This window comes from Misgurnus anguillicaudatus, chromosome 25 (assembly GCF_027580225.2).
Source record: "Misgurnus anguillicaudatus chromosome 25, ASM2758022v2, whole genome shotgun sequence".
NCBI lineage: Eukaryota > Metazoa > Chordata > Actinopteri > Cypriniformes > Cobitidae > Misgurnus > Misgurnus anguillicaudatus.
The window spans coordinates 27,740,506-27,812,594 of NC_073361.2; the positions used below are offsets into that span (position 1 = coordinate 27,740,506).

General features: G+C 36.4%; 5 protein-coding genes across 5 annotated transcripts; 2 read left to right on the top strand and 3 right to left on the bottom strand.

Annotated features, from left to right (window-relative positions):
• Positions 1 to 12,426: 12,426 nt before the first annotated feature.
• On the bottom strand, positions 12,427 to 13,799 carry eif1b (eukaryotic translation initiation factor 1B). The gene is made up of 4 exons (XM_055181818.2): positions 13,629 to 13,799; positions 13,027 to 13,190; positions 12,841 to 12,942; positions 12,427 to 12,758 (listed from the first exon to the last, which is right to left on the bottom strand). Exons 1-4 carry the CDS (start codon positions 13,657 to 13,659, stop codon positions 12,714 to 12,716), a joined length of 342 nt encoding a protein of 113 aa, XP_055037793.1. The 5' UTR covers positions 13,660 to 13,799; the 3' UTR covers positions 12,427 to 12,713.
• A 1,481-nt stretch (positions 13,800 to 15,280) lies between these two features.
• yme1l1a (YME1-like 1a) lies at positions 15,281 to 25,403 on the top strand. The gene is made up of 18 exons (XM_073864200.1): positions 15,281 to 15,475; positions 16,179 to 16,310; positions 16,442 to 16,625; positions 16,847 to 16,948; positions 17,047 to 17,150; positions 17,464 to 17,611; positions 17,699 to 17,806; positions 18,248 to 18,421; positions 18,610 to 18,762; positions 19,738 to 19,870; positions 19,953 to 20,015; positions 20,145 to 20,257; positions 21,820 to 21,975; positions 22,067 to 22,215; positions 22,557 to 22,686; positions 22,781 to 22,854; positions 24,278 to 24,364; positions 24,445 to 25,403. Exons 1-18 carry the CDS (start codon positions 15,443 to 15,445, stop codon positions 24,586 to 24,588), a joined length of 2,187 nt encoding a protein of 728 aa, XP_073720301.1. The 5' UTR covers positions 15,281 to 15,442; the 3' UTR covers positions 24,589 to 25,403.
• Positions 25,404 to 25,524: 121 nt separating this feature from the next.
• On the top strand, positions 25,525 to 34,469 carry pks1 (polyketide synthase 1). Its single transcript, XM_055181816.2, has 6 exons — positions 25,525 to 26,051; positions 26,139 to 26,292; positions 26,392 to 26,552; positions 26,746 to 26,949; positions 28,487 to 28,668; positions 28,780 to 34,469. Exons 1-6 carry the CDS (start codon positions 26,003 to 26,005, stop codon positions 34,315 to 34,317), a joined length of 6,288 nt encoding a protein of 2,095 aa, XP_055037791.2. The 5' UTR covers positions 25,525 to 26,002; the 3' UTR covers positions 34,318 to 34,469.
• A 2,520-nt stretch (positions 34,470 to 36,989) lies between these two features.
• ptchd3a (patched domain containing 3a) lies at positions 36,990 to 42,170 on the bottom strand. Its single transcript, XM_073863878.1, is given in 4 exon segments — positions 36,990 to 38,929; positions 39,767 to 39,912; positions 40,003 to 40,124; positions 41,333 to 42,170. Coding segments are annotated over 4 exon segments (2,940 nt in total). The 5' UTR covers positions 42,065 to 42,170.
• A 2,481-nt stretch (positions 42,171 to 44,651) lies between these two features.
• rdh12l (retinol dehydrogenase 12, like) lies at positions 44,652 to 48,292 on the bottom strand. Its single transcript, XM_055182946.2, has 7 exons — positions 48,138 to 48,292; positions 47,873 to 47,985; positions 47,632 to 47,787; positions 47,206 to 47,310; positions 45,522 to 45,731; positions 45,231 to 45,423; positions 44,652 to 45,051 (listed from the first exon to the last, which is right to left on the bottom strand). The coding sequence occupies exons 1-7, from the start codon at positions 48,149 to 48,151 to the stop codon at positions 44,949 to 44,951; spliced, it is 894 nt and encodes a 297-aa protein (XP_055038921.2). The 5' UTR covers positions 48,152 to 48,292; the 3' UTR covers positions 44,652 to 44,948.
• Positions 48,293 to 72,089: the final 23,797 nt, after the last annotated feature.

Below are 72,089 nucleotides of genomic sequence, written 5' to 3' on the forward strand. Positions count from 1 at the left end.
GTAAAACACAAAATATAAACCTTTTGAACTCTATAACAGAAAGATATTTTGCAAAAAGTTTAGATGTAGCACAAGCACAAAGGTCTATTTAAAAAGTAATAATTTTATAATATGCAAAAGCTAAACAAATTGCTGGTGTGATTTGTTAAAAAACATCCCATGTGCATCTTTAAGAGATTTTGTCACAGACCTGCGTGAGACAAAACACACACAAAAAATGAAACTCTTCTTAATATTCTCCCAATATTCCACAAAACATAATAACATGTCACAAACAGCAAAAAGTGACATGCATTAACAGAATAAAGTCTCATCTCTCTCAATTCGAGTCTATTAAACTGATGAATGAATGTGTAGGGAGATGAAACATAGCCCTCGTGAATATGTCGAGCATATGTTACGCTGAGCTAAAAACATTGTAAGATTTGTGATCAGGTTAAGCCTATGGGTGATTTCTCTATTTCAGAATGATTTTAATGGACCTTTCAAAATTGCTGTCACTTCCTAATTGTACCATATGCAAAGAAACAGAGTCTCTTAAATTTCAAATGACAACAAAATAAATAAAAAAAAATTCCCCACCTTACTCTTTTTCTGAGCTGCTGTTTTACAGTGATGTTGTTATATTTCATATTGATCGACTACATGTTTGGTAGTAAATTAAAAAGTATATACCATTTTATTAGATTACAATACAATAATATGTGCATTAACACTACAGTATATATTCATACATGCATGTATAATAATATATATAATATATATATAATAATTTCCCATTTTTTGTCTTCTTTATCTTTCTTCTAAAACAAATATGTGATTTGATATGACTTGACCTGAATTGCTATAAAATTCATCACAAAATTCATCAAATCACATATTCTCAACCAAAAACACAAATTGACACACAAATAGAGATTTGACCCATTGCTGCTCCTATAAAACAGTTACACCTGTTTAATAAGTGGTTTAGTGGTAAGTGCATTGAGTTTTGATGCTCATGAGTGATGTTAGTTTAAATCTGGCTCGCTCGTAATACTTTTTGATCCTGTTCTCACCCAATTCAAAATAATTCTGTCCTCTCACCATTATAAGTAATGTGACACAATCTTTTTTTTGTGATTTACTGCCACTGTACAAAAAATTTGCTGCCTTAAATTGTTTGTTGAATCAACTCAGATCAACAAGTCATTTCAACTTACTACCTTGAATAGAGAAGAGTTGTTATAACTTATATAATATAGTTGAAAAAAGTCAACGTCATTTTATAAGTTGTAGCAACTCATCTCTTGTCAAGATAAATAATAATAATTTGGGACATGGAGAAAAAATTAAATAAAGTTTAGTTTCGCACGTGCACGTGAAACTATCGCATGTGCACATGAAACTATCGCGTGCGCACATAAAAAAACTATTGACAGCGAAAGTTTCATGTGCGTACACAAAAGTTTCACGTGCGCACGCAATAGTTTCATGTGCGCACGCGAAACTAAATTTTTAAAAAAAATTCTGTACATGAAGGTTTCACGTGAGCACATGAAAGTTTCACATGAGCACGCGAAAGTTTCACGTGAGCACGCGAAACTAAACTTTCGACTTTTTTACTCCAATGTCACCTTAGGGACTCTGTATAAATGTGTTTTCAACATAAGATCATTCTTATGTAAAGAACATATAACCTTGATATCTTTAATATTGACTAAGTAAGGCCATGTCAATGATATTAAAGGGATACTCCACTTTTTTTGAAAATAAAGTCGTTTTCCAGCTCCCCTGGTGGTACCACTTTCATAGCTTACCATAATTCATTGAATTTGATTAGACCATTAGCATCGCGCAAAAAAATAACTAAAGAGTTTCGATATTTTTACTATTTAAAACTTGACTCTTCTGTAGTTACATCATGTACTAAGACCGACAGAAACTTAAAAGTTGCGATTTTCTAGACCGATAGGGCTCATTTTGGCATCAAGGACTTTGCTGCAGTAACATGGCTGCAGCAAGCGTATGGATATTACGCACTGCCCGAAAATAGTCCCCTGCCATTGAAAGTTACTAAGGGGACTATTTTCGGCTGCTGTGTAATATCGGCAGCAAAGTTCTTTATTATTATGCCAGAATAAGAGTATAGTTCCTAGCCATATCTGCCTAGAAAATCGCAACTTTTAATTTTCCATCAGCTTAGTCTGTGATGAATTTTCTGTACATATATTTTGTATGTTTAGTAACCGAATAAACAAACATTGATTTTTTAGTACACGATGTAACGGCTAATGGTCTAATCAGATTCAATGGATTGTGCTAAGCTATGCTAAAAGTGGTAGCGCCAGATCCGGAGATTGGCTGAATGGATTCCAAAGCGATAAAAATCAATGAGCATATTTTCAAAAAAAAAGTGGAAAAAGTGTCCTTTTAAAGTGAAATGCTCCTAATTTCACAATTAGATTAGGAGACTGTTAATCTAGAATAGGGTCACATAAAATAACCCCAAAATGCATTTTAAAATAAATATGCTTGCAATTAAATACTCAGATACATCAACGCCTGTTTAGAAGAGCCTCTTTGCATGTGCGTTTCGTGGAGCTGGGTTGCGATGCTATCCTCGGGCCTTGTGTGCCAGTCTGTGCTGTTACACCTTGCTGCCTGTTAAGATTGGCCTGCAGAGACAGCGAGTAGCACTGTCTGCCAGCCCCAGAGAACAGCAAGTCAGGGAAGACTGCCAACACAATACCCAAGAGAGGGTGGAAAGGGCCGAGGGCAGACACACACACACACACACACACACACACAGCCTTCCACTGGAGCTCATTACAGCAATAGCTCGACACCATAAAAAACAAGCGTGGATCGTGGTTTTACAAAACCATTTTCAGGTGATCGTCGAGCGTGCGTGTGTGTGCATTTCGAAATGTGCCACTTCTTTTATTTTTCATTTTCGTCTCTAAATAGCAGTGGATGGTGGAATGTAAATGAGATGGTTATTACAGCAACGTTCATCAAGCCGGGCTGGAGAGACTTCAATAGCTTGATGAATATGCATGCAAATTTGTTAATTAAGTTAATTATTCTGCTGAAAATTCATTTGTCTTGCAAGGACTTTTTTGCAATGATTTTAACATGCTTCTCTCATTAGTCATGCTCGATGCTATTTAAAAGCACTTGGGTTCACTTTTTAAAAGTTTGACAGTGTTGGAATGAAAAGGGAGACTAAAATGAGATATTGGGAAAAGGTGGGATTTTTGTGAGACTTTTTGATCCTGTATTGTAGCGGAAAGCAAAGTCGCTTTGAAACCCAATTCAAGCAGACTGCCAAATATGATGCTCTGTTTCACAATAACTGCACGTGTTTGCTAAAGAAATGTAATAGTTATATTAGCAAGGATTTTGTATGTGTGGCAAATATAGTGAGCATGTGCTACAACAGCATGCATGTTCATTTCATATTCGCTGTAAGATAGTAACATTGCTTACGAAGTGAGATTCATGTTTTGCGATTAAGGTGCGATTAATTTGGATTTTTAATTAAACGTTTGAAACACTGATAATTAAATGTTGTAAATACATGCAGAAGATGAACACATCAACACACAAATGTATTAATGATGTTTGTATAATTATATTTCAAGGGTTATAATAAAATCCTGTAGCTGCTTGGAATAAGTAGGGCTCATTTTCTTGTTAGATGAAGAAGAATATTTATTCAGTCATAGCCTAAAATCAGCCTTTATAGCAGTTATGTCATCATTGGTTAACTTGCATTAGAAAAATCTAATTTCATAACTTTATTTAAGATCTGTATTGAATGCATGCCTTAACTTAAAATGTATCTTCAGTGTTCATATACAGATAAATCAAGTTACAATACTGTATGTGGACATGTTGAGTAGTTTTAAGACAAAACAAAACAACAGCACGCACATAAACTTAAAGGGATAGTTCACCCAAAAATGAAAATTCTGTAATCATTTACTCACCCTCAAGTTGATACAAACTTGTATACATTTCTGCTGAACACAAAGGAAGATATTTTAAGCAATCTCTGTAACCAAACCATTTTTTAGCACCATTGACTTCCATAGTATTATTCTTTCCCACTATGAAAGTCAATCGTGCTCCTGAAATGCATACAGGCTTGTATGAAATGCATACAGAAAAGAAAGAAATGCAAAGAAATGCATACAGGCTTGTAACAACTTGAGGGTGAGTAAATAGTGTCATTCTTGAACTATCCCTTTAAAGTGGGTGCTTGATCAAAAAATTCACATCGGAAGAATATTAAACAAGATCGGCACACGAACCACCAAAAGTATCTAACTAAACTAAAATGTTAATCATGGACTATGTGAACATACTTTGTGATGTTTCGAGCACGCAAGCTCTTCCTTAGACACTAGCGTACACTAGCTTATGCTGGTCTTAGCTGGATTTTTCAGTAGGGAAGAACCATTTTTGTATGAATGGTTCCATAAAGAACCTTTACCATTCTTTTAAAGGGACACTTTTTTGAAAATATGCTAATTTTCCAGCTCCCCTAGAGTTAAACATTAGATTTTTACCATTTTGAAAAACTATTCAACTGATCTCCGGGTCTGGTGCTAGCACTTTTAGCATAAATTAGCACAATCCATTGAATCTGATTAGACCATTAGAATTGCGCTAAAAATAACCAAAGAGTTTTGATATTTTTCCTATTTAAAACTTGACTCTTCTGTAGTTACATCGTGTACTAAGGCAGACAGAAAATTAAAAGTTGTGATTTTTCTAGGCAGATATGGCAGATATACTATCATTTTGACGTAAACAAGGACTTTGCTGCCGTAACATGGCTGCAATGATATTACGCACTGCCCGAAAATCCCCTGCAATAGGCCGTTTCATCATGCGCACGTGCGGTGACGCGATTATGCGTCTGGTCTGAACTTTACTTCCGGTTTCTGTTTGTTTAATGGTCTGACTAGTTGCTGAAACTGATCTCTTAAACAAATACCTCATCGAAAATAACTAATGTTTTGGGTTCCTATGTAATCTACGTGTTGTTTATTTTGCTTGCTATATAAATCAACTACTATAAAAGTACTTTGTTGTCCTCTTTTCTTCGTGGAGTTTACAGGAAGTTACGTGAGGACCACGAAAGCCGCTTGTTTATGTTGTTACTGCTGAAACCGTCTATAGAAAGTTACCAAGGGGACTATTTTCGGGCGCTGCGTAATATCATTGCGCCTCCTGCATCTATATTACAGCAGCAAAGTCCTTGATTATTACGCCAGAATGAGAGTATAGTTCCTGTCTGTCTTAGTACACGATGTAACTACAGAAGAGTCAAGTTTTAAATAGGAAAAATATCAAAACTCTTTTCAAAAAATATTTTGCGTGATGCTAATGGTCTAATCAGATTCAATGGATTGTGCTAAATAATGCTAAAAGTGGTACCTCCAGATACGGAAATCAGCTGAATGGATTCCAAAATGATAAAAAAATCTAAGATTTAACTCTAGGGTAGCTGGAAAATGAAAATATTTAAATAAAAAAATTAAGTGTCCCTTTAAAAATAAGGTTATTTGTAGTGAAAAATGGTTATTTATATTAGAAAAAAGTGAGAAATGAAAGACTGAATGCTTCCTTAGGGAAGGGAACCAAAAATGGTTCTTCTGCATTGCTGTGAAGCACCTTTATAACTAAACTAAAACTGCAGTGTGCAAAGTTCTCAGTAAAGATAAAGAACACAATTTAACATGGTTCACATTGTCAGTTTTGTTACAGACACAACAAATCCTTTCCTGGCTGTAAACATCGCAAATCAAACTCGCAGTCCAAATAATTCAGACGCGAAGCTTGCAAACAACCACTGTGTCTTTTATCCAAGATGGTATTTACTTCTGTCTGTTTAGTTCTGTCAGTCTGTACATCTCGTTCCTGACTGTGTGTGTGTGTGTGTGTGTATATCCGTCAAGTTGTCTGTCTGCGTGCGACAGGAGGTTGTAAATCACTTGGAATCTTCCAGAAACACAGTGAGCAGCTAGGCAGCTCTGTAGGGTGCCGTCATCTTCCCTTTCTCAAAGCACCATCCCATACCACAACAGACTGGGCACAGCACATTCAGCAGCGGCTGGCCAAAAACACATCGAGACACACGCACAGTACTCATGTATGGAGCATGTGAAAAGGACACAGATTGTGAAAGAACATAAAAGCCTATTTCAAAAAAACTTAGAAGTTGTGTCCATTGCATAATAGAGAAGCTTGACATGGACAGATACTTGCAAGTTATTCACAATTTTATTGAGAAAGATATTTGGCTTCAACTGAGGGTTTTTTTTTTACAATAGGGATAAATAAAAATTGCGAGATTTCTTTTTGGGGTGCTGGTTCTTAGCTTGGAATGCTTGTATACATTTTCTGCCATGGTGGCATTTTTGAAAAGGCCGTGTTTAATAACTTCACCAGCTGATGGTGCTTGCATAGATGATACAGTACAGTGGTTCACCAGCTCGACAGCACCAAATACATAAACTGGCATGCATGGAAATCCAAGCTTGATTGTTTATTTCAGCAGACATTTTAACTCAGATAAGCATCTTACTAGTTTTAAAGGGGACATGTCACGATAATTTTTTTTAAATGTCAAATAAATCTTTGGTGTCCCCATAGTATGTATGTGAAGTTTTAGCTCAAAATACAATATAGATAATTTATTATAACATGTTAAAATTGGCACTTTTGTAGGTGTGTGCAAAAATGTGCCGTTTTGGGTGTGTACTTTAAAATGCAAATGAGCTGATGAAATGCAAACACTGATCACAATGATGGTGGTTTGATGCAATTCAAACTCAATTATGATGTGAAGTATTTTCTCTCTTTCTCTCTGCACTAAATGGCAGTGCTGTGGTTGGATAGTGAAGATTTAGGGGCGGTATTATTATAATAAGATCCCCTTATGACATCACAAGGCGAGACAAATTTCAATGACCTAATTTTTCACATGCTTGCAGAGAATTGTTTACTATAACTAAGTTACTGGGTTGTTCTTTTTTTTACATTTTCTTGGTTGATAGAAGCACTGGGGACCCAATCATGGCACTTAAACATGGAAAAAGTCAGATTTTCATGCCATGGCCTCTTTAAGAGCTGTTTTTTACCTCGAGACCCAAAGCATTGTTTTAATCCAGTTGAACCAGATTAATTTTCTTCATAAAGTTTTACAAAAACACAGGGTGTCCGGCCGCAATGACCCACAATCCCCCTTGGGAACCAGACTAAAAATGATGAGAACTGAACCCAGTTTGTAGTGGCTCACCATGCAATTAACCCTTGCATATATCTGAAAATCATAAAAAGTGTAAGTGTGAACTTCTGCGTGCATATGGTACACAGACATTCTGCATTACTCTCTTCTCGTGTCTAAAAATGGATCACTCCGAGAAACATATTGCAGCAGCGCCAGACCGTCCGTTACCCTGGCAGCTGCCGACATTGTGAGCACAAGCCAATGAAAACACATACTCCCTTGTTCCGTATTTTAATTGGGATATTTTAGCGCTATTAGCAGCGGAGTCTGTGTGTGCGCTTTTCATCCCAAAACATCACGAATCTGCACTCATGGTCACTAAACCAGGTAGGCCTACCGTCTCAAGACCCTGGTGTCTTGTACAAAACCCTGGATGTACCTGCTCATTTGATGAAGGTTGAGTTTAGTGTACAAGAACTGGATAGATGCCATCGTTCTGAGGAGCTGCTGTTTTTGAGGTTGAGTGTGTAAAGTGAAGAGAGGGGGGCGTTCAGGCTCTAAGGGAATCGCACCATATGTTATGTCAGCATTCATTACAGTTTTATGGAAGCCTACAGTGCTTTGCTTTCAACTGAATATTTTATCTATGTATAGGATGTGTCTGCTTAAAGATGTGCAGCAGAAAGCAGGTTTATTATTTGATAGTATTCTATCAAAACTGGCAAGGTGCACTGTACACTGATACCAATTATATATCGCCATCTGGTGGTTTTAGAAGTAATTGCATAGAGATTAATTCATGGACGTCATATCCTTAAAGGTGCATGGAGTTTGGAAATGCCCAATGTAACTACTCTCCTTTAAACATTTCTGCCTTCTTCCTTTCTGAATTTCTCAAAGTAGTAATGGATAAAATATCAGTTGGTAGAGCATTGCATTTGCAACGAAAAAGGTCATGGGTTTTATTTCAGGGAACCTCATAATGAATAAATGCATAGCTTGAATACACTGTAAGTTGCTTTGGATAAAAGCCGGGGTGCCCAAACTTTTTCCTACCAAGGGCCAAAAATCAAACCTGACTGAGGGTCGTGAGCCAAAAGTAAATGTTGCTATGCTATATTAAAATTAAAGTTGCCCTGATTCTTCTAATTTATACTTTTTTAATATTTAAAAAATAAATAAGCAAAAAATACTCTGTTTATGCATAACTAATGCAGTTTTATTTTTAAAACTGTTGTAAAAATATTTTTATTTTTTATTTTACTTTTTTCTGTGTGCCACTGCCTTGATCTCTCCATTATTAGCCTAAAGTACCCGAGTTCGTTGAGTTTCGTGATGCATTTAAGTATGCATGTACACTGTAAAAATACTTTACTGCCTTAAAAAATTTTATTAAATCAACTCAGATTTACAAGTCATGTCAACAGAGATGAGTTGTCACAACTTATAAAATATAGTTGAGAAAAGTCAACATAATTTTATAAGTTATAACAACTCACCTGTAGTTATAACAACTCATCTCTAGTCAAGGTAAATAATAGTAAGTTTTAAAATTTAAAAATTTTAAGGCAGCAAAGTATTTTTTTTACAGTGTATTCACTTTTAATTCCTTGCATTTAATTTCATTTGTAATTTTTATTATGTTTAAATTAAGCATAAAATGTTAGATTTTAGAAAATGTTTCATTCGAAATATGAACATCTGCATCAATGACGCTTATCATTTTTCCTTATCTCACATGGCATGACGGGCCAAATTAAACGTCATTTCAGGCCAACTTTGGCCACCCTTTGGATAAAAGTATCTGCCAAATGCATAAATGGAGGATGTCAGATTTTGTCAGAACAGTATCAAAACCAAAGATGTCCTCTGTGACAACTTACCCCGTCTTCCCATATCAGACAGTATGGCTCACTATGTCACCGAAACTCTATGCAATGTAGTTTCTATTATATTTTTAGGGCGATTGCAATGAAAATGTTTCATTGTTTATGTGCACCTTTTTGAAATGAGTAATTTATTTTAGTAACTTAGGGGGACAGTCTATCCTAGTCTCAGACTAAAATGCATGTTTGAGCTGCCTTAAAGGTGCAGTGTGAAAATTCTAGTAGTGAAATGCTGGTGAAAAGAACGGCTCAGTCCACTGCTCACCCCTCACTTTTGAAACACATAGAGAAGCTACGGTAGCCGCCACCGGACAAGCATGTCATCGGAGACAACTTAGTAAAAAAAGTTTGTCCATTAAGGACTTCTGTAGAATCATGGCGGCACAAAATGGCGACTTCCATGTAAGGGGACCCTCTGTATATGTAGATAAAAACGTCTCATTCTAATAAACACATAATGGTTCATTATGAAAGGTCTTTATACACCACTGATAATATAGCTTTGTATATTATTTTGCATTTCTGTAAATAGATCCTTCTAAAATTAACACACTGCACCTTTAATTTTAAAACATTAAAATCGTAAATATATTAGTGCCATTGTTTTGTCTCAAGATGCACACCAGTATTGTTTTTTTTTTGTAAGTTATTTGTAAAAGATACTTAAATGGCCTTATATATAACTAAGGCCTATACCCTGTCTAACTGCCCCATAGTGTGTTTAGTCTTATTCCTCAAAGGTTTGTTCATCTACTGTTTACCCTGTTGGTCAAAAATGACACTGGCACTCGGATAAAGGAAGGGGTGAGGGTCAGTCACTATTATTTATTGTTGATATCATACAGCAATTAAAATCCATCTGAGACTGAATCACTGCGTATAGGTGAGCGGAGATGCTTGAACAAACAGGAATGCAATACCACATAAAAACAATAACAGCTGGCCGGCCTCTGGCTAAACACAAACCGAAATAATGGAATACCGCCGAATGCCAGACGGCCATTTAACAGTTCTGTCCAATTTCAAGCTTGCACGTGAAATTAATACACATGCATGCAAAGCAAATCCTTTTCCATATTTAAACACACGATAAACACACACAGCTCAGTGAGCTGCTAAATGGTTTTGGAAACTTAAACATATAAAGCAGTGAAAAGAGACTTAAGAGACTAGCTTAGAAATGAATGGATTGTCTGTCTAAAAAAAGAAAGAGGAGAAGAATAGAATGAAATGTTAGGAGGAGGAAGAGAGTGCTGATGAATCGGAGATATCCATCATTAACTCTGCTGAAGGTAATGGAGTGAAACAGAGGACGGTGGACGGCCCCAGGCATCGGCACGCGCGCCGTCTGTTTCCTTCTTTCTTACCAGACACTAAACTGCTGAGAACAGAACCTCATTCTACTCTGACACACCTTAATGGACAAACAGCGTCTTTGGTTTTAACAAGCTGGACTCAGACATTAAGAGCATTAAGAGACAAAACAGATTCTTTTAAGTCTCGGCCTGTCTTGGTCTTGACTTCTCGACCCTTTAAAGTCTTGGTCTTGTCTTGATCTCGGCCTGTGGTCTTGGTCATGACTTGGTCTCGGTTTAGGTGGTCCTGACTTTAACCCTAGTGTTGGGTCAACCATTGTTGGGACATTTTTTTAGGTTAATTGAAGCTAATGGCTGGGTTCAACCTTTTTTGAACCAACGCTGTCGAAAATAATCCAGCATTTTTTTAGAGAGTAGACTAAAAATAATGGCTTATTTTTTAAAGCCAGCGTTGGGTCAAAAAGGCACAAACTCAAGCCATCAAGTTGTAATTTAACCTATGCTAGGTTGTTTAAACCCGAATAGCTTTGTCAAATATAAGCATTTTCTGGGTTAATTTAACCCAAAGGGTAAGGTTTGTCTCTTTTGACCAACACTGGGTTAAAAATAATTTGTTTATTGCAATTTGTAGTTCTGTCTAACTCTTATGTAGTCATGAGACATTTTACTTATATTAGTGGTTCTCAAACTGGGGGCCGTGGCCCAATGGAGGGCCGCAAGATTGCCCCCAAGTTTATGACATTTTATAAAAAACATACATTTATCGTAAATTGTGTAATTAAACCTCATTAAAATAAGGCTACTAACCAACAGAACTACATTGTATCATTTAACATGTTTTGTTTAAATCAAATTTTAAGTTTTAGAAGGTTTTATATCATAATTTTTCTTTTGGGGAGCCACAAAGGGATGCACCGTACACAAGGATGACCGCATGCCTGAAAAAGTTTGACCATTTATTTATCTAGGTGTATTGTTCTTTAAAATTCATCAAGGAAAACCAATTAAAACGTAACAGCCAGCTATTTATCAAAGCTTTAAATCTTATAAACTTGGCAGATAACTTTTTTGCAGGGAAAACATACTCAAAACACAGTGTGGAAAAAATATAACAAATCAAAATAATTGCTAAATGTGGACCTCTATAGTAAGGGCACAACCCAGCGAATATCATGTGAAAATCTAATGCATTTAGTTTTAAGTACATGCAGTCTTGGAAACCAAAAGTTTTTGGCATTATTCAGTTACACATTAAAGTTTCCCAAAAAACCTCAAAAAACAAGGGTTAAATGGCTGTATAAACCAGCACCCTGCTTCAAGTTATACAGCTATGGTGGTGTTTGAAATGCCTATACAGCCACAGTAGTGAGATTGGCATCTTTGTTATAAACCTCATTCCATGCCCTTTAAAGAGGATTACACTCCTGTGCGAGTACAGCCGGGCAGCCAGGACACAGCTTTAAAAGGATTTTCCACCCTGACGTGAAGCCAAACCACACAGTTCCACCAGCCAGAAGCATTTGACATTTTAACTCTTTACAATAATGCACTACAGCAGTGCTTCCCACTCCTGGTCCTCACAGACCCCCTTCCAAAAAGCTTTAGATGTTTCCTTATTTTTAAACACCGGATTCAACAAATTAGCCTCCTTCCAAAATGGTAAACATGTCTGCCTAACAAATTAGGTGTGTTAAATAAGATATCTAAGACTTTTTGGGAAGGGGTCCTCAAGGACCAGGATTGGGAAGCATTGCACTACAGAATTAAGAAACCATACAAAAAGCATTTGTGAAACTCAATCATCACTTTTGAAGTAAAGGATGGCATGGGCAATAAGGAATTTAAGACGCTTTGTGGGCAGGCACACTGGGTTTGCAAAGCTATTCATCTAGCATAGGTTTTATTGTATAATCTAGAGAACAAATATGCAAATGAAAAAACGCAATAACCTTAATGTTTATATTGGAAGGCTTAAATAAAAAAATCACAACAAAACATGCAAAGTCACACACTTTTATTGTCATTGATAAAAAGATATTGCAATTGAGTATCTACCATAAAACATTAACTAGCATCAGCAATAAAGATTCAGTGTCTAATTCAGACCAGGCTGGATATGCTGGCCTGCTTGAGGTCATCATGAAGATCTGAGATTGGAATGATGGCAAAATATATCAGCGTTACCCTGCGGTCAGTTTTGCTAGCATATGGTCACAAAACCATGCTATGAATATGCCTGGATTGCTACATGCTGGTGCAGTCCTTAAAGCCCCGAAGGGTCCATTTTTAAAAACCGTGAACCTTCAACTGTTCCTCCTTTACGATGTTAATCTCAAAAGAAAAGTATGCTTACAATCAGAACTACTAAAGACACTTAACCTACTCATATACTTAAGTAACTAAAGATAGTTACCTCCATCAGAAACTGACAAATGTTCTTCCGCTGGTCACCTTGTAATTGAATCACCTCTCCATACTCTGGATGCTCAATCACTGTACCATTGCAGGCAAATTTCTGTGAAGTTAAAGTCCAAGATTAGTCTTCCAAAAAACATTCAGGGTGCGAAAACTTATTTCATTTGATACAGAATTGAAATACCTTTTTAAAGGCCTTCACCAGCTTCTTTTTATCATAATCATCGGCGATTCCCTGCACTGTGGTCAGTGTCTTACGCCCGTTTCGTTGCTGTATCCTGATGTGGATTTTATCCTCAGTCCCGGCCGGAACCAAGTCGTCACCCTTAGTTGCATCAGCAAAGGGATCTATAGAAATTTGAGGATTGATTGAAGAAGAGGAAACAAAGGGCTTAGTGAAGACTGCAAGCAACAAACACAACACGCATAACTTAACTACAATGGGTGCTCGGTTTTGTTGCACGTGGGGGTGCATGAGCAAGATTCAAACTTATTTTATAAAAGCATGCAAAACACGTTGTTTGCATACGGTTACCATTAACATGATATATGTGTGCGTGATTGTACGTTAGCTGTATGCAAACATCGTGCTGATTAGCGCATTTTCCTACACGCGCTTTTTTGGCAGGGTACTTAAGTTTGATCATCCATTTCATCTTAAATGTAATTATACTCGAATAAAATATATTCTTTTGTTGAATTTATGCAGCTAATCGAAGGATTATGCGTACAATGCTTAACAGATTCGCCGAAGTAGAACCTCGTGCACGAGGCGTTTCAACTTACCAAAAGACTGGAGGTTCTGTATATTGGACATGCGATATTACTGCGGTAACTGTAACAGATGAAAGATGCCGGCAAACTGGGCCGTTTAGAGACGCTTGTAAGTTGTTGTTCTTAAAAAACCCGAAAGGCAAGGAGCGGCTTTTTGTAATCTGCCTGACGCAACTTCCAGTCTGTCTCCAGTGAAGCCGAGAGCACAGCGGAAGTGCTTAAATGCGCCACAGAGCGCGAGGACAAAGAACTTTAACTACACGCCCAGGTGCATTTGATTTAAGAGTTTTATCTTTAAATCGATAAATGCATAATTATCTCAATTAAATTTTTTTTAATGTAAATTAAATCTCAGTTGTGAACAATTCGATTTTTTTATTTATTTATTGTCTCTAACGTTTTATGCAGTTATTTATTTGTTAGTAAAATAAAAACACATTTTATGACAGCGCTTTATAATGCGTTTATTGAGGTTATAAAATTAAAAAAAAATGAATGATACGTAAACTACACATTCGGTGCATAACTTTTATTTCATCCACGCTAATAACATATTTTTTTTCTAATTATCAGTTGTTTTGACTGCTTGATTTACAATTCAAACACGAAGTACGGATTAAAATAGATATATGCGTACTGAAATGTATTTAAATTTTTTACATTTTAGGTAAAATAAAATTATATTTTAGCTCCCCCATTCTTCTTTGTGTAACCCGGAAGTAAAGCTAAACGTGTGGAAAACTTGTTAGCGCTAAAGCTATTAAAGACAGTTCCAAATTTATGCAATTTTTGTAACATTGTCAGACTTTATTGTTAAACTGTAAATATGAACGTCGTGCATTATTCTATAAAAATCAAAGTTCATAGATGTGTGCTGCTTTGCTCACGCAAAGAGCTATTAGTGGGACGTTTGCTGCGTATGCTGTCAAGGGTAGAATGGATACAGCAACGGCCAAAATCTAATGAAATGAGCGCTGATAACATCCCTATCCAACCCCCAAACATAACACTAAACTAAACATTTCACGGGATTCAGGCCGTAGCTGTAACATATCTTCTTCTTCTTTTCCATTTTATTGGCAACCGCACTTAACAGTGCATTACTGCCATCTTCAGGTAGCATGGAGCTTGGACCAGAAACCTTTCTTTCTCTAAACCAGCTGTAACATATCTATACAAAATCGCTGTTTTTCAATCCTACCCACCGCTAAACCTAACCCTAAACCTAACATCTCGCGAGATTTGGTCGTAGCTGTATCTCCTCTAGTCAGAACCTAACTAGAGGGTTTACTGGGCACTGTTGGTAAATTGGGCTTGCTTTACTTTGCAAATAAGAAATAATGATTTTTGTTTTAATAAACATTAAATGAGTAATCTACCCTAAATGTATCGATTATATTATATTTTTGTCCCATTGAAATTGTGTTTTAATGTTGTGAAGCAACGTGGAAACGAGCTGTGTATAGAATGTTTCTAAAAAATCAGTTTCTGGTGCTTTATGTTGCTGCCAGCATTAAAACTACATTAAACAAATACAGTGAAAATCATACAAGTAGTTGCCGCCCCTTGCATTTTTCTCCAGTGGGTGGCAGTCAAGAGAACTCATTCGGAATCTGAATAACCGCCGAAGAAGTTAAGACTACGTAACGATCGATTAGTTCGGTGATTTTAACAACTCCGTTTGGGTGTTCAGTGCAATGACGGGGTGGAGTTACCGATGATATTAACAACACCAGTAAAAAAAAAAAAAAACAAGAACAAGAGCACAGCTGCGGATCTGACAGGGACACAAGAAGACCTCTCAACTAAACAAATCTGAGGAAAATATGTTTTCTGTACCTACAACCTTTCAGTCACAGGTACGAATAGACTTAATTGTGTTTAGTATTGCGTTTTCAGCCATTCAAGTGAACAAACGAACGACATAAGAGTAATGTTAGAATAGTAAACGTGAAAGCAGTAGTTGTCAAGTGCATGTGTGTTTATAATAGACACAGATTTGTGTTTTGATGTAGGTAGGTATGACTAATAATAATACATTATAATACTAACGACCTAAAACAATTATATTTTCTGTTTTTAAGTATTTCTGACATTTGTGTAATACATCGAAAATAGACCTACGCAGTCACCAAGGAAATTACATCATCTGATTTTGATGCTTACATCAGACCTTTAAACTTTTGGTTTGTCAGCTTATATAAAGATTCAATGCTATTAATGCTATTATGGTTGTGTCTTTTATCACATTTATTTAGTTCTTTAGTATACAAATATTTATGCCTAGCTCTTGCTACATGCTATGTATTGTGTTGACCTATAGGTTAACAGAGGCATTGCTGTGTAGGGTCAGTAATAGTAACTTAATTCTGGTTATTTATTAAAAAAAAAAATAGATGGGAAGAAGGGAATATGTGGACTTTTATAAATGATTGTGTGTATGTTTAGTTTGCTGAATTGTCTTAAATAACTCACTGACAATGCACTGGTTTGTTATTTTTTATTTGCACATTTTTTATTATGCAATGAGACCAAACATTGGTTCTTTCTATTCTATTTTAGGGAACAGTGCCTTTGACCCATTTTATCAATGTGATCCAGTACCTGAAGAGTTCAGCCAATTCTGCCGTCAGCACGTCAGTTCAGAGTTTACATAAAGACCTTCCATCTGAACATGACCTACTTCACAATGAGGTACGACGGTGACACAAACAGCATGACATTATTTTGCTTTATAGTCTAGAGTTCATATTTGCATTTGAATTGCAGTCAGAACATACTGCTTACGTAATGTCCTGGATTTCTGACAAAAAAATATTTTACAGAACAAAATCAACCTGAAGGATCTGGGTCTATCGGAGCTGAGGTTAAGTCACGTACATGATGTTTTGAGAAAACTGCTGCCTTCTTTTGATCCGGATGAGAAATCCATCACCAGCACCGCTCAGACCTTAACAGCATGGAGAACATCTCACATTTCTGCACCCTCATTCTTCCAAAACAAATATGGTGAGATTACTTGTGACATAATGTAATGATATCAGGCTTGTTTTGAGAAATTTCAGGCTCAGGATTGTCTGTGTCCTTAACCATTTGTCACCTTGTCTGAGAAAAAAAATCATCGAATCCACAACCATTGAGCTGCTAATGCAATGCTTGAACAGCTGAGTTACATTTAACAAGTATATCTTGTAATGTCATTTGTTTTATCTTCTGCTTTGTTAACACAGGGTTCCCTCACAGACACACAGGACTCCTTGGATCTCCAGTATTTTATAGGCAAAGCTCCAGCCCTCTTCATGCAGTCTGCACAGATTTGCACCATCTGCAGTGTAATGCAATAAATCATTACATCACATTAACGCAACATAAAGAGTTACTTGCATTGATACATTTTGATGTATGCATCTTTACATGTTCTCCTGCTTAGTTTGGGTCCAAAACAGAGGATTCAGGACAGTGAGATCCAAAACCAAATATCTGCAGCCGGACAGTCCTATAGAAGCGGAGAATTATACCCCAAACCTGATAAAGGTTAGTGAATAGGGCTGTAGGTAATGCAGGCCTGCTCTTAGACATTAAGGGGCGGTTTCCTGAACAGGGTTTAAATTAAGACAGAATTTGGCCTTAGTTAAAATAAGACATTTAAGTAGTTTCTTGCTAAAATCCTTATTGGTGTGCATCTTAAGACAAAGCAATGGCACTGATATATTTGGATATGTCAGTGCAAGCTGTTTTCAGTTAAGACAGCTCAAGCATGCGTTTTAGTCTTGGACTAGACTTGAGCCCTGTCTGGTAATCCGCCCCAATACATTTCATAATGGCCTCTTCTTATTGTGTCTTTCAGGGTTTCCTTACAAAGGAAAAGCAAACTGCAGAGAGCCTTGAACAGGTATTAAAACACACGGATGTGCCAGAGTCTCATCAGGATCCGTTTAAAGTCGGCTTTACAGAGGGCTTCATGAAAGCACAGGCACTGACAAAGAGAACTCAAGGTAAAGCTTTTGAGCTTGTTTGAAGCCGAAACCCTGAAGACATTTAAAAATGGTAAAAAACTACTTTTTTTTTAAAATTTTTAACAGATTCTGTAAAGAAGACACGTCTACTTGTATTTGTGCTTTTCCTGGTTGGTCTTTATGGGCTCTCCAGAAGTCCGCTATTCTCGGGCAAAGGATCATTTTCTGATGCTGGTTTGTTTCCCATTTTGTTCAGCATGGATGATGTATTTTTGTAGGCAAAACTTGGAAATGAGCGTTTTAGCACTTCTGGTTCCCTTGGCCTAAAGTCAATAGGGTTTTGGTTAAACACTAAAAATAAGATTTAGGTTTAACACAAACTTATTTATTTATTTTTTTTTGCAATATTTCAAAAGCCTTAGGAAAATTCCCATTGATTTGATTTTTTTTTTTTTGAGGGAACCAGTGTGAGTACATTTTTTGTTTGTTTGTATGCCCTAGACATTTTGACTGATAGTCTGTGGTTAACTGTAGCTTTTTTTTAATGATAAGGTAAGCTAGAAGTGAAATTGCTATTTATAACGATTATACATTATAGTTCAGAGGGCTTTTTATGTTAAAACGTTTTACATGTTCTGGTTATTCATGATCTGTTGTGTTGATATGGATTGACAGTTAGTTTTCGCACAAGCTCTGGTCTGGATTCAGAAGTGGATCCCATGCAGATGAAGAATTTTACCTTTGAACATGTAAAAGGTGCAGAGGAGGCCAAAAATGAACTTCAGGATGTTGTTGAATTTTTACGAAATCCCCAGAAGTTCACAGTCCTTGGTGGTAAACTTCCCAAAGGTAAAATACCCTAATTTCCTTTTTTGTTTTAGTTTGAGTAGTTTTTATGTTTGTACGTGGTTATGGTTGTGTGTTGGCTTGTAGTTTTGTTTTGTTTTGTTGTGTTTGTATGTGATTATGTTTTGGACTTTTGTGATTATAGTTGTGTCAAATTGGCTTTCGTTCATGAGAAATGCATCTTTCTTCAGGTGTTCTGTTGGTCGGGCCTCCAGGAACAGGAAAGACCCTATTGGCTAAAGCTGTTGCAGGGGAAGCAGATGTGCCTTTCTTCTACGCTTCAGGTTCTGAATTTGATGAAATGTTTGTAGGAGTTGGAGCGAGTCGCATCAGAAACCTTTTCAGTAAGTCTTTACATCTTTTAGGGTTCCCACGGGTCCTTGAATGTTTGTGTATCTGGGGGGAAAAATGCAAGGCCCTGGGAAGTTTTTGAAAATATACATACATAGATACTGGTCTTTGAAAGTGCTTGAATCTATTTTATGCAAGAAGTTTTCTTGAAAAATCCATATTATTCCCTGTGTAGTGTAGGATAATATCATAAAACTGAAAGCCTACATGCTAAACTGTCTACTTTAAATGCTGATATCTTCTGTATGCGAATGTTGATTCATACCAAAATGCTTTTTTGCATAGTTGTGTTTGACACATGAAAACGTCTCTGGTTACGTATGTAACTGTTGTTCCCTGAGAAGGGAACGAGACGCTGCGTCTCCCTTGCCATACTTCCTGCGTCCCTGTAACGGTCTTTGGCAATATTTCAGATAGCAATATACTTCCTGGCTCCCGCGTCACCCTATCTTTGTCGTTAAGCCTCACCATTGGTTGAATTTGATATACACATTCAGATGCACTTACCATTGGAGGCGTCCTCAAAGTGTTACCGCAGTGACGCAGCGTGAGTTCCCTCGAAAGCGAACTGTAACAATTTATCTTAAAAGGTAACACGATGTTACCTTTCTCTCACTTGAAATGTGTCCCTAACATTTAGTCCTTCAATTTGAGGGTATTTGGACCTGGAAAGTCCTTGAATTTAAAGTTAACTAAGGTGTGGGAACCCTGTTTAGAGTTACATATTGAACGTTTATTCTTGCATTAAACATAGTATAATAGCAAAAGCCAAAAGAGTAAAAGGAATATTCCACTTTCATAAAAAAATCCTAATAATTTACTCACCCCTATGTCACCCTCAAGTAAATTATTGGGATTTTTTATTAAAAAAAAAAGTGGAATATTTCTTTAAAACTGATGCTTTCAACATCACATTCTGTTGTGATATGTAAATACTTTTCTATTTATTTCGTAAATTTTCTATGTAGAGGAGGCCAAAGCTTGTGCTCCATGTGTGATTTTTATCGATGAGCTTGACAGCGTGGGTGGAAAGAGAATCGAGTCCCCAATGCACCCGTACTCACGACAGACCATCAACCAGCTGCTGGCCGAGATGGACGGGTCAGTCCTCGTCTGTTTGCTACATTTACTCTCTTTTTGGTATTTTTTACTTTGTTCTCATTTGTAATTTCTTTTATTTCAGGTTCAAACCCAATGAGGGAGTCATCGTGATTGGTGCTACAAACTTTGCTGAAGCTTTGGACAAGTAAGTTTCTCTAGTGTTTTGTTTATTATTACAAAGATGATCTCATAAAACCAAAAATCCAACTTTAATCTCTTAAAAAAACTGTGCTGGTACATAACCAATGCCCGTGTCTTCCTATGTCTGTTTTAGTGCTTTGATTAGACCAGGCAGATTTGACATGCAGGTCACTGTCCCCATACCTGACGTAAGGGGCCGCACTGAGATCCTGCAGTGGTACCTCAAAAAAGTTAAAGTTGATTCTGGTAAGAACGATTTATGTGGGTGTATAATTAATTGGTTCACCAGACCCCAATCATGGAGTGTTTAATCAATGTGTTGCCTTTAATACAGCTGCAAACCTTCTCACAATAGATTCATGCAACTTTCGGTGACCGAGTTTGAGTACTGGCCTGGTTCCTGCCCCATAAAAATAAGAAATATAGACAAGGCAGTCAACCCTTATCAAATATCTGATTGACCATTGTGACCCCTGGTCTTCATAAATATCTACCATATGCATGGACTAGACACACACACAGTTATCTCAGGGCTTGACATTAACTTTTTGAGCAACTTGTCCTTCGGACAAGTAAATTTGTGTTTCACTTGTCCATGTACAAAAGTCACTTGTCCGGGTAAAGATTTATAATATAATGTATTTTTTGTGTTTTGCTAATCAGTGGGGGAGCAAGGGATTTTTCATAGGGGTGGCCAGGCAGGGGCCAGCAGTTACTCTGGGGTGGCGCATAAAATCTCCATCATCCAACCTTAAAATACTTTTAAGTATTATAGGTGTGTTAATCAGAATAATGTATAACATACAATTGCTACAATACTTAAATTTTAATTAAAATGAATTGAGAATAACATATACAATTTATAGTCATAATTCAACATCATGTTTTTTTAAACTATTTAATCAAATAAAACTTTTGAAATTTACTTTGAAACCAGGATTTATAACTCCCATTGCTGAAAAAACTATAGAGACCAGAAAATCATGTGAATTTAGGCCTGAAATGTATTTTACTAAGATTCATTTGGCTGCTTCTTGCTACTCTTTCTGAAGAAGGATGCTATTATATCTGCTGCCTTTCTCTTCATTTTCCCCACATTTCAATGATTGTCTGACTTTCTGTACTGACTTTAAAACACTAAAGCAAAACAACTTATTAGGATAAATGTATCTAGATTATCTGTTATAAAATCAATCTTAAACCTAGCATTTACTCTGTAATGTTCGTGTGGGATTTTTAATGTACAGTGACAAACTCTGTCAGATTCAAATCAGCTGTCGCACGGCGCACACACAATATGTGCGCTGAAAGAGAGATTCTCGTTATAAAACAGATTCTTAAACAAGATTTTAAGCCCATTATGTGTTTTTACCGAACATTAGAAGAGAAAAAATACAGACAAAAATACGGAAAATCTGCTTTTTTGACACACAGTGAAGTCACGCCGGAGCCTGAAGAAACGTCACTCTCCACTCCACTCAATGTCGTCCCGCGACACCCGCCCCTTCGTGTTCGGTGATCAGGTTTAATGCGCGCGCAGCTTGTTTATTAACAGTAACATGTAAACGTGTGTGTGTGTGTCGGCGTGCCGCGCTCTCTGTTCAATGTTCCGCTCGGTGTTTGCGCTGCGTGTTCTGCTCTGTCGTTAACGGCACATAACGTGAAGTAACATTGTTTGAAATTTAACTTGTCCAGTCGGACAACTGATTTTCTCTTACACTTGTCCTACAAAAAATCCACTTGTCCCGGACAAGCGGACAAGCCTTAATGTCGAGCCCTAAAGTGATGTGTGTATTTGTGTTTCGTAGCTGTTGATGCTGAAATCATCGCTAGGGGAACTGTGGGATTTTCTGGAGCAGACCTGGAGAACCTGGTGAACCAGGCTGCGCTGAAAGCAGCGGTAGATGGGAAGGAGCTGGTGACCATGAAGGAGCTGGAGTTTGCAAAGGATAAGATCCTCATGGGTGAGATTTTGTGGGCTCATGGGTGACATTTTAGGGATTTTGCTGTAAACCAACAGATTTTTTCCTGACACTTCCATGTCTGTTTGCGAAGGCCCAGAGCGCAGGAGCATGGAGATGGATGAGAAGAACAAGACGATCACAGCCTATCATGAGTCCGGACACGCTATAGTGGCTTATTACACCAAACACGCCATGCCCATCAACAAAGCCACCATCATGCCACGCGGACAGTCTCTTGGGCATGTAAGTGATCACTTGGGCAATTTTTTAAGCCCCATGGTATTGATTAATATCGACTATTTCGGTTTCTCCACAGTCGAGAACTTTCTAATTGCTAATAATAAACAATCAATCAAATGTTTTAGGTTTAGTTTTATAAACTAAGATGTTTAAGGCAAGTGTAATATGTGCCAGAAGGCTGTATTTGGTAATATAAAATTAAGGTGATTTCTGTGTCACAATACTTTTTATTTGTATAGCACATTTCATACACGGAGGTCATTTAAAGTGCTTTACATAGAAAACGATATTTATTAAAAATGTAATAATTATAAATCCATCATTGTTTTTCTGGTCTTTCTCATGTGTCATTACTTCCTGAGACTGATCGCTGGAGCGAGACCCGGGGCCAGCTCCTGGCTCAGATGGACGTCAGTATGGGCGGCAGAGTCGCTGAGGAACTGATCTTTGGAAATGACAACGTTACAACTGGTGATGATACTTGATCACAGCTGATACTTCTGTCAACTTTGATTTTCTTGATATTGTCTTTATTATAAGCTTCTGTTTTCATTTTTTTAAACAGGGGCATCAAGTGATTTTGATGGAGCCACTAAAATAGCACAGATGATGGTAACGCGGTTCGGCATGAGTGACAAGGTACAGCTTTTGTCATAGGCCCACTTTATAAACAAATGTTAAAGGTTCATTTAATAAACATTTGTTCGCAAACTTTATCGGCTTAAAAGCTCTTTTTGAAGATGTTGCAGTGTGAATGCCTTGCCCATAATTCACCTTTAAAAAAAAATTATTAGCATTTATTAACGCAAATAGAGCATATTTTTATTCTTTTATTTATATTTATATATAAATTATATATAAATAAAAAAATCTGAAATGTATATATGTGTGTGTGTGTGTGTGTGTACCTGGTAATTATCACGTTGTGGGGACCAATTGTCCCTACAAACATAGGAATACCAGTATTTTTGTGACCTTGCATGAGGAAACAAGCTTATAAATCAAACAAAATGATGTTTCTTGAAAATTTGAAGTAGTAGAAGGGTTCCTGTAATGGTTGGGGTTAGGGAATGGGGTAGGTAAGGGGAATAGAATATACAGTTTGTATGGTATAAAATGCATTACGTCTATGGAATGTCCGCACAAAACATGGAAACGTGTGTGTGTGTGTGTGTGTGTGTGTGTGTGTGTGTGCTGTGTGTTATTATGTATATTATGCAAAAATGTACTTTTATTTTGTATACGATTAATCGCGATTTATCTTTGCCCAGCACTTAATAATTACACACAGTGCACACACATATATTATGCAAAAATTTACTTTTATTTTGTATGCGATTAATCACGATTAATCTTATGACAGCCCTAATATATATATTGTATATCATGCAAAAAAAAAAAAACTTTTATTTTGTATGCGATTAATCGCGATTAATCTTTGCCCAGCACTATTTTGTATATATAAACACACAAATGCATGTATGTTTTTAAGAACTATTTACATGTGTGTATATATGTGTTTTTTAGATTTTGATATATATAATATTATATATAAAATATAAGTTTAAGAATTTTTTTATTTATGTATATATTTTATGTACATATGTATGTATTTATATATACATAATAATTACACACAATGCAAACACAAATACATTATTCAAACACAAACTTTTATTTTGTATGCGATTAATCGAGATTAATCTTTGACAGCCCTAATGTGACCTTTTTAGAAAAATATTTTTCCATTGTTGGGGAACAAATTCATAAGTAATGTGATAATGCCAAAAAAACTTTACATTTAAGAATTTACATTCTAAAATGATATCACACAGACATTTATCTTTGCCCATTATATGTGGTTTGCAGTCTTATAGAGTCCTTCCACATGCTGAAAGCCATTAAGGTTATGCGAGTTCTCACATTCCAAACTTAAATCTGGGTTTCATCCTAATCCTTTTCCTTGCTTCATACTCAAATCTGAACTGCATTCACTAACACACTTTACTTGTTGAATTACTGTTGTAGCTGCTGTTCACTCTTATCTTTTTGGTTTGCATAGCTGGGAGTGATGACCTACAGTGACCTGACACACCAGAGCCCAGAGACCCAAGCCGCTGTAGAACAGGAGATCCGAGTGCTTTTAGAGGTACGCTGCTTATTCAGTTGTAGTTTTGGCATTCATATTGTATGATTGTGGCTATTAAGTTTCCTCTTTTTCTCTCTTAGGGTTCATATGAAAGAGCAAAAAACATACTAAAGACATACAGCAAAGAACACAAGCTATTGGCTGATGCCCTGCTGACGTACGAAACTCTAGACGCTAAAGAAATTCAGATGATCCTGGAGGGAAGACCACTGAACGTCAGATGATGAAATCTTTGCTTTCAAAGAGACATTAAAAGACACTTGTGTAAATAATCATCTTTCTTATAAGGCAGTTTCTTGAAGAGATTTTTTAACAATCTGCCTTTTATATTTTCATTTTACATTCAAGCAGGTTAATGGCTTTCACAGACATTTTTCATTCATCCGAGTCTGTAAATTGATGCCAGCAGTATTGCATAGCTGAGCTGTGATCTCTATGTGATCAGGTAAACGGTGAATTTGTTTTATCTGTTGCCAGAAAGTAAACATAAAAAAGAAAGTTAACGTGGAAATCAGATCTGAAATGATTTTCATAATTTTTGTTTTATCAAATCATCAGATACAATGTAAACATATTAACTTGTATAAGGGTGCATTTTCAGATCAAATGCTAAAGTGGGCGACTGCTATTAAGAAGTCTCAAAAACATACAGATCCTTTAGTTTTTCATGCAACGTTTGACACAAACCGATTCCGAACGTGACTTCAGTATTATTTTTTTCACATATACAGTAAATTTATATCTGTATATGTAAATTGAAGTGGTTGGCTGAATGCAAAACTGTATTTTTTCAGAACTGTAAGTTATTTATTTGAATATCCTGTTCCAAATGTGGTTGAAAGTTATCTGCCGCTGTCCCATCACAGTTTTCTGTGCAAGTTTTTAAACGGCTCAGATGACTGCTGTATAAATGCGTGTTTGTGTGATTAAAACCCTATTAATGTACTTTGTTTTGAAATTAATGTTATGTTCAGATCTATTTATCCCAGTCATGAATGATACAATTTAAATACAATTAAATAAAGCTTATTGAAAAATCCATTGTGCTTCATTTCTAAATGTAAGAATGTAAAGCGAAATCACGTTAATAACTTAAATAGAAAAAGCATTTGGTTTAATTCGGTGTATCCGTTTCAAAGACCACTAAAATAAAACTACTCCAGTCTGATAATTACTGGTATCAGATAAAGTAAACTGGGAAAATTATCAGTTATCTTATTTCAAGTTGGTGGTCCACAAACCGATTCTGGTTTCATTTACTATACATCTTCAGGAAAGCCAATTAAAATCTATCATGAATTTAGACAGTCATCCCAATATCTCTGAGACAAAGCTTTGTTGTGTTCGCTGAAGGAAACCGAAGCAATGTTTTACATCTCAACTCAAGCCTTCAATTACAGGTTTTTGTTTCAAACCATCTCAATTATTGGTTACACACACAAAGAATTGCATCCTTTGTTAAAAAAATGTGCTTTCTCATTGGTTTGCAGCCATGAAAGGCTTTAAAAGCACCTCGACGCTCTTCAGATAATACTAGTCGCAACCATGAGCTGAACAAACCTCAGATATGCTTTCATTGTTTCTTGTATTTTGCTATTTAACTTTTTCAAAATATGATCATTGAAAATAATTGACAAAATGGATGAAGATATTGCTGTCATTGGCATTGGATGTAATTTCCCAGGAGGTAAACTTGCTTAGATAATTATATCGTTTTACATATATTTGTAAATATCACGTTAAAGCGAACAACAGGGATTTGTTACTTTGACAGGTGAGGGTGTTGATAATTTCTGGAAAGTTCTTGTGGAGGGTAGGAACTGCGTTGTGGAGATCCCAGATGAGAGGTTTAACAAGTCGGAGTGGTTTCATCCTGATGAGAACCAACCTGGAAAAACACAGACGACTGAAGCTGCTCTCATTGAAGAGTAAGTTTATTGATCAGTTTATAGCAAAGCATTTGAGAAACATACTAATTCCTAAATTAAAAAAATCAGGATTCATTTTGGGTTACTTGTTTTTTGCAGATTCAACGAATTTGATCACAAGTTCTTTGGTATAAATGAGGCTGAAGCGAATTACATGGACCCTCAGCAGAAGCTGTTGCTGCAGTGTGCTTACCGAGCTTTAGAGGATGCTGGGATACCATTGGAAAAAGTGAGCGGAACCAAAACAGGAGTTTACATTGGTAATCAAATTGGGTTTTATTGCACTTTTTACAATTCATGCAAGAAAATGCATTTTACTTCTAGCACTTTTTACAACTTCGCATTATTACAGAAAAAACATTTTAGCAGAATAATAGTAAAGTCATTGTAAATGTGACTGTGGAGAGTGTGCCGAGTTTGTTTTTTGATACTATATGCTCTGTATTGTTTTAGGACTTATGAACAGGGATTATGAGACCCTTCTGAACAACAGTCCCAGCTCGATAACCCACTACAATGGCACTGGAACTGCCATGAGTATAGCTGCCAACCGAATCTCTTACACTTTTAACCTGACCGGACCCTCCTTTGCTATTGACAGTGCATGTTCTTCATCCCTAGTGGCTCTTCACTTGGCTTGTCAAGCCATCAGACAAGGTAATGCCAGCCACAAATGTATTTATATACTTAATAATGTCCAAATGTCATGATCAGTGTTGGGGAAAGTTACTTTTAAAAGAAATGCATTACAATATTAAGTTACTCCCAAAAAAAGTAACTAATTGTGTTACATAGTTACTTACTTTTCACGGAAAGTAATGCTTACGTTACTTTTTAGTTACTTTTGCGTTACTTTTTATTGGCTGAGGCTTGATCTCTTTCAGGCCTCGCAGGTGCTTTTATGACTGAAAAGTTCTCCATTCAGAAATGTCATATTTCATCACAAAAATGTTGAGCTCTGGTCTGCCATCTCAGTTTCTGACTTAAACTGTTCCCACACAGGCGTGTACGCATAGAGTGCGTAATGTAACTACGTTTAGTTTAATTCAGTAAAAAATGTTTAATCAAATTAATTAAACTAAAAAAGTAACTTGCATTACTTTTTTGAAAAAGTAACTTGCGTTACTTTTTTGGAAAAGTAACTCAAATATCAATGTGTACATTTAAAAAGTAATGTGTTACTTTACTCGTTACTTCAGAAAAGTAATATTTTTATATAATGCACGTTACTTGTAATGGGTTACCCCCAACACTGGTCATGATGAAGACAAACAGTATACATTTTTAGTGTGGCTAAAAGTTTGGTTAGGGGCCAATCACACCAAACATGTTTAAAGCGTAACTAAACCCCTGGTCAGAGCCTGACTCCACCCACTGGCAATATTTGAAAAATGCAAGAAAAGTGGGCAGATCCCAACAGAGATAGAGGGGACGAACTAAGTATGTGGTGAGATCGTAACAAGGGCGTGGTAAGCTTGAACCTGCTTACGTCACGAGTCATTTTTTGGACCCAACCTCCAATAGGAAAATTCAAATGCAGTAGCCACCGTTCAACCTGAAGAGGGCAGCACTCAGACGTTTTTACACCATATATTGTAGTATTGAAACACTTTATATCCAAATGTCAAAAAACTTACTAAAATCAATGAACAGCACTAATAAAGCATCATTCTTACAGATCAGTAACAAAAAAAAGTTGGATTAGGGTTTAGTTACTCTTTAAACGCTTAAAACTTTAAAAAAAAGAGCAGTGCAGTGCAGTGCATTTTCATGTCATTAGCAGAAACTTTAAAAAGTGGGTGCTTGCTCTGACCTTGATCAAGGGTGAAAGATGCACAAACAAGCCGGAGATTGTGAGTAAGTGCCGTCCCCGGTTGTTCCAAGCAACTATAAACTTCTTTCAACACAACATGGACCCGCCTCTCCCCTCATTCGATTGTACAACAGAAAAAAAGTTAATGACTTCGGGCGCTTTTCTTTTCAGATAGCTCCTGCAAAAATGTGTGACGCGGAAGGTGGGCAAAATGTGAGCCGTTCGGCACCAATAAACAATGCGCATAATGTTTACTGCCCATAGAAAGCCATTCAAAAAAGCGCCTGCCACTGCCATAAACATGTTCTGTGTGATCTGCCCCTAACTCTGCAACTTACTGTTAAAAGCTCTTTTATGCTTAATATTACTTGATATCTCCAGGTGACTGTGATATGGCTTTGTGTGGAGGAGTAAGCTGTATCATAGAGCCTCGAGTCTTTGTGGCCCTCAGCAAGGCAAAAATGATCTCACCTGAGGGCAAAAGCAAACCATTCTGCCGCACAGCAGATGGCTATGGCAGAGGAGAAGGATGTGGTGTAGTCCTTCTGAAGCCTTTGAAAAAGGTTAATATTTTCATTTTGTGAAAAAAAATTATACTATAAGGGTATTGTTTATAAATATATAAATGTGGTTTTTAATGTTTTTTAAGTAAGCTGGTTCTTCCTGTGTTTCAGGCACTTGAGGATTTTGATCACATTTGGGGTATTGTCAGCAAGACTGCAGTAAACCAAGACGGTCGTACTGTTACACCTATCACCAAACCCTCAATGAGCCAGCAGGAGGATTTACTGAGCACCGTCTACACCTCTGAGAATTACCTTGCGAACGTCCAATATGTAGAAGCTCATGGCACCGGAACACCAGTGGGAGATCCAGTTGAGGCGGGGAGTATCTCAAAAATCATTGCTAAAGCGAGACCATCAAGCTCTGGGCCTTTATATATCGGTTCTGTCAAGAGTAATATCGGACATACAGAATCTGCAGCTGGGGTAGCAGGACTCATAAAAATTCTGCTGATGATGAAGCATGAAACCATTGTCCCCTCTGTATTCTACTCCGCGGATAATTCCAGCATAGACACTGAAGCTCTCAATCTTAAAATCCCCACCAGAGCCGAGAAATGGCCTTACTCTGGCTCCAGGATAAGGATTGCTGGATTAAACAGTTTTGGGTTCGGTGGCACCAACGCTCATGCCATCATCCAAGAGTATGTGGCTGCAACAGCCCCTGACATGCAGACTCTTCAGTCTTCAAAACTGCTTCCACTATCTGCAGCCACGGAGAAGTCGCTTAAAATGTGCATAGCTGACACTTACCAGAATATTTCTGTAGATGACACAGTTGATCTACAAGCTCTCGCTTATACAACCGCTTGCAGAAGAACCCATGAGAGACACAAATGTAGGAAAGTCTTCACTGCAAAATCACTGTCAGAGTTAAAATCTCTACTCAAATCCAGTGGAAACAAAACATTAGCTCAAACTAAGCAAGACCTAAAGCTGGCTTTTGTGTTTTGTGGGAATGGTGTTACGTATAGGGGAATGTGTAAGCAGCTACTTGAAGAGGAACCTATCTTTAGGGACAAGGTCAAAGAAGTGGAAAACTACTTGAAGAAGTTCAGATGCACCAGTATTTTTCAAAAAATCACAAATGACTATGACAATGAGGATTTCTCAAAACCAAATGTTGTCCAACCACTTCTTTTTGCAATTCAGGTTGGGATTGCTCACCTTCTTAAGCACTGGGGCATCAAACCAGATGTTGTTCTCGGACACTCCGTTGGAGAGGTTGCTGCAGCACATTGCTCTGGTCTGCTATCCCTTCAGGATGCAGTGAAGGTCATATACTATCGCAGCGCTTTGCAGAGCAAAGTGATGGGTGGAAAGATGCTGGTCATTGGTAACATAGCGATCACAGACGTTTTGAAAGTTCTGCCAGCATATACAGGAAAGATCTGTCTAGCTGCTGTGAACAGTCCTATGTCATGTGTGCTGTCCGGTGATAAAGAAGCTGTTGACCATGTGCACCACAAGATCCAGTCTTCATTTAAGAACAAGAATCTGTTTCTTCGTGTCTTGGATGTACCTGCTGCATACCATAGTCATATGATGGATCCTGTACTGGGCCAGATCAAAGACAGTATTGGGTATCTGACGCAAAATCAAATGGTGTGTGAACTGGTTTCTACAGTAACTGGAGAGATATGTCATGAAGGAGACTTTGTAACAGGTGAATACTGGGCAAGGAACATCAGAAAGCCTGTTGCATTTGAACAAGCAATCAAAGCAGTTTCCAACAACAGGACGAACGTAGTTTTTGTGGAAATTGGGCCAAGGCGAGCTCTGCAGAGAAACATCATGGAGATCCTGGGAAATGACACCACAGTGTTCCCTACAGCACAGCCAGATAAAGATCATGAGACTATGCTCACTACTGTATCAAAACTGTTTGAGCTAGGGGTCAATGTGAACTGGAACCAGTTTTACAAGGGGTTTGAAACGGAGCCCATGTACATCCCAAGGTATCAGTTTGAGTGTCTGAAGAATGAGGTGTATTTTGAGGATGTAAGAAGGGGTAATGAGATAATATCACACTGTCCAAATCCACTTATACGCCCAAGTAAACATGACAGCAAAGTGGTCAAGTGCAACCTGTCACCAGGTACTACCTCCTACCTTTGGGAACACAAGAACAATGGTATAGCCATTGCCCCAGGGGCTTTATATGTTGAACTGGCTTTTGCATCTGTAATGGAAACAGCTGTGCCAAAAATGCCTCTTTCTTCATTACAGCTCTCAATCAATTTTGAAAGTTTGTTTGTTCTATCCAACAGCTGTCCTCCTCTTACAGTGACACTTGAGACAACCGCAGACAAAACCTCATTTCAGATACAATCCACAAATACTGTACATGCATCAGGTGATATTATCCATTCAAGAGGACCTGCCATGATAGAACATCGAACCATTCACCTGAACACAGTGTTGAAGAGATGTCCATCAGTCATTAAAAGCAACGATGTGTACAAGACACTTAATGAGGTAGGATTTGAGTACGGGCCTAACTTCAAACAGCTGGGTGACATTCGATATGGAAAAGAATTTAAGGAGGCAATCACCAGCATCAGGATTCCAGAGGAATTACTCAACCATCTCTATGAGTATTGCTTACACCCAGTGGTCTTGGATTTATTCTTGCAAATGTCCTCAGTGCTAACATTAACGTCTAGCACAATCAGGTCTGGATTTCCTTCAGCAATTGGTGGCATGGTTATATCTGCACCTCCACATAAAGAGATGCTCATGTATATGAGACAAACCAAAGATATGTCAGACTACCTGGAGGTTTGTGGTTGTTTCACTGACAAAGATGGACACGTCTTAATTGAGCTTAAAGGCGTAAGAATTCATTTTCTGGAAAACCATGCACATATCAGGGAATCATGTTTCTTTCATAACCAAAGGATAGCAGTTGACGCTGAAAGGAGTTTTTCACCCAGAATCAAGGCTTTGGTTTTTGAGGACACCTTGGGGATAGCAAGAAGTTTGAAGCCATGCTTGCACCCAGAATCAGTGTTTGTGCCCCCACCTGATTTAACAGAACGCTCCAGCTTAGACATCCCAAACTTGCAGTCTCTTTTGAGCACGCTAGATGCAGATCTAAATGAAGTGCTGTTTATCTGGGGTGTGCAGAGTGTTTGTCACTTCAAAACACAGGACATTCTAGACAGCTTGTCAGACAACTGTGAACTTTACCGTCAAGTTGTTTTGTCTATGAGACGGTACAAACATGCTTGCTCGATTCGTGTCATAACATACAGATCAGCAGAAGGGACAGCTGATAAGATAAATCCTGGGTTTGTGTTTTCAGGCATGACAAGGGCATGTGCTGCTGAGCTGTCAGACATTTCTTTCCAGTTAATTGATCTTTCATCAGTCTCAAGAGAGGACATAGAGGCATTAGCTCATGTGCTGTACTCATACAAGAGTTACGAGTGTCCAGAGGTCTTGATTGTCAATGGAAAGGTTTACTCCAATATGATAACTCGAACTCCCATTACCACAGTCAGCAAAGCAGAGGTTGAATTAAAACCCTTGCAGTTCCAGGAATTTACTTTGCAGATCGCCGATCCATACAAAGTGACAGGCTTATCCGCTCTGCCCTTAGACGCATCAGTTGGTGCTGTTGAGAGTAAAAGCGTTGAGGTTCAGCTCGACAAAATATGTTTGCATTCATCTGACTATTTTCCAGTTAGTACATCAGAACTACACTTTGGTCGAACAATGTACTGGAACAAGTACACAACTCATAACCACAGCCTCCTGGCACTTGACTTCAGCGGGACTATTACTGCAGTGGGTAAGGATGTCAGCAAACTTAAAGTGGGAGATCATGTTATCTGTTGTTATCCTGTAAAAGCCACTTCCAAAGTTGTCCTCCCAGAAGCTGTTTGCTTTAAAGTAAAAAGTCTACCATTTCTAAAGGATGTTCCATGTGTCTCGTACATTGTCTTAATCTGGGAGATCTTACAATGTGCAATACCCAAGTCCAAACAACAGCAGAAATTGGGCATCTTATCCACTGTTAGTGACTCTGCTTTGGTTAAGCTATTGATGCTTACAGCAAATAAATCAGGCTGGAGTGTTTTCATGGAGACTGAGCTAAGTGAATTATCCCACAATGTAAAGCAGTGCCATCTTTTGGTCATTCTTCCTCCATATGACCTCTCACACCTCTCAGAGATCTTCAGTGTTGCCAAATCAAATAACATTGTTGTAGTGTGTGACCACAGGCAGACACTTTGCTCTTCATTGGATGTAATTCACAGGGACAGTGAGACAACTTGCTTGCAGACTCTCGAGATGTCTACAATCTTTCAGAAGTCACGTCTTAAGATGTATGGAGCTCTCATACAGAAATGGTTAACAGGAATGCATTTGCAAAGAGCATGGCCATCAATACAGACCAGCACATTTCAAAAAGAATCCTCTGAAAGTATGATTCCAGAATCTGCAGAGCATTCTGGATCCTATTTCAGTGCACGAACTCTGGACTTGATAGCTTTGGGGAGTGATAATTCTACAAACAAGATGTCAGCCATCCGTTTGCTTCCAAGATCAAAGCAGATGTTCTCAAAAGTGGGTGTATACATTGTCTCAGGTGGTCTCTCTGGTTTGGGTTTTGAAACGGTTAAGTTTATTGCCCAAAGAGGTGGGGGATGCATTGTTACACTTTCACGGAGTGCAGCATCTGAAAAGATACAGGAGAACATAAGCGCTCTCCAGAGAAGATATGGGGTAAGAATTCTGAATCTTCAATGTGACGTCTCTGTGTCCGAACATGTTATGGAAGCCATTACTGTGATTGGACAACATTTTTCCTCTTGTCCAATCAGAGGGGTGTTTCACAGTGCTGCTGTGCTTCACGACGGGTTACTGGAAAGCCTTGATCGGTCTCTTTTCCATAAAGTCCTGCAACCTAAAGTCTGTGGTGCATTGAATCTTCACCATGCAACTCTGAACAGCCCAAAACTTGATTATTTTGTGTGCTATTCTTCAATCTCATCCTTCATTGGAAATGCAGCACAGGCCAATTATGCGGCAGCTAACTCTTTCCTGGACAGTTTTTGTCACTACAGACGCAACATTGGACTTGCAGGGCAATCCATAAATTGGGGACCACTTAAACTGGGCCTGCTAATGCACAAGGAAAACTTTCAACAATTTCTGGCAACAAAAGGACTCATAACCATGGATGTTTCGGAGATCCATAAAGCACTAGAGCAATGCCTATTAACTAACAATACCCAGCAGGTGATTTGCAAATTCAGTTTCAGGAACCTAAAGAACCACGTCCTTTCCCAGAATGCATCTCTAAATTTTCGCCTATCTGCTTTAGTCGAGGAAGGACTGAAAAATGAAACTCTTGAGGATTCCAGGGTAGATGTTCGATCATCAGCAATCGACTCCATTCGAAGAATTCTGTCTGAAATCTGCGGTGTAGATACTGATGACGTTCGTGATGAAACATCTCTCATGACACTGGGAATGGACTCAATGTTGGCCATGACAATGCAAAATCGCTTGTTTCAGGATATAGGAGTGAATATTCCTCTTGTTGCTATACTTGATCCAACCAGTACCCTGTCCTCACTGACTGCACTCATTAAACAGAGTAATGTTGAGGATGGTGATGTAGATGTGCTCCTGTAATTATTTACCTTATAACAACATTGTACATAGTGCAGTACATTTTCGTGTAAAGATAAACCTCTTGTAAAAATGCAGCATTGTTTTGTTGTAAGTTTGATTATGTGGAAGATTTGTTAACTACACATCAAAAAGTAAAACATTTTATTGATTCATTTTCATTCATCCTTTCTGATTATTTCATGCTTTTCTTGCCCTCTGTACTACCATGGTATCAAGGGTGAGGTCACTTTTCTGCAAAATGTGTAAATCTATTGGGGTACTCATGCTAAAGTATATTATATGCAACAATAAGTTGTGTTCTTTAACTTCACTCTGTGCCACAAGAACCGACAGGGGGATGCCATCTAAGTACTACAATGTGTAGTGTGATTCCGTATTTCATTTGTCTGTCAGTTCTTGTGGTGACACATAAGGTCAAACACACCTATAGACTCATGGAAACTACAAGAAGTTAACAGAGAATAGTTTGACTAAGAATTAAAACCAACAATTTGCTGCTATTCAAAGTGTAAATGTAAATATCACACAAAATTGTTTTAAATAACTAAGCAGTTTTGCTAATCCTTATATAGACAATCTTCTTTTCATGAGCTGTGTGAGGAAATAAGTACTAACAGAGGCGGGGGGGGGGGTATTTTTTTAAAGGGATAGTTCACCCAAAAATGAAAATTCAGTCTACATTTTCTCATTCTCATGTTGTTCTAAACCTGTATGAATTTCTGTTTTTCTGATGAACACAAAGAAGATATTTTGATAAATGATGGTAAAAACACAGCTGATTGTAACCAATGACTTCCATAGTAGGAAAAAATACTATTAGAGGTATTGTGATAAATGATGAAGAAGATATTTTGATAAACAATATTAAGTACACCATTGACGGTACCCATTGAATTCAATCGTATTTAGTTTTTTCTACTATGGAAGTCAATGGTTATAATCAACTGTGTGCTTACCATCATTTATTAAAATAAATTTTTTGGTGAACTAGCCCCTTAAAGGAAGGAATAAACTTATTGGCTGATTTTAAAAAAAAAGTATCAATGAAAACAATCATTGAGATTTTGTTTAGTCATGTTTAAAATAGGCCTCTACGTAGAAAACAAACCAGAAAACAAATAAAAAAATTTTACAAATACACAACAATGTGTGTGATTTGTTTAATAAAATAAAGTTAAAAAGAAAAGTTTAAAAAAAGAAATGTTTATGTAAGGTCACCATGAAATGGTGTCCCCTTTTCAAAATTACCTAATTTCACTTTCTGTCATAAGGAATGGCGTAGGGGCGTGGCTATCAAAGACTTATTTCAATAGACCCTTTTACTGTTTGTACACAATGATGACATGGCAACATATGCGCGTGCAGTTTGGCAACGGAAGTGTGGCAAGAATCAGCAGTGAAGCAACACAGACAAAGAAAGTTATTTTAAAAAGTTGACTTAACAACTTTTTCAACACACTTACCAGATCCGTGTACTATAGTGGATTGGATAGAAGACGTTAGCAAATGGCCAAATATAAAGTGGCCAGATACATATATACGTATATATTAGTGCAACCAAACACAATAACCAGACACGTTGATGCTGGGAAACCGTTTTAATAAACTTTCTGAGTTGCTAACACGTTAGAACCAATGGGGATTAACACCACTTCAGTTGCCGAAATGTGCGCGCAGGCTATTTGATCACGTGGGCTGTAAAAGGGTCTATAATCCTCCACAACTGACTGCAAATTGGCATTCAGATTTGCCTCGATTTTGTTAGCAACGCCCAACTTCCAATGAAATCAAGTCCTGCCCTAATTTTTTTTCTCATTTCAGAAGCCGTTTTACTCGGATATACTTCACAATATGGAAAACAAGGCAATTGCTACTTCCATTTCAAGGTGACTAACTGATTATAAATTATTATCTTACTGTGTACATTACTTACATGAGTGTTTTTACAAACATTTTTTTAACGTACAGATTAATTATTGGAACAAAACCTTTTAAAAACTGAACTAAACTTTTCAAATATTAAACAACGTAAGCATACTGTATAAACATTGTATTTTATAATATCAACCAGTGGCGGCCGGTGACTTCTTTTTTCGAGGGCGCTCGATGCGATGTTGGTCACAACATGTATGTAGCCCGTCATGTGTGTGGTTCCTTTTTTCAAAATATGTGTTCTGCGCGTCAAGTGATCCTGTGTGCATCACGTGTCTTGTCAAAATAAGTGTCTGCTGCAGATCTAGCGTCTAAAGGGTTAATGATAAAAGAGACGCTTGTGTTTGGCAGATACTCGCATAATCTTGTGCATAATCGAAGTTTACTGTTAAGGGAGTGTCTTGCATGTATTTTGTGAACGTGAGCGTCTCTTTTATCATAAACAGTTTTGACGTGTGTGCAACAGGCACTTATTTTGACAAAACACGTGATGCACATGGTTCACATGATGCAACAAACACATATTTTGAAAACACAAGCAACACACATGACACTCCGAACACATATTTTGAAGCGCCCCTCGGATGAGCAGTCACAAGCGCCACTGATATCAACATGGCCAACATTAAAAAATAAACACTTTAACAGAACAGATTGTGATATAGATTTACAATTACTTAAAACATACAAAAATTGATACACGTGCAAACATATTTAAAACAAAAAGGAGCATAAGCATTTCATGAGATGGCCACATTTGAACAATTAAGACTGGGAATTTGTAAGTCTTGAATGTGGTTACCATTTCCTAAACCATGATTTTGATCTTCAAAGCCATGTTTTGAGTTACAATTCATTGTAAACCGAGTATCATCAGAGATTGTATACATATGAACATCATAAGTCTGCATATCCACTCTGAACATTGGGATAGTGCTGACCATACACATTTCATTTTTGTGATAGTTATTTCCAGTTATCATCCAAATGGCAGAGCACGGCTGAGATTGACATGTGTGATTGTTGGCCTGAATAGTGTGATTGTCATAAACGCTCGGCTCTTTAATTTCACCATCTTTTGCCTTTGGTTGAATGTTATTGGTATGGCTATTCTTCATGACGTGTTCCTCTGGGCTCGCCTTATTTTTAGCTGGTGTGCTACCGCACATGTCAAAGAAGGTCAGGAAAACTGGGATGAAAGTTACGCCGTGGATGAGTCCAAAAAAGATGACTAAGAACATGATTTTGAAGAAGGTTCTAAAGATGTAGTTCTTTGAAGCAGACAGAACAACCACACCAAGAATAGTAGACACGGCCCCCTGCAAAATAGGGTATCCTAAATTGAAAAGGGCTTCCACTGCTTTTTCGTCCGAACTGGGTTTCTTACAGGACACAAAGGCGTATGATATATGAGCAGAGAAGTCGACAGAAAACCCGATACAGACGACAAGTATGATCATGGAGATGGTGTCTAAATTAACATCCCATAATGCCATAAATCCGGTGACTCCAATAATAACAGATGCGATTGAAAATGTAACCCAGAGGGAGCAGAGAGGATTCGGGATGAGCAGGAGAGAAATAATCAACATTACGGCTGTCGTAACTGCGATGTTTTGAATGGTGTTGGTGACTATCACTGCATACTGGTCATGGTAGATAAATGCAGGGTGGTACACCAGTAAGGGCACTGGACACCTCCGTGCCGTGTCTCTTAACTTATTCAACATGTTCATCTCATCCAGGGCTGTGGAGATATTTACCGTCTGTATGAAGAACCGTGATGTGTGGATAGAGTTGTTGGTGAAGTTGACGTCCTGCTTAAACTCCGAATAAAATCTCAGAAACGTCCCTAAATTGTCTTTGAAGACGTGCTCAGCGCTGAGATTCAGTTTGGTGTGATATCCGTAGTGCTTGTAAGATTTAATCCAGGATGTGAATATGTCCTTTTCGATGATAGACAAATTTTTAAACTCTTCGATGCAAGTCTCTAGATCTGCCATGTGCTTTTCATCCCAATATGGAAATTTTTCTCGAATGACGACCATGATGTTGGGTCCATATTCGGAGAAGTAGGCTTTCTCGTCATTGTAGTATTTCACTATGTAAGAATCATCAGCAGCTAAGTTACGAAGATCGATTCCTTCCTGAATCTGGAAGCAGCCGTAAATGCTTATAGCCAAGTAGATGCAATATAACAGAATTGCAAAGACCTTAGTCCACGATTTTGTCAGGAATGGTCCATAATACTTTTTAAAAAAGTGATTCATTGGTTGTACCTCCTCGGTGCCAGTATGGGCATCATAAGCTCCGCCAACGCAACACAGTTCGTACCATTTCGACTGACCGGTCGGACAATCCTCTGGAACTTCATTACAGGTCAACCAGTGCTTGTTGCTGTTCTCACGCCTCCCGTTAAGAACGAGGAATGCTCCGAAGAACGTGATGCTGTAGATGTAGCAGAACAAGATGGAAGTGCTGGTGTACATGCAGAAGGACTGAACCGAGCGGAAGGGCGTCATGAGGCCGATGTAGAAAGCGAGGACGTCCGTAAGCGTAGTGATGGTGATTGAGATGGCCGCCTCTTTATATGTGTTTGCCAGGCGAGTCTCGACACGATCGTGAACATTTGTCTGTTGCCAACAGGAAATGAGGATAAACATGTCGTCCACTCCAATGCCTGTATTAAAACACAGAAAGTTTTGCATTTACTTAAACTTTAGTATGTGTATTTAACAAACAACATGGACATAGATCAATTAAATTCATATTTACGTCTATAGTGCAACACAATGTTACAAGTTTGTAGGAAAGCAGAAAATTGCATTGTATTATTGCATTTTTTCTTAATAAGATGTACATTAGCAATGCTTACTGTAAAAATAACTGCAGCACTTCGACTTCAGGCGCAGTAATATTTACAGAAGTTTGAATGAGAAGGGGAGGAGTCAGGAGTAATGATGTTACTGCGCGCCGAGGTCGAAGTGCTGCAAACTAAGTGCTCTTCCACCATACAATGTAGTTCTCATTTTTATCCACTTAAAAAATTACCACGTTTTACTTTGTGCCACCATACTTACTCTATGTAACAGTCTTTAAATAGGGAAACATGGAAGTGTTTGGTGGCTTCTAAATTCATCCCTGTTTGGATCCTAAGGAATGAATGGAGCAGGCTAAATGCTAACACATTCACGACGCGCTGTACAATGATTAACTGCACTCATTGAAAAACAATAGGTATGTATTAATTTGTTTAAGTTGAGGTAAGAACATAGTAAAATATATAAAAATGGTGGTGTTTTCCTTTAAGACCGTATAAAAGAAACATCCTTGATAACAACAGATCCGCCTAGGAAATAACAGGTATTTTATTTCATGCCAGTCCAGTTTACACTAAATAAACTACTGTAGATATGTAGATAGACACTCCAGGTCACTGCTGTTAATACTATTATGGCAGCTATCATTATACAATAACAACACTGATTTGGCATTAGTACTTTTCCAAGATTGTTACCTAATATCAGGAAAGGTGAATTAGCTACTGTCATGACGAATGGGACTCCAATATGTAACATCATCCCAAAAGAGGAAAGAACAGCCAATCCAGCAGAGAAAACTCCAAAAGTTGCCACCCATACTTTGTTTCTGACACAATCAAACCTGCAGAAATACACATTAACAATACAGTATTATGTAAATATATAGAAATAAAAATACTGGACCAATAAAAGAGGATGCAGAAGAATTGACCTTAAACAAGAAAGAATGGAGAATGCAATGGCAATGACGTATGTGATAGAGAAAAGGGGAATAACATCCTTTGTATTTGCCTCGAATTCCACCTGTCTTGACAAAGATGTGGCGTGGGTAACCTGAGGGAGCAAAAACATCAAGATTACCACACCACCACATTCCTGATTTATGTTATTTAACAGTGACAACACCAGAAACATCTCAACTAAACTTATTTCAAATATGGATAAATTATAACTTTATGCAAAGTTGGCCAACACTTTACGACAAGGCTCCAAGTTGATTACTACTTAGTAGGCAAACCTAGAAAATGTGAAAAAGATCAACCTAGTAACTTAGTTTTGGTAAACCATTCTCTGCAAGCACATGAATAATTAGTGAAATTTGGCTCCCTTTGTGATGTCGTAAGGAGACTTTTTTATAATAATACTGCCCCTTAATCTGCACTATCCAACCACAGCACTGCCATTTAGTGCAGCGAGAAATAAAGAGAGAGAAAATAATTGACAGCACAATTGAGTTTGAGTTGCATCAAACCACCATCATTGTGATCAGTGTTTGCACTTCATCCGCTCATTTGCATTTTAAAGGACACACCCAAAACGGCACATTTTTGTACACACCTACAAAGTGGCAATTTTAACATGCTATAATGAATTATCTATATGATATTTTGAGTTAAAACTTCACATACGTGCTCTGTGGACTTTTTTAAGATGTCAAATAAAGTCTTGTGACATGTCCCCTTTAAATTTAAATTTCAAAATAAAATGTTTTATCTAACATTAACTAATGCACAATAGCATTAACAAATTAACAAACAAATGGTAACACTTTACAATAAGGTTAATTAGTTAACATTAGTTAACTACATTAGTTAACATGAACTAATCATGAACTGCACTTATATAGCATTTGTTAATGTTAATTTCATTTATTACTAATACTTTATTAAAATCTGTTTAGCATTAGTTAATGCACTGTGAACTAACATGCACACACAATGAACAGCTTTATTTCTATTAACTAACATAAACAAAGTTTAATAAAGACTGTAACACATGTATTGCTCATGGTTTGTTCATGTTAGTTAATACATTAACTAATGTTGACTAATAAATCTTATTGTAAAGTTTTACCAAACTCACTAAATATTTATACAGTAAGTAAGAGATATTGTACGGTGTTATAAATGTTGAAAAAATATGTTAATTGTTTATGTAAGCTACTGCATTAACTAATGTGTTTCCAAAATATTTAAATTAAAAATAACCCCCAACCAAAAAATAAATAATTTTTGCAATGGACGAAAAAAATATTTTCTTACCTTAATAAAGTTTAGGGATAAATTGGAGGGAAATACTTTAAGGAATTAATTCAGCCATAAATCTGTTCTGGAGCGATTATGGTCCTTCAGAAAATAAAACAGGCGCACTGCTCTGGCACTTTTAATAACAGACGATTTTACATCCACACCACCAACAGAATAACCCAGAAAAATGTGCGAGAACCCAAAACGAAAGAACGGAAAGGTGAGCTCGGTCTTTTCCACCATTCCTCCATAATATTTATGAATGTCCAGTATCTTGTTGCTTATGCACTTCTTATACCTTCGTGCGCAAAGTCCGTCAAAAGTGAGCACCTCGTGACCCAAGGAAACATTTAGTTTCCTGACTTTCCTGTCTAAAGCGACGATTTCCTGAAACGCAGCATCCATTAGGATGTTGGAGGATGTTGAGACGGCTATGAAGGATGCGTAAACGCCGTCCGTGGAAAGTCTCTGGTTGGAGAAGACCGAATCGTTCAGCGGGAAGTTTTGCTCGACAAACTGACGCTCCAGTTTGGCAGGTCCGTTTACCGGTGTGAATTGGTCCTCGATGTCATTGGCCTCGCGATCCTGTAAGAAATAAAACCCACTGCCCAACACGGCAGATATAAACAGAGGAGATGTGAAGAACCACCACGGATGGGTTCCTACGAATCGGCCGAATCTCTGGAAGCAGATGGAGATGGGCTTCTCCACGCAGTCTGTGGTGCACCCGGCCATGTTCACCGGCATTTTGAGAGATTAAAAAGGTTTAGGGGAAAAACAGAAATGAATTTAAATGAATGTTGAGCAATTCTCCTTTGTTTCCTGATATCTGAAACTGAAGTTTAAACTAGATTGATAAAATTTTATTTTTGAAAATTCGATCAAACTTTACATATTTCATACGGGGTATTTAAAATATCCTGACGCATTTTTGAGTTAATCTTCAGAGATCAAGACCAAAGCGATCACTCGCGAACATTTGGAGCAAAAAGAAAGATTAGGCTATATTTATTATATGGCCTATACCCTGGGTTCACAGAGACAACAGGCTTAGCTAAAGACAGGGCTAGGCCTAAGTTAAATTAAATGTTTAAGTTTTTTTTACATGTCTTAGAAAAAACGTTAATGGTGTGTATAACTTTAAATTCACTGTAAAAAATCTCTGGCAGCAAAGTTGCCAGACGGATTCCGTCAAATTACAGTAAAAAATGTTTTTCAAAATTACATGCAAAAACCGTAAAAATACAGAGAATCTTTTGCAGTCGTAATTCATTAAATTACAGTATATTACTGCTAATAATTGTTATTAAACTGTAAACAGAAAAATCATGTGAAAATACATTAAAAACAATACCTTTCAGGTTCATCTCTGTAAATATACGGCTTTTATTAGTTACTTTATTAAGTTGCTCTGTATTTATAAAGTAATATTCTTTTAAAATACACTTTATCTTTGTAAAATAACTAAAAAGACATGTATGAAAACGTATTAAGTATGTGAAAATACATTAAAAACAACTACCTTTCAGGTTAATCTCTGTAAATGTATGCCTTTATTTGTTACTTTATTGCTCTGTATTTATAGTAATATTCTTTTAAAATACAGTTTATCGTTATAAAATAACTAAAAGACATGTATAAAAACGTAATAAGTATGTAAAAATACATTAAAAACAACTACCTTTCAGGTTAATCTCTGTGAATGTATGGCTTTTATTTGTTACTTTATTAAGTTGCTCTGTATTTATATAGTAGTTTACTCTTAAATATAGCTTATTTTTGCAAAACAACTTAGAACAATGTATAAAAATACTTCAAAAACATTATTATGTAATTAGCAGGCTTTTTAATAAAAAAACAAATATTGCATTTAAAATATATTAATATCAAAGCATTAAGAAAATATCAAATAAAGTGGGTTTAAAAGATAGCTAGTTCTTGAGTAAAACATTCAAAAAGAAGCTTGTTATAAGTTTGAAAGTTACAAAAAAGCTGCTCTACTTAAAAACTTTCTTCTTTTGGAAAACACCTAAAAATAAGGTTTGTAGACTTATATTTTTTCAATTTAAGGTGAACAAACTTTTATTGTTAACACTTAAAATATTTGAACATTTTCATCTTACATTTTTCACTTTAAAGTTGAATTTTTTAAGGTGATCTAACTTTAAGTTTTTACAGTGTAGCTTTTGTATTGTTACATTTGAAACACGTTCATAGTTAGACTACTCTGATAGATCTACTTAAGGAACCTTAGGTATATTCATACTTCTTAACATTATTTTGGAGAACAGTTGGTCAAAAGTAATTAAAAATGGCCAAAGTTGGGTCAATGAAAAGAAACTGCATTTTTGTTTGTAGACATTACATGGTTTAAAATTACATCTAATGCAGATCCAAATAGGATCAAATTAGTGGGCTAATTTTTTAAAATAATTTGAATGAAAAGTATTAAAAATACAGCTTACAAAAAGAAATGAAAATATTTTATGTTTAAAACATTACTTACGTCTCTGCTCTTTGGGCTCCATCAGCACAGAGTGATATGAGAAGAAAATGACATTCAAGTTCATTTATGAACAGAGAGCTCCATTCATGTCATTTAATTACCTCTGTGTTAAATTGACCCAAAAGTGCCTTCACTTCTCAAAGCTTTGATTTACTAACAAGGGATAATTGGGGCTTCACATTATTACCACACAACTTTTTAATGACAGAGCTCTTAGTGTATCAAAAGGTCTACTTAAACTTAAAAATATTTGTATTATTGCAACCATATCACTTTATTCCTGAATAAAATTTAACAAAAACTCCAGAAGGTGGTGCTAGTGATTATATTCAGTGTCACATTGAGTATACTGTTGGGTGTTGCCATGGTAACAGTTCACAAATCGAGAGGTCGTCTTGGTGATTGTGTGTGTTGGTTGGGGGGTGACACAGCTGCCATTCAAGGTTGTCATAGTGACTGTGTGGGGGGAGGTTGTCATGGTAATCAGGTCAAGAGGATGTTGTGATGTAGACTAACCGAGTTTTTATTATCATATACTTTTTATCTTAGTATTTAACAATATTTTTACATAAATGTTTTGATTTTAAATCTGTGACTCCCAGCTAAAGTCATTTTTTGTGATTTACTGTTTTCTACATAAATCATCCTACATAAAGAACATTTAGTGACAATATAACCTTGATATGTTTAATATTTAAAAAATTGAAAATCTCATCATCAGATTACAAGACTTGACAGACATGGTCACACATTGTCACTTTTTTGGGCATAAAAAGTATGGAACAGATAAAAAAATCTTTTATTAGGTCACACCACACCTTTATTATTATAAATTATTATTAAAAATTCAACATTTCATTAATATTAACATACTTACATTGCATTTTTAATTACCTGAGTTTGACATTTAAGACACATAATACTTTAGCAATATAATATAAAAATAAAAAATGTTAAGCAAGCCAAAACCAACACCCGTTTAAAATATTTTTATATTTTATAATTTATAAAGTCCAATATATAATTTTAAATAAAATTTTCAATAATTTTTAGTTGTTCAATATTTGTTCAAGCCCCCCATAGGCAGACTCCAATAACACCCTCAATAGTAACTGATGTTAGTTTTTACTCCCATTCGATACTGAGCATCTTACAGCTGAGTTCCCAGAGGCGCTGGGCCATATCATCATCCAGTGCAGCTTGAGAGCAGTTTGCAGGTGCGCAGTCACTGCATGGAGAGCAAAAGAAAGCTAAATATCTGCTAGCTTCTAATAGACTATTAAAATGTTACTGTAACTACCTAAAACCAAACTTATTAGAAATCGGGGGTTTATGACCTATACTGCATTCAAACATCCTGCTCTCTACTTGTTATTAGAGTTTGGATCAAGATGCGTATTCACTGACCTGTAATATCTGCCGCTTTCTGTGTCCAGTTCAGGTGCCACGGCACAGTAGATGGTAGTCTGAGCTCCTTGCACGGATGTTTTAGTGAAGGGTCGAGCCATCCACATAACAGCTTGTTCAGGTTTACTCAAGTGCCTCCACAGATCAGTCTGCACCACCCCGGGGTGGAGAGCATACGTCGTCACTCCAGTGCCTGAGACATTACACAATTTTAACACCAATTCTAATTTTTATCCTCACACTAACTTTATAACCCAAAAATATACGGAGACAATAAGGCTAAAAACAAACCTTCTAGTCTTTTGGCCAATGAGCGAGTGAACAGAATGTTGGCCAGCTTGCTCTGACTGTAAGCTTTTCGTTTATCATAGCTCTTCTCACTGTTAATGTCCTCCAGGTTGATGGTCCCCCATTTATGTGCCATGGACGATACAGTGATGATCCTGGCGGGTGCTGAGCTTTTTATCAGATCCAATAACAGGTATGTCAACAAAAAGTGACCTATGGGAAAATGTAAACATCTGTGATGACCCTTTCTACATTTGAAGAGCTTACATTTTTGTATGTTTAGGTTAAGTCATTTCACTTTAATTGCAATGAAAATGTTATTAGTCAGTAAACTGAAATGCCTTATTTTCACAAATGTCTCTTTATTTTATTAATATTTAACAAATTTGACTACCCCTCTCCATCCAGTCTCTTTTCCCTGTGCTTTCTGAATAAGGGTAAAACGAAAAATCAGTCAATTCCTAATAAACCCAACTTAACTGGGTAAAAAATAACCTTGACGTATGCATGTCGCCATTCATCCTTTTCTTCTTAAAGGACTTTTGCTGAACGGATTCTGCCTACAAAGTGATATTTCTGAATGGTCTGAGGCCGGGATTAAAGGGATAGTTCACCCAAAAATTAAAATAATGTCATTAATGACTCACCCTCATGTCATTCCAAACTCGTAAGACCTCCGTTCATCTTCTGAACACAGTTTTAGATGTTTTATATTTAATCAGAGAGCTTCTTGACCCTTCATTGAAATTCTACGTACGATATACTGTCCATGTCCAGAAAGGTAATAAAAACATCATCAAAGTAGTCCATGTGACATCAGTGGGTCAGTTAGAAGCATCCAAAATACATTTTGGTCCAAAAATAACAAAAATTAAGACTTTATTCAGCATTGTCTTCTCTTCAGCATCTGTTGTGAAGCGCATGTGCAAGACTAAAGTCACGACGTGGCTGACGTGTTATCTGGTGCGCCCCAGCTGTTTTTTTTAATGCAACGCTTTCTAGAAGCGCATGCGTGAGACTAAAGTCATGTGACTGCAGTGACGTGTTATCCTCAGACATGTTTGCGAAGTTTTTTTCAAACTTACAGCGTGCGTCTCCCTCAGACTGTAAACGAAGCCCGGGCACAAAAAAAAAAGAGCTAGGGCGCACCAGATAACACGTCAGCCGCGTCACTGCAGTCACGTGACTTTAGTCTCGCACATGCGCTTCACAACAGACGCGGAAAAGAAGACAATGCTGAAAAAAGTCATAATTTTTGTTATTTTTGGACCAAAATGTATTTTTGATGCTTCAACACATTTTAACTGATGCACTGATGTCACATGGACTACTTTGATGCTGTTTTTATTACTTTTCTGGACATGGACAGTATACCAGACTTAGATTGTCAATGAAGTGTCAACAAGCTCTCAGACAAAATATAAAACACCTTAAACTGTGTTCCGAAGATGGAGGTCGTACGAGTCTGTAACGACATGAGGGTGAGTCATCAACGACATCACCCTCATTTTTGGGGGCACTATCCCCTTAAGTGGATGTGAAGCAAAGGTATTTGATGAACATATAACGAGTAAGAGTATTCGGTCAAAATCAGATTAAAATTTTTTGACAGAGGTGGTGTTTAGTGGCCTCTGAGCTCTTCATTTACAAATCGAAAAATGGTTTTGCACAAATCATATACACTTACCCATATGGTTCACCCCAATCTGCATTTCGAAACCATCAGCAGTTTTCCCATAAGGACAAACCATCACCCCTGCATTATTGATAAGGATGTTGACTTGTTTCTCTTCTGCAAAAAGACACCACAGTAATGCTTACATTACATCCTACATTTATGCATTTGACAGACACTTTCATCCAAAGTTGCTGACGGTGAGTGCATCACAAAGTATTCATGTTATCAGTCTGTCTGTTTCCTAGTGATTGAACCCATGACCTTTGTGTAACTAATGCAATAATCTACCAACTGATCTGAAGGAACAAAGTTTTCTCAAAGTTATTTATATATTTATTAATTTATAAACCATGTGTGGTTTTAATAATTAAACTCTCTTCTCTTTTCTAAGAAATATTATACAAAAAATTATATTTATTTATGAATATATCTCACCATTATTTATCTTCTCTGCAAATTCCCTGATGGATTTGGTATCTGCCAGGTCAAGTCTACAGGTAACAACATTCTGGTTTCCTGAAGCTTCAATAACTTCCTTCAAGGCTTCATTGGCTTTCTCCATATCCCTGCAGGCCATGATGATCCGAGCACCTGAGGACAAAGCAACAAGCAAGGACTTTGTAGTAAGACGAATTTTATCAACTTTGTAAACTCGCATGAAACTCAATTTGCCAACCTCTTTTCGCCAAGTCTGTGGCAGCGTGTTTGCCAATTCCAGTATTGGCTCCAGTTATTATAACAGTTTTGTTGTCGAGTGTGACATCTGATGACCACGAACGGAATCGGTTTCTAAAAAAAAGGAAATGAGTTATATTTTATTAATCATTTTTTCATTTCCAGCCATTCCATCACGTTTAACAGGTGTTGCTGTTAACCGCTAACCTATGATCACATGACAATATCAAATATTATTGTCAATATGAAACAAAACGCCTTCATACCTCAGTGCTTGCATTTTGTATTGTTTGTTTGTATCAACGCGAAAAAATACTTAAGATGTAGTAGGGTTAGGCAACAATATTCACGCGACTTGTGACGTTTCAGGAAATACAGTAGATCGGTAGTTCGCTATTGGTCTGAGAGAACAAACCCCGCCTTTCTCACGCGTTTCTATTTATTTATTTTATTTTTAATTGTTTATTTTTTTCTTAAAGACGAAAGTATTCTAGAGTTTTATTTCGACTGTAAATATCACTGTTATCTTAAAAATAGAAAAATTAGAGTTAATTTAAAAAAACAAAAATAAATTGATGAAGTGATTCTAGATTTAACCAGCAGATGTCAGCAGACGCATGGCAAAGATTAATTAAATGGAACCTAACCTAAATAGGCTGTTAAACAATTGGGAAGATAGATAGGTCCTGTTGTTGTCCTCGAAGAGTTGTACATGTGCATGGTTTGGTTTGCTCTTTGAATAGTTGTTCTGCTTCCAAAGCATGGAAAGGATTTGATTATTAAAACCACAAATATATACAATACACAAATGGGAAAATACTTATATATAATGTGTGTATGTCTATATATGAGTGTGTGTGTGTGTGTGTGTGTGTGTGTGTGTGTGTGTGTGTGTGTGTGTGTGTGTGTGTGTGTGTGTGTGTGTGTGTGTGTATTTATATTTATAGCTATTTATATTTATATTTATATTTATTGTGTGTGTGTGTGTGTGTGTGTGTACCTGGCATTTATCACAATAGGAATACCAGTATTTTTGTGTATATGTGTGTATATATAAACCATCTGTGGTTTTAATAATCAAACTCTTTTCTATGTTTTGCAAGCAGAATAATTATTGAAAGAGCAAAACAAATCATGTTCATGTACAACTCTTTGAGGACAATAAAAGGATCTATCTGTTGTGATTGTTTCTGACATTTAAAATCCTTATCCTTTTCACTGTAGTAAATTTGGTCACACATGCAGACATTTAAACCAGGAAGTGAATTGTCAGCAATCAGATGACTGTTAAGTAAACATTTCCTTCCCATGATTCAGACAAGACAAGACAGTCACTGAGAGAGAGAGATAGAAAGAGCTATAATTAAATCACCTCTGATTAAAACACATGTATAACATGACACATTTAAAGTTTTTCTGAATTGCTAAACCCCACTCTCTGAACTAAATCCCCAGTGGCCTTAACGCAGTCATCAAACCATTCACTATTTTAGGAAAACCTTAAACAAGTTTAGGTTATTGGACACTATTTGCAAAACTCATGCATTTTTTTTTTGCAAAACTTTAAACACGATCAGCAAAAGTTAAACACAACTACAACACAGTTATCATCGACTAATCAGAACAAATCAACCATTTTCACGCTTCTTTCTAATTATGTTTTTTTTTACCAATTGTACACAATAGAAACCAGCTCAGAGTGTATGGGTGGGTGATACAGGTGGGTCGTATGTTTATATACCAACAATGAATGGAAACAATATGAGAGGAAAAGAAGGAAGATGATACTGTAGATGAAGAGAAAGATTATGAGGACGAGCAGGACCCCAGAGGAAATGCAAGAGGGTTTTCAAGAGGATTTATACTCTGTTTATTGGCAAGGGACAAAGTTATCTGTGATGTGGATGGAGGCTTATGTTCAGACAGATGGGATACTGAAACAGAATAAATTTGATATTGCAGTTGTAACATGATTTTTTTGGGGATTATTTTGGATTTGGCAGTTGGACTGCTGAGTTTTGACAGAATGCATATACAGATATTCACAATGAACTATTACTGTACTTGCAGTACTTACAATATATTCACTAAACTAGTTATTACATCAGTGTTTTGCGTAAAACATAGCCTATGTTGTTCTGTGTGTTATTATACTGTAACGATAGTGTCTAATGAATGCTCTTGTTGTGTGTATGTTCTGAAATCACTGTTTGATTCTGAGCGTGGCAATTTTCTAAATAACATTGTTAAACCAACTTCACTTTGTACAAGCCCTTTTACGCTGATTTATTTGTCAAGAATCAATGCACAATATAGGTAAAAGGTAGGACGAACCAGAATGCTTTATTGCATAGCACAATAGCCAGGCTGTCACCTCTTTAACACATGATTTATGAGTGAGCTGCAGAGTCAATGAAAGATGTGCTTTCCTGACCCACACATTATAATACCAGTTATTTAACCAGTTTCTATAATTAGACAGTGTGCACTTTTAGATATGGGCTATTCTGTCTGTTGCTTGGTCTGTCAACATAGTCTGTGTCTGTTAACAACAAGGTTTCAGAATAAAAAGAAAATGATCTGCGTAAAACCATTGTGCATGCAGGTATCTTTACTATTAGAGCATATAATGTAGTGCTTGCAACACCAAGCGCACATACTGATAGGTTTAAATGCACTGTAAGTTGTTTTAGATAAAAGCATCTGCTAAATGCATAAACGTAGGTGTAGTATATACTAAAGGAGGTGAGGATGTACTCTGTCATAAATCAGATTACGACTGTAAATGTGTTGAAATATAATCTCTCATTTACATTTAGCATTATAAACAATATTGACCGCCCTTATTAATATTTTTATCTTATAAGATTTACCCTTAGAGACTCACAAACAGAGTGTCACAAATTTGCAATATGTTTTTATTAACCCTTAAATGCACGATATGTATTAATAAAAAAATTAATTATGATATACAGTATTTATATCTTAGATCCAGAATAGATACTCATCTCTAAACTTTGTCATTAGTATAAAATTGTCCTAATACTTTAACAGTTATGCAATGTCACTATATTTTAACTTTTTATTTGTCATCACACAGATTCCAAAAAATACACACGATAAGATTATGCCGTTTTAAAGACTCAAGATATGCATTTGAGGGTTAAAAAAAACGTTTTGTATATCTATGTTATAACATGTTTAGTAAAATATTTCTTCAAAAGGCTTCAAAAATGTAATGCTGGGCTTTTGTAGTGAACACGTTTTAAAGATCCACTGAGTAGATTTTTAGTGGTGAGACTGTGAATTGCAACCAACGGCTCAGTCCACAGCTCGCCCCTCCCTTTCGAAAAGCGTGGTGAAGCTACGGTAGCCGGCACACGATAAAGATGTCATCGTCTGAGACGACATAGTGACAAAACTTACTTTAGCATTTAAAAAGTATCCACTGATAACATACTAAAGGCTTTTCTAAGACATCATACACCTATACGTAAAATTACAAAAAAAAAGGTTTCTGTAATTTATTGTGACCGTTATTTTACGGTATTTTTACCGGGGTTTTTTTTTTTACCTTTTTTTACAGCGTTAATGTAGAATTACAGAAAAAACTGTATTTTTTATCACGGAAAATGTTGCTAATTTTTTGTGGCCGTTATTTTATGGTATTTTTCCGGCACCCTAGCTGCCAAAATTTTACACACTTAATGATTTTTTTACAGTGGTAATGTAAAATGACAGAATACAAATATTTTTGTATCGCGGAAAATTTCAGTAATTTATTGTGACTGTTTTTTTATGGTATTTTCCAGTGTTAATGTAAAATAAAAATAAAAAATTATCGCGTAAAAATATCTGTAATTTATTGTGATCGTTATTTTACGGTATTTTTCCAGCACCCCAGCTGCCGGAATTTTACTTTTTTTTAGCCTACAGATTTTATATGTGTTCATGTAATATTACAGAAAAAAACTGTATTTTTGTATTGCGGAAAACTTCTGTAATTTATTGTCACCGCTATTTTACGGTATTTTTCGGGCACCGTTTTTTAAATGTTTTTTTACAGTGTTTAAATAAAATTACAGAAAAAAAAGTTTTGTATGGCAGAAAATTTCTGTAATTTATTGTGACCGTTATTGCACTGTATTTTTCTGGCACCCCAGCTGCCGGAATTTTACCGTTTTTTAACTGATTTTTTTTTACAGTGTGTCAGTTTGTCATGCTCATATTAGTCTCTACTTAGCTTCAAAAAAGCTAATCTTTCTTTCATTTTTGTTATTAGTGGTTGTATATTGTGTGTTTTTCCGTTAGTCATTAGCTTAGTCACTATATTAATAAGGTCTTTTGTCACATCATTTTGAGAAAAGGGTCTATTATGTTGCTGCTGACATTAGCGAGCAGCGACATAATGAACCTTTTCTCAAAATGTCAGCGTGTCAATGCATGATGTATGTATTCTGCAAGTTTCTCATAGATCGAGCATTGTTCATTTATTCTTTATACCTTTACATCAATCATTATCATCTATGTCAGTCACTTTAGCTTTTTGTGTTTGTTTTGAGAAATAATAGATGCTGAGGATTTCAGCTCTGTGTCAACAATTTAAGAGTTTTATATGGCAGTATATCGAGATGTGACACTTTGTATTTTAAGATCATATTGATTTTTGGGAAATTCTACTGAACCTAAACACCCACATGCCTACAAAAACAGAACAGTGTAGCCTATTATAAACCTCAATTAAGTTAAAAGAGTTATATGCTAAACCATAATTTACCACAGCTTGCGATGGCGCCTATGTAATTCAGAGTTCTGAGCGAAATCTCTCACACACATCAGAAGATTTTCCAATTGTGACCTTTGAAATGACACACATAATGGAAACGGTTCATTGGAAATGGTCAACAGGAGCCTATTAGTTCATCAAACAGGGGAAAATTCAATTCAATTCTTTTTAGCAAGCAGACACAATGCATCTCCCTTCACACGATTTTCTGGTTTTCAACCTGGTGTGTTTCAGAAACGTCCCAGGTGCAACTGACCACACGATCCCTTTCCCCCCGAGATTAAATTACCAGCAGTAATTCCTCTTAATCCCACCTGCTTACTGTCTAAGTAAAACAGATCACCTCAATAACAAACTACTAAAATGGCCTTGTTGTGTATGCATGTAGTTCCTGCATCACTTTTTTTAATGGTGCATGAAGCACATTTTAAACACATGACCTGGGTTATTTTAATACTAGTATGCAGGAGTTAACATTATAGGTCAGACGCATTGAACTGTAACTCATGTCTGCAGGGCCCCGCCCACTGCTGTGAATATTTATGTGCCAGTTTAGCACTGCTGTGTATAAGATGCCCGATCTTTTGAGAAATTCTGGTACGACGAGGATAAAAGTCAAAACTGTCAATGTAACAAAGAAATAAGAGAGTAATCACTACTAATACTAAACTAACTGAAAGGTCAAACGTCTATGAACTTGTCACCTTTCACAGTCATCTGCTGCACCATTGGACAACATGTTGGGTAGCAACCAGCACACCCGAGTATACAGACGGATCGAGGCGTGATAAGCAAGATCATACTGGATTCAGCTTTAATATTTTATTCACGCTTATAACTCCTTAATGTCTGAGTCTTAATGTATGCTATAACTCTGTTAAATTACATAAAATAAAATGGTTGCCTTATTTGAGCTACATTTAGTTTTTATCTGAAGTGACTGAACACCTACACTAATGGGAATATCTAAACCTTAAAATAACCTCCTAATGTTTATTAAATTGCATGCTTATTAAAATGTTTAGCACCTTGTTTGTTTGAAATAATCAGGAATAGGACGGAGGGTGGTTTAGAAAGTTGTTTAGGGAAAAAAAATTGGTTTGGGTGTAGCACAGAGCACTGGCGTCACATGGGGGATAGTCGTGTACAAAGTCTCTGAGATAATCAAAAGGAAAACACAAACTTTTCCTGTCTCGGGACAAATATATGTCTACTAAGCTTTTCATCCTGCTTAAAAGTTTAGATAATAGTGGACAAGACAGGTAAAGGCTGACAGATCTATTGTAATTGTACTGTGAAGTTTTATTTCTGAAGTACTTGTTTTGTCACCATGACTAATGCAACGCTTTATCCAACTTAAGATACAAGATTGCACATGTAGAACATGGGAACGTTTTCCTTTGCTGCAGTATTAATGTTCGGCATTTTCAAAAGCCATGAGCAAAGGAAACAAACCTCATGACCTCGTGATATTGATCTTTATTGAAGGTTATACTGCAATTCAGGTCAGTAGTCACTCACACAACCTCAAATTGACTGGTAATGTTGCCAATCAATTGTACATACACTCTAAAAATGTCTGGGTTATTTTTAAGCAATGTTGTGTAAATATTAGACACAAAACATCCTGGGTTAAAATTGACCCATGGTTGCATAACAACAACCCAACACTAGGTCATGTTTAACCCAGCATGTGTTCTGTCCAATATTTTGCCATTATGGGTTAAAAATAACTTTCAGAGAAGTGATACAATTTTGTACTTTTAATTGCTTTTAAAGTTTTGTAAGGACACATCAGGGACTATTGTGGACTGTGTTTGGCAACTGGACCAGAAACACAACTAGAAAAATCAGTATGTTTATCCTGTACTCTTAAAAATACTTTCAGGCTTTGTTTTCCACTCAGAAATAGTTTAGTTGTTTTGTGATGTATACTGTTGTACTAAGTCACATAAATTTTTAGAATACCATGTATTTTTTAGGTAAACAGCACGGTACATGAACAATACAATCATTTAATACTATGGCATACTGTATACCAATTGTTACCATTAATACGTTGTAGATTGGTTTTAAAACTCATCATACAAATGTTGTTAAAAAATACAATTCACAGATTAATATTGCCACCGTTTTGAAAGGTACAGTTTCCCTTACAAAGAAATCAGAGCATTAAAGTATACAAGTTGAGTCATAATAAATAAAGTGAAGTGACACAGGGAATAAGTATTGAACACACTTTATTTAATACTTTGTAGAAAAGCCTTTGTTGGTGATTACAGCTTCTAGACGCCTCTTGTATGGAGAGACCAGTCGTCTGCATTGTTCAGGAGTGATTTTGCCCATTCTTCCACACAAATGGTCTTTAAATCTTGAAGGTTCATTGGGCCTCTTTTCATTTTCAGCTTTCTGGTAGATGGCAGCAGATTTTTATCCAGAATGTCCCGGTACATTTCTCCATTTATCCCGCCTTCAATAATATGAAGTCTGCCAGTACTCCTTGTTGAAAAGCAGCCCAAAACCATGATGCTTTCAACCCAAACTTTTAACTGTTGATATGGTGTTCCTGGGGTGGTGGGCAGTGCCTTTTCTTCTCCAAGCATGGTTTGTAGAATGACTGCCAAAAAGTAAAATTTTGCTTTCATCTGACGATACTATAGTCTCCCAATTCTTGCTTCTCCAAATGCTGTTTGGCATACTTTACCAGAGCCTCAACATGCTTTTTATTCTGAAATGGAGTATTGCGTGGGAGCATGCATGGATGCCATAGGGGGTTCAGTGCATTGCTTATAGTTTTCTTTGAAACAACAGTACCTGCTGATGCAAGGTCTTTCTGAAGTTCTGCCCGAGCTGTTCTTGGCTCTTGAAAAACTCTCCTGATTATTCTTTGGACTCCTCGGACAGGGATCTTACGTGGAACACCTGATCGTGGCCGGTTTATGGTGAAGTGATGCTCTTTCCATTTTCGGATAATGGCCCTCACAGTTTGGAAATGCACCTATAACCATTCCCATCAAAATGCTTTTTAACGATAAGATTGCGAAGATCTTGAGATAGTTCTTTGCTTTTACCCATCTTGAAATCTTTCCTGTGTGCCTCCTAAGTAATGGGAGGTCTTTATAGTCCATCAGTTAGGACTAAAGCAGCTGATATCAATTAGTACTGGTGGTGGCAGGGTTTCTCTCTCAATATTGACAGATTTCAGGTGATCTCTTGGCTTTCTATGTAATTTTGCACCTTGTTCTCTTCATGTGTTCAATACTTATCTTTATCCTTTTGTCATTTCACTTTATTTATTATGACTCAACTTGTATACTTAAATGTTCTGATTTCTTTGTATGAATTCAATATTTGGCTTGATGGCTACATCTGGTGGAAATTTTGTGTCAATAGCCCACTTAGAAATCCCCTTACTGATAAAATGCTGATGTGTCAAATACTTATTTTCCCGCTGTATATATATGTATATATATATATAGATAGACAGCAGCAGTGTTAATGTCCACTTCCGTCAGTAATGAATCATGATGAGTTGATCTATACATACAGATGCCCACATTATTTGCTTTATTGTGCAGGATGGAAACTGATCAGCATCTTTCCAAGGCTCTGTGGTTTAGCAGAAAGGCGAGCAAGCATCTATCTTTAGTTCTCACCTCTCGCTCACCTCTCAAGTTTTGACATAACATCATTTCTATTGGCTTTCATCTTCTAGTATGACCAGGAGTGGTTTGCCTCTTTAAGCTTTCTGTAGTCTGTTGTAAAATTCATTAGGTAAAAGGTGTGTCGGGAAAATTATCCTAATAAAATTAATGTTTTAAAAAAATGTTTCTTTTCAGAAGAAGAATGATTCACATCAAAACCAATTTTCACATGCATAAAGACTTTAAATCTGACGCCGTTGATTCATTTAAATCCCTTATGCTCGAGAAGAGGCGGCTCCTCATTGACTTCATCATTAAATCAAAAGACACTTATTAGTTTAAATGAGTGCCTTTTATATAAAAGAATAGTAATTGTTTGTTTTAATCAAAGTTTACAAAGTTCAAGATACTAACCCTAGGTGATCAGGTTTGTGTTTAAAAAGCACAACATAGCAGTGAAGATGTTTATCTGAGATTGATCTTAAAATAAAAATATTGTGTTTATCTAATGCAACTCCAATGCAACGCTAGCCACAGTGTTTAATAACCAACTACTGTAGTAAAAGCCTGCTAACTGTGTTTAAAACAGACGTCATATCTGTGAGGGACTGAAACAACCTTCAGATGTCATTGATTTGGATTTAACTAAGATGCTTACTGCACTGTGTTCTGCATAAAGATAATGAGATCTGTCCTCTTTGTAGATGAAATAGAACAGATATCCCAGACCCATAATTTGGGTTGATGAGGTTTCACTTTCATCAGAAATTACCACAAAGATCCTTATTGTTTTAGAACTGGTGCTGTGAATTTTAGCCATTTGTGACCAAGTCTGTATAGTAAAAACCCAACTAAAGTCATTTATTTTTGTTATTTAAAGGGGACATTCCCTGAAAATCAGACTTTTTCCATGTTTAAGTGCTATAATCGGGTCCCCAGTGCTTCTACCAACCCAGAAAACATGAAAAATATCAACCCTGTAATTTTGTTTTGGTAAGGCTCTCTCTGCAAGCATGTGAATATATACTGTAGGTTATACGGATTTCGCTCCCCCCATGACGTAGTAAGGAGATCTTATTAAAATAATACCGCCCCTTCATCTGCGCTATCCAACCATGACGCGGCCTCACAAGTGCGAGGGACAGAGAGAATGACTGACAGCACGACGCATTTGTATTCCATCAAACACAAACAGTAGCCTACAATCTTATAACTTGTAGTTTTAATGGTCTTTCTAAAGGTTGAAGATGAGGATTAACGTTACCTTTGGTTCAACGCGACAGTTCACTTTCATCAATACAAGTATGTTGTTTAATATATTTCTCTGAAGTTTATATGAATGAACACGAGGATTAATGCACTGCATGAGAAAGAGTGAGAGAACAACGCATATTCACTATCATATACATTAAGCATAAATATGTTGTTTAATGTTTCTCTCAAGTTTCAAATGAATACGAGGAGTCACAAGACAGAGAGTGAGAGACTGACAGAAACGCGAATGTGTTCAATTTCATTTGATCTGTTTCTCTAAAGTTTAAGCATTAAGTGTGTTGTTTTATTACAGATCATTTAAATGTGCTTGTGTGGTTTGGTCAAAAAGTAAACTTCTGAGTGCTTCTGGACGTGTATTTTATTGTAACATGCTGAAAATCATTGTGAATGTTTAAAACACTATGAGACCTAAAAGCTGATGTATTTAGTATGCATAAAACAGATGATTGACTTTTTAAACTTGTTCAAATATATAATGCTAACACGGTCTCACACCCATGGCGTCAATATTTGACGACACTTGACCATGCGTCAATATGTTGACGCGGAGGGTATACCTTTCGCGTCATTTTTTGACGAACTGGGGACTTCAATACTATTAGGTACGCGAAATTAAACAGTTGTCGCCTGGCATTGGGGTTAGGGAAAGGTTTGGGTAGTGATGTCATTATGTAAATCTAACCCTAAACCTACGCGAAAATGGTAGAAAATGGTAAGAAAATAGGAAAGAGAATGCAACGGACTTAATAGTATTGAAGTCCCCAGTTCGTCAAAAAATGACGCGAAAGGTATACCCTCCGCGTCAACATATTGACGCATGGTCAAGTGTCGTCAAATATTGACGCCATGGGGTGAGACTGGGTTGTAATGTTGAACATCGCTTACTAACTTCTTTCGTGAGAGAATCTCCCTCTTGATGCTCTGTCTTGTCTACGCGCTTGAGGCTCCGCCCACCTGAGTAGCTCATTTGGAGGGGATACACACAAAAACGGTGCATTTTTGCTCAGACCCATAAAGTGCCTATTTTAACATGCCACAATAAATTACCTATATGGTATTTTGAGCTAAAACTTCACATATGTACTCTGGGGACATCAAAGATTTATTTAATATCTTTAAAAAATGTCTTGTGGAATGTCCCCTTTAATGTTTTCCAGATAAACCAATCCTATATAATGAAAAAGAACATTCTGTTAAAATACAACCTTGATACCTGAAATACTGAATGAGTAAGGCCATGTCAAAGATTGAAATGAGAAATCAATAATTGAAATCAAACTTTGAAGCTCCTAATCTCATTATTATAACCTGGATTAAGTCACATACGTTTTTGTTTTTTTCTGAAGCAGAGCTGAACTCAGTGTGCAAAGTGCATAAGTGCTATTGAACTGAATGAATTATCAAAATAATAACAACAATACAATCCATTGTTACTCACTAAGCCTCTTCTGATGTCAAGAAGTGGTTTGAATCTAAACTGAAAATGCTTATATTGAATTGCATCACTATAGTTGATAATTTCATTATGTTGTGTAAGATTAGGACAGTGGTCTCCAAAATGGTGCCATCGGGGACCAGGTTGCCCACACAGAGTCTGTGAGTTGCCCATCAAAGCAAATTCTATTAAATGTATTTATTAAATTTTTTTAAAATTAGCTTGGATTCCTTTATGCAAGTATACATTTTAAACAATAAAAAAATGAAATAAATTAAAGTAAAACAAAAAAGTTTCGGGTAGACTACATAAAAAAAATTAGCCTTCCAGATTGTTTTATCTATGTGGTAGCCCTTGCTCACAAAAAATTGAAGACCCCTGCATTAGGAAGTAGGCTAATGAAAATGCATTTTCTCAACTCGTTTTCTCTATAATTTGATATCGTAATCCTGTACAGCGTTGTAGTTGACAACACCCATTGCACTGTGCCTAAAATTGATTAAAAAAAATGTCACCGCCAACTTGATCGCATTTGTGCTTTGGTGAATTTTAGGTCTTGTTTGTGGGTGATCTTTGAAATTTCAGATGAATTTACAGAGTCATGTATATTTACTGTAGCATACATTTGTGTGTTACAATTGAAGCCGAGTGTCAGTGACAGGTCAGAGAAAATATGTGAATCTTCCCATCGCATCTGTAAATAAAGAACTGGGATGTGTGCAGTGACTGTCCACAAACATCACCCTTGAAATGTTGCATACTCATCACCGGTGTCAAAAACCACTTCTCTGTTTAGCATGTCGGGTGTTTCTGAATCAGCTCTAGGCAACCCTTACAGAATGATTGCAGGACTAAGATCTCCTCGATTACAAAGGACAAAGTCTGATTACAATCATTCTGTCGTACAGTTTAAGATCTGATTTGACTTCAGATAAAACACGGTATGCATGTTTACATTGGCAACACGTTGGTATGTTTCCATTGAATTGCTTTGTTAGCCTTTGGTTTTTTATTTTTTTGTTTTTCTATAAATAAAAAGGCAGTAGATTTCTCAGAAGAGTTGGATTCTCAAACAACATTCTTTAAATGTTTTTTTAAAATGTTACTAGAAAATGATTCAATTATTATCGGCTTGCCCAGAAACCTTAGTCATCATTAAATAGGTCTGGTGTGGGTTTAGGTGTGAAAAGTTTTAAGATTAAACCACTCTGAGAACTTTCTAAAGCAAGTCGTATAAGTCAAAAGTCTTTCTGTAATTCATTTTGGGAATGACACATTTTGACTACCACAAGGAATGAGTTCAAAGGTGCTTTGACCACATAGGTGAGGATTGTTGATTAGTTTTGATCTTATAGCTTCTGTGGGTCAACAGTTCACAAATTCATCACGAAACACTCTTTGGTTAAACTCACAGACATCTGCATCGTTTACCAGCTTGGTTTATTCATATCCAAGGGTTTAGATTTGAATAACATACATTTGAATAGTAATTTTGATATTGCGCTCACAAAACCTGTTAAGAACTAGCCATATATATATATATATATATATATATATATATATAAACACACAAACATGCATGTACAATTTTAAGAAAAAAATGTAAATATTAAGTATTTAATGCATGTGTGTGTGTATTTATATAGACATAATTATTATAGTACACACACACATATATGATGTTAACAAAAACTTTTATTCCGCAAGTGATTAGTCACGATTAATCCTTATGCAGCCCTACTTTTTAAAAAAAGTATGTATAAAAGAAAATAAAAATAAAATAATTATAAAAAAATATTTAACGTATTGTGCCAATGTAGATTCTTAGAAATAAAGCTCCAAAAGCTGTCACTGGGACAACACCCTTTCAAAATATCCTATATATGTCTACATTCAATGTAGGTACAAATAGGCCTATGCATTTTCCCCTTGACGTACTAACATGAACTCTGTGCAGTTTTTAAAAAGGTTACCACCCCTGATGACAGCTTTTGGACTTTTCTCTAAGAATGTACTAAATGTTGAATGCATTTCCTGATATAACTTATTATGCACACTGTCAGCTTGAAGGAGTCATCAGGAGCCCTTTATTAAAAGTATTTTCATTGCTTTAATGCATAGTAGCAGGATTGCGATGTCTGCTTAGGCTACTTATTGTGTGTTTAACACGTCCAACACCTATACAGGTCACTTACCGGTCATTAAAAGTTTCCATGCAGGACAGCAATAAAAACCACCTGACAGAGAGGTTTCTGTGCAAGAATTGAACACAATGAAGGAAATGAGAAATAAAAAGAGGTTGCATTTGTAAACACTGTGGCTTTTTTATTATTTTTTTTAAACAATAAGGCACAAGTTTTAATTTTGTGAATGATGTCAAACTCTTACATGTGACCATGGACTAGTCATAACTACACTCTCATAAAACAATGTGGTACAAAAGTTGTCACTGGGAAGGTACCTTTTCAAAAAGTACACATTGGTACCTTAGAGGTACTGGTTCCTCAGTACTTTTCTGTACCAAAATGGTACTATCCCAGTGACAACTTTTGTACCTATTTTCTGAGACCGTACGGGTTTATTTGTAGCAATAGCCACCAATACATTGTATGCCAAATAATCATTAGGATATCAAGTAAGCATCATGTTCTAGATATTTTGTACATTTCCTACTGTAAATAATCAAAAATGTATTTATTTATTTTAATGTATTGAAAGTTGTATTGGACAACTTTAAAGGCGATTTTATAATTTTTTTTTTTTTGCACCCTCGGATTCCAGATTTTTTGTAAATAAAAAATATGCCGGCTTAACATTTTCCTAACATTTTTCTAACCATACATCAATGCAAAGCTTAATTATTCAGCTCAATTTCAAAAAAATATATCCTTATGACTGGCTTTGTGGTCTAGGGTCACATATTAACAAAATATAACCATGCTTGAGCTTTGATATTTTGTCATCATGCTGTTTGCCAGGACGTTTGTGATGCAGTACATCCTCTCATCCAATTCCTAATCAAACGCGTCGTCCAGACTTCTCGACTCTCCTGGGGAAATTACATCAATCAACAACCAATGTTGTTTCCTCAGTTTGCCTTTTTCTGTCTATTTAAAGATTCATTGTGTTTTTCACTATTCATCCTATGTATGGAATCGGAAGTAAATGTGTTTTTCGGTGTGTTCAGCAGGTGTCCACAGAGTCAGTTTTATGCTAAACTCTAAAACAATCCTGATCGTACATATTACACTGCGTGAAGCATTTATCTTACGATTAATGTGTTGCCTGTATTGAGTTTTGAGCGTTATCTAAGTTTACAGGGACTTTAGCAACAGTGAGGTCAGGTTACCACATGATTCAACTAACAAATGATCAACTACCACAATGTTAAGATATACCACGTATTCAATTTCAATTGTTTTACATACAATACTGGCAAAGCATTAACACACATGCATGCACACTGCACACACACACATACATTGCATCATAACCAAATAGAAAAAATTGAGGGTTCTAAATACTTTCTGAATGCACTGTATATAGTTATAACATGTTTATATACTATGTAAATATTGGGAAAAAAACTATCCACTTCATACTGTTAGTACATTTTAACATAATTTAAGTTATTTATGTCAAAGGTTTCTCTATAGATTTGTTTGTTTTAGAGACTGTGTCTTTATTTTGCTTTCTAGTTTAATCATTGGGTTGTGCGTAATTTGGGTTACTTTGTAAATAATCCTCATACAAAGGTTGATTATTTATTATTATTTATTATTTCATAATACTTCTGTAAATATATTCAGTGTATATACAGTACAGGTACATGTGACCCTGGACTACATAATCAGTTTAAAGTCGCATGGGTATCAATAGCCAAAAATACATTTTTGTACATATTTTTATGCCAAAAATCATTCGGATATTAGTAAAGATCATGTTCCATGAAAAAAAAATTTCATGGAACATGATATTTACTAATATCCGAATTATTTTTGGCATATATATATTTGACTTTTTTATTAAACATAAATAAAGATGATATAGTATGAAACAGAATTAAAAACAGTTTATTGGATAACATAGATAGTCATGCCTTTGTTTGTTAGTTTTTTCTCATGTTTGTCATTTACTTCATTCATTTGGTTATTATGTGTTCCTATTATTTCTTGTTTGATTTAATTATCTGTCTTGTTTATCTGTCTCTTGTTCCGTCCATTGTCCGATCTCTGTTGTTTGTAGTGTGTGTTTGCTGGCCGTCTGGGATTTTTCTTGTTTTTTAATTAAAGTTTATCATTATTCGTCCTCCGCCACACACACCGATACAATAGGACAGTAGGACACAACACACATATTTGATAATGCCTTTCCTTAGGCTTGGTTGCATGTGATTCAGACACTATGCAGTAATGACCACTAAAAGTTTACATCACCGGTTGAGCATTAAAGGTAAAGCGTGTCAATTTTTCAACAATAACTATCCTAAACCTGAAACGTTTTCTAACAGGTTTCCCATTGGTTGGGCCAGTGTTGCTATGTTTAATTGTATGGGATGATCAAACAAACAGAGCAGTGTTATTACACTAACATTCAAAAGTATGAGTACACTAACATAAGAGTCACTCATAAATCTGCTTTTGAATCAGTTCACCAATTAGTATCAAACCAAAGCATTACAATACCAAAATATGAATTATGTTTGAAATAATGCTTTTATAGTTTTGTTTATTTACAAAAGCCCTATTTCAGACGCATTCCTCTAATTTACTAAGAAATCTAATTTACTAAGTGTTAACTAGTTATTTTTAAAGTTTTTGAATCCATCCATTCTCCAAATCTGCTTTTCCCTTGCAATGTTACGGAGGACTGAAGCCTATAAGGCAGACACACTGGACAGATGGCCAGTCCATCACAAGGCATACATTCACAGATACAAATTCACTCTCACACTATGGGCAATTTTAGTACTTCATTCCATCTAATCTGCATGTTTTTGGTTTGTGGGAGAAACAGGAGAACTAGGTGGAAACCCACAATGACACAGGGAGAACATGCAAACTTCATACGGGCAGGCCTGGAATCAGGAACCTTCTTGCTTGGAGGCAACAGTGCTACCCGCTGAGCCCCTATACATTTATTTACAGTAATTTTTAAACAATTTATTGCATCAACAATGCAGCTGTATAATAGGCTTCAGTTCTCCATTACATTGCAGAGGAAAGCAGATTTAGAGAATTAATTGATGAATTCAATTATTTAAATTTTTTTTTAAAAAAGCTTTACCCATGGGTTGTTGGGGACATTTTTGGCCATTTTTGGCCACAACTTTCTCTGTGTTTCAGAAAATTGAATGATTTTTGTTAACAAATCTTATATTGACACATAATTTGAGAAAATGCTTTTCTCCAATATACCATTTGCAAATTTACTACCCTTTCGTTGACATGCATTGTCAGCACTGTGGAGAGAATTACAATATAATGTTCTGAACAGGGTTCATGTAAAGAAACACTGATCACCTGAACAGTGACTTCACAAAATTATAATTTACAACAAAACAACATCAATAAGATAAGATCTTAAACCTTTATGACATTTTTATTAACAAATATTAACAAAGTTAAAGTTCATATCAGTTCTTATTCTGTGAAAAAGCTTAAAAAATAAAAAAGATTCAGGCACAAAGGATTGTGGGTATTCCTTATAACATGTGCAATAAATTTAAGTAAATTTTACTTAATTTTTTTTTAGTTTAATGCATTTAATATTTTTAAGTTAAATGAACTTAGATTTTTTTACTTGAATCTGCTAAAGTTTTTGATTAAAGTTTTGATTTTAAAACAGTTAAATAATACAAGAATTTAATATTAACTTAATATTACTTAATATTCCCACACAGTTCTTTTTCTACATACATTAATTGTGTATTTATCATCATGTTACTTAGGAAAATCTAGTTCTCAATAAATGTAAATATTATTATGTAGAAATTATGAGAGTTAATCTAATATATATTACTACATCAAAAAGTTCGTTTTTTCAGTGCATGACATCATATAGTCATGCATTCTTGATTGTTGGTGGTTTTTTAAAGATGTAAAATTTTTTATTTTTACTGTTGATCGCCATGTGGCACCATTAAACCTTTAGTAGGCCTGTGCTAAAAACTATTTCTGGCTTTTCCCCAAATCACATGGCAATTAAAGAGTTAAAATCATGGATTTTTTTTTTGTAAAAAAAATGGTAGTTTTGATCAGTACTGAGGTTGATTAACACATTTATACAAAACATATTCCACAGACAACCCGAAAGGTAGTAAATTTAAATAACCCACAAGAGTTAAACTTTGAAATGATAGTGTATATTACAAGTACAGTGGCAAGAAAAAGTATGTGAACCCCTAGGAATAAACTGGTTTTCTACTTAAATTTGCCATAAAATGTGATCTGATCCTCATCTAGGTCACAACAATAGACAAACCCAATGTGCATAAGGTGACAACACACAAATAATTCTAGTTTCTTGTATCTTTTTTGAGAACCCCCATTAAACATTCATAGTGCTGGAGGAAAATGTAAGTAAACCCTTGGATTCAACAGCTTGTTGAGCCTCATTTGGCAGCAAATACTTCAAGCAAGTGCTTTCACTAGATCTGAATCAGACCTGCGCATTGTTCAGAAGCAATTTTTGCTCATTCCCCTTTACAAAACCGCTTTAACTCAGACACATTTGTAGGATGTCTGGTGTGAACCGCTCTCTTGAGGTCATTCCATACGTTAAGGTCTGGGCTTTGACTAGGCCACTCCAAATGGCGCATTTAGTTTTTCTTAAGCCAGTCTGTAGTGGATTTACTACAATGTTTAAGGTCATTGTCCTGTTGCATCAACTAACTTCTACTGAGCTTCAACTGGTGGACAGCCACCCTGACATTATCCTGTAGGATTTTTTTAAACTTAATAATTCATTTTACCCTCGATGATGGCAAGTGGTCCAGGCCATAAGGCAGCAAAGCAAACCCAAATCATGATGTACCCGCCACCATACTTTACTGTTGGGATGATGTTTTGATGTTGGTAAGCTGTGCACATTTTGCGCCATAACATTTTTCCCAAAAAATTCAACTTTTGTTTCATCAATCCATAAATAATTTTCCCAGTAGCACTGGGGTTTGCCAAGGTGCTCTTTTGCAAACTTTAGGCTCACAGCAATGTTTTTCAGGAGAGCAGCGGCTTCCTCCGCGGTGTACTGTCATAGAGACCGTGCCTGACCAAAGACTTGCGTATGAGCTGTGTGCCCATTCCAATGATGTCTTCAAGCCTTTAGCTGTTACTCATGGGTTCTTCTTTACTTCATTGAGTATTCTGCATGGTGTCTTAGGAGTCAACTTGACTGTGCGCCCACTTCTAGGAAGGGTAGCTACAGTATTTAACTGTCTCCATTTATAGACAATTTGTCTAAGTGTAGACTGATGGAGGTCTAAACATTTTGAGATTGTTTTGTATCCCTTTTCAGCCTTATTGAGTGCAACATCTCTTGATCAGATATCTTTATAAGAGCATGGTTCAGAAGAGCTGATGCTTCTTAAGGACAGCAATCTTAAAATGTGTGAGTGTCTTAATATCAATCAAAGTTGCACTAAACCACACATTTAAACTCATTTTATTAATTGGACTCCAGTTTTCCAGCTTCTGACAAAATAAGCTTTCAATAAAGTAATTAGTCCATGGGCTCACTTACATTTTCCTCCATCACAGTGAATGTCCAATGGGTGTTTCCAAAAAAGACACAAGAAACTGGAATTGTTTGTGTCTTGTGGGCTTGTGCGCATTGTGTTTGTTTGTTGTTGTGACCTAGATGAGGATCAGATCACATTTTATGGCAAATCACTGTAGAAAACCAATTCATTTTTAGGGGTTCACATACTTTTTCTTGCCACTGTATATAGTGGAGTGTATATATATATATTAAAAGTCTGAAGTAGCTAAAAATATTTGTACACACCACCTTTGACTCCTAAATTATGAAGCAGCTTGACCGCAGAAGTGGATGTTAATATATTCAAGACATCTGAATGCTGATCTTATTTAAAGAAACTCTCCCCTGACCTTTGCATGCAATGAGGTGTAGGTCAGAAAGCTGCTGACAGATGGTAATGTGAGAAGCTTTACCCCAATAGGCCATGAAGAAACTCAAGCCGATCTCAAGCGTATCTCGGCACTCAAGTTCACCCTGCTTTTTGGGTACAGCGCACACTTGAAAATAGACCAGAAATGACTTAAAGCTCCCGTTCTGTCTGTGATTTTGAAGCTTTGATTGTGTTTATAGTGGGCAATATAACACGTGTTCATGTTTCACGTGTAAAAAAGCGCGGTATTTTTCCACACAATTGACTTATCTGTATAGCGCTGTTTTCACTGTCCTCAAAACGGGTTGATGTCTTCCTTGTTCTGTAAAGTGCCTCTTTCAGAAATACGTAACACGTTCTGATTGTGTAGTTTGTTTAGTGTGCTGTGATTCGCACAGCTTAGCTTAGCAGAGCCGTTTGATCCAAAGCTGGTGACTGATGTATTCCTGTGGGCGGAGTTTAGTCAACGAACTGTTTTACTGACGTCATTAAAGCAGGAAGTAGAAGGCTGTAGTCCAAACCGGCCGTTCGTTGTAGGCTTTTAAAGAGGAATTCTATTGAAGAAAATATATCGCCTGGCATTGAACTTTGAGCTTTATCATTTTACAGGTATTATTTATGCTATTATAGCAACATTACACACTAACTAGGGTTTACGGTATCAGGAAGAACTTGACCTTTAATGGCAAAGACAGAAAATGATAAGGATTATTTGCTCATTTATTTGTTGATAAAAATACTTATTTTCTTTATTTATTATGCCTGTCAAAAGCTCTGGCAGGATGAAGAGTAGTGTCTCAAATGAAGTAGTGACACAACCTCTTACTTATCACACTTATGTCTGTATGAGCATGCAAGATAGTGTTTGGCAGGACACAAGCAACCTGAGGTATCATCTAAAACCTAGAATCCAGTTACACTGGCTTTCTTGGCTGTCTTCAACAACAGATGCCTGTTTCGGTGTCTAGATTGATTTATGTCAATGTGGGAGAGTAAATCAAGAATTACAGGTTTGCAGACGAAACATCACTCGACTCACAGATAATCTGCACACTTTCTTCATTACACCTTTTAATGTTTGGTGAAAAACATTAGTACATGCATTACCTAACACAAACATAATCAATGCGTTTCAACGTGCATTAACGTTACAGCCCAGTCTCACGAAATTTCATTATATAGGCACGTACATTTTTTTATCACAAATTTCCACGTTTTTTGGTGATCGTATAAGAATTCCTGTTTTCGTGTGATTATCACGTAACTCGTTTGTTCTATTTTCTTACCAGTGTCGCTTCGGTTTAGAGTTAGATTTACACAAAATGACATCCCTACCCAAACCCAACTCTAACCCTAACGCCAGGCGACATATAAAAAATAAAGCAGAAAAAAATTTGTATAAACCAATATATAAAGTGACATTCTAATGCAAGCACCAAATCTAACCCTAAACCAAAGAGACAATGGTTTAAAAATAGGTAGGCCTACAAGCAGTTGAGTAACCAATACGTGATAATCACACTAAAACAGGAATTTGTTGTACGCTCACGAAAATTTGTGATAATATCACAAAAAAAGAATCAAATAATTACATGACTATACACGAAACCTTGTGAAACTTTTGATTTTAAAAAGTATTAGGGGAGACCGGGGTTGGTTGTCACAATTTTTACTCATGCATGAATTGCTCATCTTCAAAAAATCTTTCAGCAGTAATTCCTACATGAAATGAAACACACTTTGGAGTGTTGGCTTTAAATGTGTATACTTTTTACTTTTAGAATGTATTGTAACAGAAAGTAATTAACCATCAAAGACACTCTGACACAATGTGACAACCAACCCCATCACGGGGTTGGTTGTCACAGGGTATGGGGTTGGTTGTCCCTATAGAGGTTCAATAGGATTTCAATGATAAATTGGGATCTGAAAAGATAATGTGTAATGTTTTTTAAGCTAGAAACTGCAAATAAGTTTAAATATGAATCCACCATATGATAGTTGTTATTAATGCCCCTTATGTTTAAACAATGGGATTAAAGTGGGTGATCAGTTACTTGAATAGGCTTTATGCCCAGCTGCACTATGAACTTCAGCCAGCTCCTTGTTCCCTGTCTGCCATTATTGGACAAACTGATTAATCCAGGTGTGTCTGATTATTGTTGTTGTGACTACTGAGGTCAAGCACACCTGGATTAATAAGTTTGTCCAATAATGGCAGACAGGAAACAAGAAGCTTGCTGAAGTTCAGGAAGTAGTGAAGCTGGGCATAAAGCCTATTGTCTACTGTGTTGAGAAATAAAATGAAATAATTTTTAGTCTTAAAACCTCTTTATTTAATGCTTTATTTATTTTATTTTACAAGCAAACAAAAACAAACAAACACACAAACAGTCTTAAAAGGTCTACATGTCCAATCTTCTTATGTGACAACCAACCCCACAAGCTATGTGACAACCATCCCCAACTGACTTCTTGACAAACATGCTAAGCTAGCTGCCACACCGCTTTAACTTGATCGCTAAAAGATGACTCAAAATAAAGCTATTACTTTTAGCTTTATAATGAGTGTTTTGTTTTAGAATGACTAATATCCTACAAGATCTCAACACAAAAACAACACCAACATGAAAATTTACTCTGGCCCATAAAAATAAAAAAATGTCTCCTAACCTCAATGTTTTGTGTCTGCTCAGCAAAATTTCAAGTGCAAATGAGTACGCTATTGAAGGCTAACAAATTGATATCAAAATTGTACCACATTGCCATGTAGTATGTCTGGAATAAGCAGTGTGACAACCAACCCATGAGACAACCAGCCCAGGTCTCCCCTAATTCTTAAATGTTGTAGAAGTATTGTTCATTGTTATTTCATGATAACCTAATGCTAACTATTAAAATGTTACCAATACTTTTATCTATTTAAGTTTAATGTGCAGACATCTATACATAAGCCATTGTAGGATAATTTCCTTGATAGCGTGTGTGTGTTTTTACAGTGACCTACCCCACCAGACAATAAGCTTCCTTATGTGTTCCTTCTTTTTCCTGACTTTCCTTTTGGTTTTTCACAAAAACAGTCACACAACTATACAATATTGTCATACCATGGTTTTATTATAGTAAAAGTGTAGTAAAACTTGGGTCTGGATGATCTAAAATTTTTGACATTGTCATTATTGCATATATTACTTTGGCACACACTGTCAGAAAATTGTCAAGAAATGACAAAATTGCCCAAGTGATAACTTAAAACCATTGTTTGCATAGTGCATGATAAAATCCTATTATGATAATAATTTTCTGGCAAAGTAAGGCAGGGTGTGTCCTGTTGGTCTATCAGTAGCTTAATGCCAATGATTTTGGAGGGGGGATTAAAAACCATTTGTATAACCAAAGATTAACAACAAATATCATGGTTAAACTATAATGGCTGCAGTAAATCCTTGGTTAATTTGTGGTTTCGGTCCAAATGAAACTTAAGAAGCATGGTTACTTTACGAGGGTTGGGGGAAAGGATCTGATATCCTTTGAGGTCAAATAAATATGCATATGTTAATAATTTATGTAAAACATATTTGTAAAAGTTTTAAAAATCATACAATACCAAGATAAGGTAGTTAAAATATTCTTTTATTTTAAATAATGATCCCAATGTTGTCACCAAATCATTCCAGTTTTTTTTTTTTGTAAGAACCATGTGTCCACATATGTGGAAATCACATTATTAGTTGATTGCACCATAATACTTAATTTTGTGTAACTAGAACATGTTGTACACAAACGTGTTTAATTTTCTCATATCATTGCATTAGCATCAGAACAAGTTGTTCAACAAACTGAATTGCGAGACAAAAACAGACAGACGTGCATGTTCACCTTCTTCATGCACTTCATGCACAATGTGCCCACATTGACAAGGAAAGATCTGCTCATCCACATTTTTTTGTGCACTGAAACAGATCTGCGTGTCCACAGCGCTGAAATTTCTTGACTATTCCTGTCTTTAACTTGCGCTGGCCTTCCCGAAAAAAATATTTGGTAAGCTTCATAATGCTTAAGGATTCAGCATTCTTCATCAAAACGTTGTTTGAATAAATTCAGATTTGAGGAAAAGGTTGGGAACCACTGGGTTTCATCATGCTTACACTCATAAAGTATACACTCACCTAAAGGATTATTAGGAACACCATACTAATACTGTGTTTGACCCCCTTTCGCCTTCAGAACTACCTTAATTCTACGTGGCATTGATTCAACAAGGTGCTGAAAGCATTCTTTAGAAATGTTGGCCCATATTGATAGGATAGCATCTTGCAGTTGATGGAGATTTGCGGGATGCACATCCAGGGCATGAAGCTCCCGTTCCACCACATCCCAAATATGCTCTATTGAGTTGAGATCTGGTGACTGTGGGGCCAATTTTAGTACAGTGAACTCATTGTCATGTTCAAGAAAACAATTTGAAATGATTTGAGCTTTGTGACATGGTGCATTATCCTGCTGAAAGTAGCCATCAGAGGATGGGTACATGGTGGTCATAAAGGGATGGACATGGTCAGAAACAATGCTCAGGTAGGCCGTGGCATTTAAACGATGCCCAATTGGCACTTAGGGGCCTAAAGTGTGCCAAGAAAACATCACCCACAACATTATACCACCACCACCAGCCTGCACAGTGGTAACAAGGCATGATGGATCCATGTTCTCATTCTGTTTACGCCAAATTCTGACTCTACCATCTGAATGTCTCAACAGAAATTGAGACTCATCAGACCAGGCAAGATTTTTCTCGTCTTCAACTGTCCAATTTTGGTGAACTTGTGCAAATTGTAGCCTCTTTTTCCTATTTGCAGTGGAGATGAGTGGTACCCGGTGGGGTCTTCTGCTGTTGTAGCCCATCCGCCTCAAGGTTGTGCGTGTTGTGGCTTCACAAATGCTTTGCTGCAT

Bases quoted from the DNA above. Each gene is read 5' to 3' on its own strand.
- rdh12l (XM_055182946.2), bottom strand. The intron at 47,788-47,872 runs GTTGGCAAATTG...CTTTGTCCTCAG, and splicing joins CACAGACTTGGCGAAAAGAG to GTGCTCGGATCATCATGGCC. The intron at 45,732-47,205 runs GTAAGTGTATAT...ATTTTCCCATAG, and splicing joins GATTGGGGTGAACCATATGG to GTCACTTTTTGTTGACATAC.
- eif1b (XM_055181818.2), bottom strand. From the start codon at position 13,659: ATGTCCAATATACAGAACCTCCAGTCTTTTG. The intron at 12,943-13,026 runs GTATTTCAATTC...TTAACTTCACAG, and splicing joins TGGTGAAGGCCTTTAAAAAG to AAATTTGCCTGCAATGGTAC. The intron at 12,759-12,840 runs GTAACTATCTTT...TTTTCTTTTGAG, and splicing joins TTTGTCAGTTTCTGATGGAG to ATTAACATCGTAAAGGAGGA.
- yme1l1a (XM_073864200.1), top strand. From the start codon at position 15,443: ATGTTTTCTGTACCTACAACCTTTCAGTCACAG. The intron at 17,151-17,463 runs GTTAGTGAATAG...TGTGTCTTTCAG, and splicing joins ATACCCCAAACCTGATAAAG to GGTTTCCTTACAAAGGAAAA. The intron at 22,216-22,556 runs CATGTAAGTGAT...TCTGGTCTTTCT, and splicing joins CACGCGGACAGTCTCTTGGG to CATGTGTCATTACTTCCTGA.
- pks1 (XM_055181816.2), top strand. From the start codon at position 26,003: ATGGATGAAGATATTGCTGTCATTGGCATTGGATGTAATTTCCCAGGA. The intron at 26,052-26,138 runs GTAAACTTGCTT...TTACTTTGACAG, and splicing joins TGGATGTAATTTCCCAGGAG to GTGAGGGTGTTGATAATTTC. The intron at 26,293-26,391 runs GTAAGTTTATTG...TGTTTTTTGCAG, and splicing joins GAAGCTGCTCTCATTGAAGA to ATTCAACGAATTTGATCACA.